This window comes from Nerophis ophidion, linkage group LG10 (assembly GCF_033978795.1).
Source record: "Nerophis ophidion isolate RoL-2023_Sa linkage group LG10, RoL_Noph_v1.0, whole genome shotgun sequence".
NCBI classification, from domain to species: Eukaryota; Metazoa; Chordata; class Actinopteri; order Syngnathiformes; family Syngnathidae; genus Nerophis; species Nerophis ophidion.
The window spans coordinates 62,862,732-62,934,341 of NC_084620.1; the positions used below are offsets into that span (position 1 = coordinate 62,862,732).

General features: G+C 43.5%; 3 protein-coding genes across 4 annotated transcripts; all 3 read right to left on the reverse strand.

Moving 5' to 3' along the window:
* Positions 1–8,402: 8,402 nt before the first annotated feature.
* mdm1 (Mdm1 nuclear protein) lies at positions 8,403–16,510 on the reverse strand. 2 transcript variants are annotated; one of them, XM_061914436.1, is made up of 15 exons: positions 16,318–16,510; positions 15,984–16,056; positions 15,739–15,912; positions 15,600–15,676; positions 13,616–13,723; positions 13,408–13,554; positions 11,443–11,540; positions 11,192–11,276; positions 10,562–10,779; positions 10,357–10,491; positions 10,214–10,287; positions 9,026–9,081; positions 8,758–8,950; positions 8,635–8,691; positions 8,403–8,562 (listed from the first exon to the last, which is right to left on the reverse strand). In XM_061914436.1, the coding sequence occupies exons 1-15, from the start codon at positions 16,321–16,323 to the stop codon at positions 8,453–8,455; spliced, it is 1,611 nt and encodes a 536-aa protein (XP_061770420.1). In that variant the 5' UTR covers positions 16,324–16,510; the 3' UTR covers positions 8,403–8,452. The 2 variants fall into 2 exon arrangements, with proteins under 2 accessions (XP_061770420.1, XP_061770419.1); XM_061914435.1 differs by having other exon boundaries at positions 15,984–16,059; positions 16,318–16,509.
* Positions 16,511–16,597: 87 nt separating this feature from the next.
* LOC133561166 (ras-related protein Rap-1b) lies at positions 16,598–25,785 on the reverse strand. Its single transcript, XM_061914437.1, has 8 exons — positions 25,337–25,785; positions 18,698–18,767; positions 18,556–18,624; positions 18,418–18,474; positions 18,203–18,343; positions 17,994–18,137; positions 17,785–17,877; positions 16,598–17,714 (listed from the first exon to the last, which is right to left on the reverse strand). The coding sequence occupies exons 2-7, from the start codon at positions 18,752–18,754 to the stop codon at positions 17,791–17,793; spliced, it is 555 nt and encodes a 184-aa protein (XP_061770421.1). The 5' UTR covers positions 18,755–18,767; positions 25,337–25,785; the 3' UTR covers positions 16,598–17,714; positions 17,785–17,790.
* A 1,604-nt stretch (positions 25,786–27,389) lies between these two features.
* Positions 27,390–51,853, reverse strand: cand1 (cullin-associated and neddylation-dissociated 1). Its single transcript, XM_061914434.1, has 26 exons — positions 51,506–51,853; positions 44,607–44,682; positions 42,970–43,037; positions 42,750–42,904; positions 42,555–42,678; positions 37,217–37,304; positions 36,979–37,147; positions 36,795–36,900; positions 36,592–36,737; positions 36,380–36,531; positions 36,177–36,317; positions 34,553–34,694; positions 34,276–34,484; positions 34,038–34,206; positions 33,869–33,958; positions 33,637–33,790; positions 33,335–33,572; positions 33,082–33,270; positions 32,869–33,012; positions 32,667–32,802; positions 32,410–32,586; positions 32,240–32,335; positions 31,993–32,162; positions 31,768–31,932; positions 31,585–31,692; positions 27,390–28,392 (listed from the first exon to the last, which is right to left on the reverse strand). Exons 1-26 carry the CDS (start codon positions 51,571–51,573, stop codon positions 28,168–28,170), a joined length of 3,705 nt encoding a protein of 1,234 aa, XP_061770418.1. The 5' UTR covers positions 51,574–51,853; the 3' UTR covers positions 27,390–28,167.
* Between the last annotated feature and the right edge of the window lie 19,757 nt (positions 51,854–71,610).

Sequence of the window (71,610 nt, forward strand, 5' to 3'; positions counted from 1 at the left end):
GATGGTTTAATAACTTATAAACGCATGCTTACCTTAGCTAAAGCTAAATATTATTCAAATCTCATCCACCGTAATAAAAATGATCCTAAATTTTTGTTTAGTACGGTAGCATCGCTAACCCAACAAGGGACTCCTTCCAGTAGCTCCACCCACTCAGCTGATGACTTTATGCAATTCTTTAGTAAGAAAATTGAAGTCATTAGAAAGGAGATTAAAGACAATGCGTCCCAGCTACAACGGGGTTCTATTAACACTGACACGATTGTATATACGGCGGATACTGCCCTCCAAAATACTTTCTCTCGTTTTGAGGAAATAACATTAGAGGAATTGTTACAACGTGTAAATGGAATAAAACAGACAACATGTTTACTTGACCCTCTTCCTGGGAAACTGATCAAGGAGCTCTTTGTATTATTCGGTCCATCAGTGCTAAATATTATAAACTTATCACTCTCCTCGGGCACTGTTCCCCTAGCATTCAAAAAAGCGGTTATTCATCCTCTTCTTAAAAGACCTAACCTCGATCCTGACCTCATGGTAAATTACCGACCGGTGTCTCACCTTCCCTTTATTTCAAAAATCCTTGAAAAAATTGTTGCGGAGCAGTTAAATGAACACTTAGCGTCTAACAATCTATGTGAAACCTTTCAATCCGGTTTCAGGGCAAATCACTCCACGGAGACAGCCCTCGCAAAAATGACTAATGATCTATTGCTAACGATGGATTCTGATGCGTCATCTATGTTGCTGCTCCTCGATCTTAGCGCTGCTTTCGATACCGTCGATCATAATATTTTATTAGAACGTATCAAAACACGAATTGGTATGTCAGACTCAGCCCTGTCTTGGTTTAACTCTTATCTTACTGATAGGATGCAGTGTGTCTCCCATAACAATGTGACCTCGGACTACGTTAAGGTAACGTGTGGAGTTCCCCAGGGTTCGGTCCTTGGCCCTGCACTCTTCAGCATCTACATGCTGCCGCTAGGTGACATCATACGCAAATACGGTATTAGCTTTCACTGTTATGCTGATGACACCCAACTCTACATGCCCCTAAAGCTGACCAACACGCCGGATTGTAGTCAGCTGGAGGCGTGTCTTAATGAAATTAAACAATGGATGTCCGCTAACTTTTTGCAACTCAACGCCAAAAAAACGGAAATGCTGATTATCGGTCCTGCTAGACACCGAACTCTATTTAATAATACAACTCTAACATTTGACAACCAAACAATTAAACAAGGCGACACGGTAAAGAATCTGGGTGTTATCTTCGACCAAACTCTCTCCTTTGAGGCACACATTAAAAGCGTTACTAAAACGGCCTTCTTTCATCTCCGTAATATCGCTAAAATTCGCTCCATTCTGTCCACTAAAGACGCTGAGATCATTATCCATGCGTTTGTTACGTCTCGCCTCGACTACTGTAACGTATTATTTTCGGGTCTCCCCATGTCTAGCATTAAAAGATTACAGTTGGTACAAAATGCGGCTGCTAGACTTTTGACAAGAACAAGAAAGTTTGATCACATTACGCCTGTACTGGCTCACCTGCACTGGCTTCCTGTGCACTTAAGATGTGACTTTAAGGTTTTACTACTTACGTATAAAATACTACACGGTCTAGCTCCATCTTATCTTGCCGATTGTATTGTACCATATGTCCCGGCAAGAAATCTGCGTTCAAAGGACTCCGGCTTATTAGTGATTCCCAAAGCCCAAAAAAAGTCTGCTGGCTATAGAGCATTTTCCGTTCGGGCTCCAGTACTCTGGAATGCCCTCCCGGTAACAGTTCGCGATGCCACCTCAGTAGAAGCATTTAAGTCTCACCTTAAAACTCATTTGTATACTCTAGCCTTTAAATAGACTCCCTTTTTAGACCAGTTGATCTGCCGTTTCTTTTCTTTTTCTTCTATGTCCCACTCTCCCGTGTGGAGGGGGTCCGGTCCGATCCGGTGGCCATGTACTGCTCGCCTGTGTATCGGCTGGGGACATCTCTGCGCTGCTGGTCCGCCTACGCTTGGGATGGTTTCCTGCTGGCTCCGCTGTGAACGGGACTCTCGCTGCTGTGTTGGATCCTCTTTGGACTGGACTCTCGCGACTGTGTTGTATTCATTGTGGATTGAACTTTCACAGTATCATGTTAGATCCGCTCGACATCCATTGCTTTCCTCCTCTCTAAGGTTCTCATAGTCATCATTGTCACCGACGTCCCACTGGGTCATTATTGTCACCAATGTCCCACTGGGTGTGAGTTTTCCTACCGAGGATGTCGTGGTGGTTTGTGCAGCCCTTTGAGACACTAGTGATTTAGGGCTATATAAGTAAACATTGATTGATTGATTGAAATCTGATATATCACTAAGCTTTATAACTTTGTTGTGAAAATCTCCTTCTGCTGTTGTGACGTAGATTACCATAGAAACTAATTAGATGATGTGGAGGATATATATTTATAAATGCAAGACTTACTTCTTTATTTTCATATAGTCATATTTGAAAACAGCTAGTGTTTTTCCATTTGTTCTCTTTCTGTTTGTCCACATGTAAACTGTGTGTGGTAACCTTGAAGCTTAGGAATGTAGGGAGTTGGAGTACTCCCTAAATATCTTATCTTTAGTTGAACAATTAACCTGTAGGTCCCATCTGGGGAGGGTGGGGGCTGTTTGCGGATTCAAGAAGTAGTCTCTTCCCATTTGAATGTTAGAACAAGTGAAGACTCCGGCTTATTAGTGATTCCTAGAGCCCAAAAAAAGTCTGCGGGCTATAGAGCGTTTTCCGTTCGGGCTCCAGTACTCTGGAATGCCCTCCCGGGAACAGTTCGAGATGCTACCTCAGTAGAAGCATTTAAGTCTCACCTTAAAACTCATCTGTATACTCTAGCCTTTAAATAGACCTCCTTTTTAGACCAGTTGATCTGCCGCTTCTTTTCTTTCTCCTATGTCCCCCCCTCCCTTGTGGAGGGGGTCCGGTCCGATCACCATGGATGAAGTACTGGCTGTCCAGAGTCGAGACCCAGGATGGACCGCTCGCCTGTATCGGTTGGGGACATCTCTACGCTAAAGATCCACCTCCGCTTGAGATGGTTTCCTGTGGACGGGACTCTCGCTGCTGTCTTGGATCCGCTTGAACTGAACTTTCGCGGCTGTGTTGGAGCCACTATGGGGGGGGGGGGGGTGCCCACATCTGAGGTCCTCTCCAAGGTTTCTCATAGTCAGCATTGTCACTGGCGTCCCACTGGATGTGAATTCTCCCTGCCCACTGGGTGTGAGTTTTCCTTGCCCTTTTGTGGGTTCTTCCGAGGATGTTGTAGTCGTAATGATTTGTGCAGTCCTTTGAGACATTTGTGATTTGGGGCTATATAAATAAACATTGATGGATTGATTGATATTTATATAGCGCTTTTTCTCTAGTGACTCAAAGCGCTTTACATAGTGAAACCCAATATCTAATTTTTGCATTTAAACCCGAGTGGGTGGCAATGGGAGCAGGTGGGTAAAGTGTCTTGCCCAAGGACACAACTGCAGTGACTAGAATGGCGGAAGCGGGGATCGAACCTGCAACCCTCAAGTTGCTGGCACGGCCGCTCTACCAAGCGAGTTATACCAACTTAGGAAGCCGGTATGAATGTATTGGTTTAAGTGTTTCTCCCAAAGCTTTAGTAAAACTTGATAATATTCCAATTCTGTCTCGATGCTCCTTCTTACTCAACAAATATGTCATCAAAACAACTTGGGATTGATCAGTAACTTAAATTCCCTCGGAGGAAGAACTGGTCCGACGCAACATTTACCAAAGTAACTAATTAGATTACCATAGTAACTGGTATATCATCCCAAAGCGCAGATTCCAACCATTGAAATACTTTGTATGGTTCAAGACTTACGGTCGTTAGAGAACATGACTGCACATCATAACGGCGGCTACACTTTCCATCTTAAAGATCTCAAAAAATTATTTGGGAATGTCCGGCGGGCCAGATTGAAAAGTTCAACGGGCCACATGTGGCCCTTGGGCCTTAATTTGCCCAGGACTGGTATATAGTGTATATATGATATGTAAATATTGCTACTCTGGTACATTTTTATGTACTTAATACCTGCAATATTCGTTCCATCCTTTGTAACTGAGCTAATGTGTGGAACAATTTCCCTTGTGGATCAATAACGTTTGTCAAAGTCCAAGTCTAAGTAACCTTTTTCCATTTACAGTAATGCACTGTTAAAACCACAAATGTATATTGTGGAGAGGCGGAGCCGACGGGCCGACGGCGGGGCGGGACACGCTTTGGCCCTGCCCAAGATGGCGGCTAGGAGGCGGAGAATGAAGCGGAATGGAGCGACGCCGCAGCAATCAAAATCAGGTGCGTGACAAACACACCGGCTCACAATCTGCCTATTTTCTCTCAGTGTATAAAAGGGGAGAAGGAGGAAAAATCAGGAGGAAGAGGTGGAGTGTCCGCAGCATTGCAGCAGAAGACAAACACGAACGATCAGAGGATGAGCCCCAGGGGAAGACGACGTCACCGGCAGCTGCAAAGCCGACCGAGACGAGCAGCGGAGGAGGAGAAGCTGAAAAACGACCCGATCGACGCAGACGCGGTGTCCTTCCTGAGTGGTCCATGCAACCCACACGGTGATGGCTGGAGTCGTCACATATATATTTCACGTTTTTTTTTTTTGTGATGTGAATTGAATTATGTTTATATAGCGTTTTTCTCTACTGACTCAAAGCGCTTTTACATAATGAAACCCAACATCTAAGTAACATTCAAACCAGTGTGGGTGGCACTGGGAGCCGGTGGGTTAAGTGTCTTGCCCAAGGGCACAACGGCAGTGACTAGGATGGCGGAAGCGGCGATTGAACCTGGAACCCTCAAGTTGCTAGCACGGCCACTCTACCAACCCCTTTTTTTACAGTAATTCGGTGTAAAAACCACTGTACATTCCATTTTTTTCTCTTACTGTAAAACCTATACAGATCTTTTGCCGAAGCACATTCACGTAGTTTTTCCTGATGTTTGATTTGCGTACGTGCCGTTAAATCGTTAATTTACGCTCACACCTGCACTGCTGCTGCTTAATGAAAGGCAGCCTTTTTGAATGGTTGTCGCCCCAATTGAACACAGGAAGTACTTACAATATTGCATCATGTGACTTAAACGGCAGGAAGTGGACGACTACTAACCTGAGAACAGCCGGTGCAGAAATTTGGAAGCAGCCGCCAACTTTTGGACCGCCGTCTTTCTTCCTGCACAATAAATCAATCAATCAATCAATCAATCAATCAATAAATGAGAATGATGGTAAGGGGGATGAGGAGTATGTCTCACAGGAAGTCTTTGGATGAGGAGTCGACTTTGCGTCCACAAGTTTCGGAAGAGAGCGTTCGGGACCTCCTGTGGCTTGTCGTCAAGGCAACGCACCAGGCCAGGGGGAGGAAAAGGAGGTGGAGGAGAGGAAGAAGAGAGGTCATGATGAAGAGGAGAAACATGCAGGACTGTCTGTCTTCCTCCTGGTCCTCCTCCTCTTTTTTATACCTCTGGAAAACATTTCCTCCTCTGAGTCACGGCGTCTCCGTGGCGATGAGGATGAAGATATCACTTCCTCCTTCTTTTTCCTCCTCTCCTGCCTCGTTCCACCTTCCCCCCTGTTGTGATGACGTCGCTCCGCTGTTTGATTGACAGCTGATGTTTCCAGGGTTGCTGAGTCAGCGTGAGATTATCAACCTGTCCCGGTCATGTGACCTCATCCACACAAACACACACTCTTCCTGGTGTGAGAAACCCCCAAGTGATGTCATCACAAAGGTAGGGGGAGGGGCTCAGGTGAGAAAAGATGTGACGGCACCGTTACCAGGGCAACACCAAACCAATATTTTGGAGTGCGTCATGTTAAATGTTTGTTTTGGGCGTAAAGTCCAGCTGTGTGTTCGAGCATTGTCCAATTGAATGTGTACCGGCCCTTTAAGAAACCGCCTGAGGGCACTTAATACACTTAATCTTTTAAGCACTTACAGTGGGGCAAAAAAGTATTTAGTCAGCCACCGATTGTGCAAGTTCTCCCACTTAAAATGATGACAGAGGTCTGTAATTTTCATCATAGGTACACTTCAACTGTGAGAGACAGAATGTGAAAAAAAATCCAGGAATTCAAATCGTAGGAATTTTAAAGAATTTATTTGTAAATTATGGTGGAAAACAAGTATTTGGTCAACCATTCAAAGCTCTCACTGATGGAAGGAGGTTTTGGCTCAAAATCTCACGATACATGGCCCCATTCATTCTTTCCTTAACACGGATCAATCGTCCTGTCCCCTTAGCAGAAAAACAGCCCCAAAGCATGATGTTTCCACCCCCATGCTTCACAGTAGGTGTGGTGTTCTTGGAATGCAACTCAGTATTCTTCTTCCTCCAAGTTGAGTTTATACCAAAAAGTTCTATTTTGGTTTCATCTGACCACATGACATTCTCCCAATCCTCTGCTGTATCATCCATGTATCCATTTTGGTATAAACTCAACTCGTCGTGTTTGGAGGAAGAAGAATACTGAGTTGCATCCCAAGAACACCACACCTACTGTGAAGCATGGGGGTGGGAACATCATTGATGGCTGACTAAATACTGCATGGGATGAACACTTTGAGCCCTCAAATAATCGCCATCTTTGCTAAGTAGCAGGAGGGGAAGGACTAACTTCACCATTAAGGAGAGAAGAAGATAAGTGATTAACTTCCACACAGTAAGTACACACTTATTGAAGTGTACTCACGTGGCAAGTTTTCCATTGCATGACACAGACACTTTACTTCTTTTCAGTTGTGAGGGGGCAAACTTTATTAGACAGTAACATCTTGGTCTCCATGGTAACAGCTGGCAGCAATAAATAAATAATGATCCAATTAAATAAAGCATGAATAAATAAAATAAAATAAAAAGTATAAAAGTTGTTCACGACCGTCATTAAGTGCTCACACAGCTGTCCTGAAGATTGGAGAAGAGCATCTCCACCTCTCCCAGCGCTTTGTTGATGCCACGCTCGTTGTCCATCTGACACACACACACACACACACACACTGGTTGAGTTCTCCCTTCATCATCATCACCATCACCTCTTATTTTGAAGGGCGACGCTTACCATGGCCAGCTTGTTGCGGAACTCCACGGCGGTCTGATGGTCCTCGTAGTGCTTGGCGATCTGGAAGGAGAAAGGCGCCAGCGGTCAGTCAGTGATGTGTTAGTGCACGTGCACGTGCACTCACGCAGCCGTGGTGGGCCTTCAGGTCCTGGCTCACGTGGGCCAGGTCGGCGTGCAGCTGGTGCAGTTTGGGATGCTGGTTGTCACGGTGCGGGAAGATGTTGCGCAGGTAGAAGTCCAGGATGTTGGCGTGGAGGCAACAAAGGGACACGCCGTCCTAAGGGAGGCGGGTCAAAGGTCAAAGCCTGGCGGAAGGCGGAAATGTGACGAGTGGAGCGTTTCTCACCCATTTGCTGCTAAAATCGGGGTTGAGTCGGATGCTGGTCTCGTCCGGCGTCTCTAAACTCTGAGCCTGCTCGGACATTGAGGACACGTTCAGGACACGTAAGCGACATCTCCGCGATGGCGGGAACTCACGTGTAGGGAGACTTCCTGCGCAGCTTGGTATGTGTGCGGGCTTCTCAGTGGCTTGCTGAGTGGTCGGGGGACAGGCCCCGCCTCCGTCCGCTGGGCCCAGCCAATGAGCAGCATGAGGACGAAGGCGAGCTGGCGGAAGGAGACGAGCGCAGCGGCGACCTTCATGGCGCAAAAAACACTTAAGAGCGTAGGAGGTGGAAAGGTGAAGAGTTCACAAAGTTGTGCCGTGAGTTGATGTGAAGACGCAGCGGCGCACCTCGTCTTTATACGTGCCAAGCCTCCGCCCCCCCGCACAAATATAGGACAACCAAAAAACCCCAAACACACACGCACACACGCGCACACACACACAAACACAGGTCAGTGGTGGTGTTTACTGTCACTGTGAGGAAATTAAGCATCAAAGTGTGACGACAAATGTTTGTCATTAATTTAATTGGAGCGATTACATCACTTCCTGTTTCCCGAAGCAGGCGCACATGTAATACTGATGTTTGCGCAAACAATAAACATTTCCATCATGTGAGACATAAGTAGCACGCCGCTGGACCACGTCCGTCTTCACATTACGTGACTTATTGTGTGCTCACGCCACATAAAACACGCATGAAGAGGACTTTTATTTGTGAGGTGTGTGCACAGGAAGTGACATCGGCAGGCCGAGACAATATTTGATCAGGCTGATTGATGAGGAAGAGGAAGTTATGTCATGTTGTGGACTTTTCTACTCACCTGCCGGCGTCGCAAAGACAACCACGGACAAACGGATCACAAGCAAACGGGTCTACTTCAATGTTTTTTTATTCAGTGAGGCCGGTTTCCATGACGACCTCTCAACTCTTTTCCCAAAAGTCCTCCTGTCTCCTCTGAGCGCGCTCCAGCACCGCCGACGCCTCTGAGCAGGACGCCGCCGAGCGGCAGGACATCACGGACATGCGGTCGTCTAGGTGACAGGGTGGCGTTAGTGAGTGGCGGGAAAACCTGGGGGAGTAGTGTGTGTGTAGGGAGGGGTCACCTTCGTTCGAGTAGAGGCTGACTCTGGAGAGATCTCGGAACCTCACACCCAAGTCACCTGAGGAGACGGACCGGGGTTAGCGAGACCGGCTTGACAGGACGTGTGAAGCGTGGCGGCGCTCACCGTTGTGCTGGAAGTCAGCGTGTCTCAGGCGGCCTTTCAGGCAGTGCTGCAGGGGCGCAGGGCTGCTCAGTCTGGACCTGATTACTTTGGACTTCTGCAGGGGGGAGGGTGCACGGCGGTATGCGTTGCAGTCAGGCCATGCCTCAGTAGGTATTGCTTTGCCGGCTGCCGCGGAAACGTCTGCGCCACACCCCTGGGGAGAAAGCGAGACCTCGGCGTGACTAACCCGGTGTCACATGCGCGCTCACCTGTTTGCACGTGCACTCACCTGATTACAGGTGCAGCATTCTTCCCCTTTCAGCCTTCCCACTAGGATGGCGCCCCCTGGTGGACATATGCAGCTCAGAAGTTTGACTTTTTAAAGGCCTACTGGATTGAGATTTTCTTATTTAAACGGGGATAGCAGGTCCATTCTGTGTCATACTTGATTATTTTGCGATATTGCCATATTTTGCTGAAAGGATTTAGTAGAGAACATCGACGATAAAGTTCGCAACTTTTGGTCGCTAATAAAAAAAAAGCCTTGCCTTTACCAAAAGTAGCAGACGATGTGCGCGTGACGTCACTGGTTGTAGAGCTCCTCACATCCTCACATTGTTTACAATCATAGCCAGCAGCAGCTAGCGCTATTCGGACTGAGAAAGCGACAATTTCCCCATTAATTTGAGCGAGAATAAAAGATTTGTGGATGAGGAAATTTAGAGTGAAGGACTAGAAAAAAATTTAAAATAAATAAAAAGCTTTTGAATTTGTAGCGATTCAGATGTTATTAGACACATTTACTAGAATAATTCTGGAAAATCCCTTATCTGCCTATTGTGTTGCTAGTGTTTTAGGGAGATTAAATAGTACCTGAAAGTCGGAGGGGTGTGGCCACGGGTGTGTTGACCCAGTGTCTCTGAGGGAAGTCACGCAGCTGCAGCACGACGGAAGATCCACTGATGTCTCCGGTAAGAGCCGACTTAATACCACAATTTTCTCACCCCAAACTGCCGGTTGACATGTGGCCGGGATCCATGTTCGCTTGAACGATCTGATCCGTAGTGAAGCTTCACTTTCGGGAATTTTAAACAAGGAAAAACCGGCTGTGTTTGTGTGGCTAAAGGCTAAAAGCTTCCCAACTCCATCTTTCTACTTTGAGTTCTCCATTACTAATTGAAAAAATTGCAAAAGATTCAGCAACACAGATGTCCAGAATAGTGTGTAATTATGCGATTAAAGCAGACTACATATAGCTTTGATCGGGCTGGAAAATAATGTCCGCTACAACCCGAGACGTCAACACGAAACTTTGCGGGAAATTTAAAATTGCAATTTAGTAAACTAAAAATGCTGTATTGGCATGTGTTGCAATGTTAATATTTCATCATTGATATATAAACTATCAGACTGCGTGGTCGGTGGTAGTGGGTTTCAGTAGGCCTTTAACTGTGTGTGTGTGTGTGTGTGAGTATACCTATGGCAGGTGTGGTGATGTCATGATGAGTCCTCTGCATCCTCATGTTTGGAGTAGGCAAACGACCTTCCTCTCTTCACACATACACATACATACAGTGATGTCATCACACGGGGGCGGAGCATAACTGAATGTCAACGTACTCATCCGTTTCGTCGTCTTTTTCCGCTACCCACGCCATCTTGCTTTCAGTCTGGGTGCCGGCGTGGTCTTTGAGGGCGGGCCCAGGTGGAGTGTGTGGCGGTCCAGGCGAGGCAGGGCTGCACACGCTAGAGCGACTGAGGACACAAAGTGAGTCCAGATCGGCTGAGAAAATTCTGAAGTGGTGCACGAGGCTCCACCCCCTACCTGGGGAGGTCAAGCGCCTCCACGCAGGGACTGCTGCTGCGATGTACCACAGCGGGGCGAGGGTCGGAGACGGCGTCGCACGGGCTGTCCTCAGTGGTCACGGTGGGCTCCCACAGGACGTTGTGCTCGGACACCAGCTGGCTCAGGTGGTCTCTGGAGAAGTGGGTCCCCCATGCCCGGCGACGGTACCACAAGGCCTTCTGCCTCAGTGCCATCACCTGGACACATCGCACGGCGAGAGGGCTTGACACACATCGGCAGGAAGTGACCCAAATGGAGGTTCCGAGAAGTGACTGAGCCGTTTCGATGGCTCACCAGACTTCTCGTAAATGTCCCACTCTGACCCCACGTCACCTACACCGCACTTCAGACAGGAAGTGGAGTTTCGATGACGAGCAGCATCGAGACTGAGACCTTTTTTTTTTTTAGACACACCTGATGCCGTGTGTGTGTGTGTGTGTGTGTGTGTGTGTGTGTGTGTGTGTGTGTGTGTGTCTGTGTGTGTGAGAGAGTGAGACAGACATTTCTGTGAAAGGAAGCGCTGTGGTTTGAATAACTTTGGTTTGTGCCGCGACGTGTGCTGACTCATCAAGTCATACAAGCTCCTCGAGGTCATGTGACAGGACCCACCTGAGGGGTGTGGTCTGAGTGTCCGTCTCCTTTGGCCATCTTGTGGAGAGGGGAGCGAAAGTTGATTTCGTATTCTGTCAGCTTCCTGTCAAACACACATACACTCTTATAATCACCAGCTCGTCTTGCACTCCTTCTCACACACACAAACACACACACACACACACACACACACACACACACACACACACACACACACACACACACACACACACACACACACACACACACACACACACACACACACACACCTTTGTCTTCTGTGAGGAGGGGAATTGGTATCCTTCTGCTGGACGCCATGTTGGGGGCAGGGCTTCCTGTCACAGTCCTCCCTCTTTTTCTTAATCCTCTAATGAAAAACAACATGAGCAACAACAGACGCTAGTGATGGGTCCGGCAACACTGATGCATCGGCGCATGCGTCGAGCTCGTAGAGCAGGTGTGTCAAACTCAAATACAGAGTGGGCCAAAATTTAAAACTGAACAAAGCTGCGGGCCAAGGTTGAACAAATTAACCAATAGGGACCCAAACAAGTTTTGCATTGAACATTGAACAAGCAAGGCTTATATACAGTAACTTTATAGTGACATGCAAAATTGAGTTTCAAATAATAATAATAAAAATTAAAAAAATATCAACGGCATATCAAATAAAATTTAAATACAAATTTAATGCCTCTTTTCTATTTGCAGCCTTCTGAGGTAAATATCAAGATGTATTGTAGCGTCCCGAAGGAGTTAGTGCTGCAAGGGGTTCTGGGTATTTGTTCTGTTGTGTTTATGTTATGTTACAGTGCAGATGTTCTCCCGAAATGTGTTGGTCATTCTTGTTTGGTGTGAGTTCACAGTGTGGCGCATATTTGTAACAGTGTTAAAGTTGTTTATACAGCCACCCTCAGTGTGACCTGTATGGTTGTTGACCAAGTATGCCTTGCATTCACTTATGTGTGTGTAATAGCCGCATATATTATGCGAGTGGGCCTGCATGCTGTTTGTATGGACGACAGGTTGTAGAGAATACTAAAGGCAGTGCCTTTAAGGCACGCCCTCAATATTGTTGTCCGGGTGGAAATCGGGAGAATGCTTGCCCCGGGAGATTTTCGGGAGGGGCACTGAACTTCGGGCGGATTGGCAAGTGTGAGAAACTGCGGTGTTACAGCGGCACCGCTGCTGTGTAATAACGGCGGGCCAGCTATAATGTTAATTTGATATTGCCTCAAGGGCCAAATTAAATTACACGGCGGGCCAAATTTGGTCCGCGGGCCAGAGTTTGACACCCATGTCGTAGAGCGAAACCCTGTGTCGGTGCGCGTACCACTCTTAGAAAGTCTCGTGACCGATGATGAGCTGTTTTGGTCACATGACCGATACGCGAACTGTGTCGCACTGGCACCTGCGCGCCAACCTGTGTTTATTAGGAAGCGCATCTGTCAACGAGATGCTGCTGCCAACAGAATTGACGCACTTCTGTCGTTGGTCATTTGTAATTTATCATAGGAGATCATTTCCACCGTGTGGGAATATTTTGATCATATATCGGAAAAAAATGTATTTGTGTTCATTTCTTTGTCGTTTCATCCTGTTCTCTCAAAGTTTCTAGCTTTGTCCCACCCTCACAAATTTCATGTTGATTGCATAAAAAAGCAGTGACAACCAATCTCTTCGATAGCTCAGTTGGTAAAGTGGAGGACTGTAAATTTGTTCTTGCTTAGTTCCTTAAGGCACTAGTTCAAATCCGGTTCAAACCCATTACCTTTTTACCATGAATTAAGTAACGTGGACCCCGATTCAAATACGTTGAAAAACTTATTCAGGTGTTACTATTTAGTGGTCAATTGTACGGAATATGTACTGAACTGTGCAATCTACTAAGAAAGTTTCAATCAATCAATAAATCATGTTCACATTATTTATTGACTGTATATAAAAAAGATAAAATATATATTTTTATTTAAATGAAGATATGAAATAATCCTAAATGAAATACAATGACTTGGTTTATATTATTGTATATACTAGGTCATAAAATCAGTGTCAATTGAGTCGGTCCATAGGGATTTTTAATGTCCAGCAGATGTCAGTATTTAGTGACATAGTATTGACACAGTATCAATATAGTTTTGCAATGTGTCGAAACGATACATGAAGCCTCATCAACCCATCACTAACAGACGCCATCTTTCTGTGTGTGTGTGTGTTTGTGGGACAGAGCGTACCGTGTGTACGTAGAAAGGCGGAAGCCTCTGCTGATGTTCCACGTGTTTCCGTAGACGGGGCCCACGAGGCAGAGGTTCGCCCTGGAAGCTGCGGCGGTACTCCGTATCCATGGCAACAGGGTGCGTTCTGACTCCCGTGCGGAGCGTCTAACAGACACATGTTCTCTTTAGCACCGCCTAGTGGCGATTTGGCTGTACTGCAGCTCACCTGCTGCGCCCTCAGTAGCGGCGAACGACCGGCGTCTTCCTTCCTGCTCCAATCTAACCTTTCACTCGCCGGCCTCGGCTCGGCCTTGTGGCGTGGACCGTGAAGACCCTGCAGCGAGTGGGTGTAGCGTTGCAAGATTGAAGCAAAAAAAAAAAACATAAAAATGACAGCACCAGAGGGAGCTCCACAAACCACGTTAAACCCAGATTCCGATCTAACAAAGGTCTTAAGTCATTCTCTTTCTATGCCACATCAATGTGGAATGCACTCCCAACAGGTGTAAAAGTAAGTGCATCTCTATATTCCTTCAAAACCGCTCTAAAACAACACCTCCAGGCAAATTCAACCCTTTGCTAATACCCTCCTCCATTCACATCCCATCTCCCCGGATTATAAATAACCTAATGTAAATAATCAGATGTACTTCTAATGTATTTACTTGTTCTTATGCTATCAGTACTCACTATGTTCTCTGCTGGCTGTACATACAGTGGGGGAAAAAGTATTAAGTCAGCCACCGATTGTGCAAGTTCTCCCACTTAAAATGATGACAGTGGTATGTAATTTTCATCATAGGTCCTGTCCCCTTAGCAGAAAAACAGCCCCAAAGCATGATGTTTCCACACCCATGCTTCACAGTAGGTGTGGTGTCCTTGGGATGCAACTCAACCAAACACGACGAGTTGAGTTTATACCAAAATGGATACATGGATGATACAGCAGAGGATTGGGAGAATGTCATGTGAAACCAGATGAAACCAAAATAGAACCTTTTGGTATAAATTCAACTAGTCGTGTTTGGAGGAAGAAGAATACTGAGTTGTATCCCAAGAGCACCATTCCTCCTGTAAAGCATGGGGGTGGAAACATCATGCTTTGGGGCTGTTTTTCTGCTGAGAGGACAGGACGATTGATCCGTGTTAAGGAAAGAATGAATGGGGCCATGTATCGTGAGATTTTGAGCCAAAACCTCCTTCCATCAGTGAGAGCTTTGAATGATTGACCAAATACTTATTTCCCACCATAATTTACAAATAAATTCTTTAAAATTCCTACATTGTGAATTCATGGATTTTTTTTTCACATTCTGTCTCTCACAGTTGAAGTGTAACTATGATGAAAATTACAGACCTCTGTCATCATTTTAAGTGGGAGAACTTGCACAATCGGTGGCTGACTAAATACAATACTTTTATGCCCCACTGTATCCTACTAAGTAAGACCTACACTGTTTCAATGTCCATTTCTCTGTTGATGCAGTTGTTGATGACTGAAGTACTGATATCAACCAAAGCTCCTCATCCCACCCCCCGGATTGTAAATAATGTAAATAATTCAATGTATATACTATGATGATTAACCTGTGTGATGACTGTATTATGCTGATAGTATATATTTGTACCATGAATTGATTAACGTGGACTCCGACTTAAACAAGTTGAAAAACTTATTTGGGTGTTACCATTTAGTGGTCAATTGTACGGAATACAAAGACATGCACCTGGGGATAGGTTGATTGGCAACACAAAATTAGCCCTAGTGTGTGAATGTGAAGTGAAGGGAAGTGAATTATATTTATATAGCGCTTTTCTCAAGTGACTCAAAGCGTTTTATATAGTGACACCCAATATCTATGTTACATTCAAACCAGTGTGGGTGGCACAGGGAGCAGGTGGGTCAAGTGTCTTGCCCAAGGACACAACGGCAGTGACTAGGATGGCACAAGCGGGAATCGAACCTGCAACCCTCATGTGAGTGTGAATGTTGTCTGTCTATCCGTGTTAGCCATGCGATGGGGTGGCGACTTGTACATGGTGTACACCGCCTTCCGCTCGATTGTAGCTAAGATAGGCACCAGCGCCCCCTGCGACCCCAAAGGGGAATAAGCGGTAGAAAAAGGGATGGATGGATGTACGGAATATGTACTGAACTGTGCAATCTACTAATAAAAGTATCAATCAATCAAAAAAAACAAACAGCTGACCTCATTGGCTGAAGGGTCATACCCATGACGGCCGCTGGTCTGCAACTGGCGATCAATCATTGCGGGGCGGGGCTTCTCTAGAGAGACATTTCAAAAATGTACATTTGATTGACAACCGTGTCATGTGACGCTCACTCACCACGTGGCGCAGCTGGGGGTCCAGGTTCCACAGGAGGTTCTGAGTGGTGGTCCGGGTCTTTGTGTAGGTGGGGGTCTGGACCAGCAGGGGGCGCTTTGCTGTGAGCAGCCTGGACACTGGACTTGGCTGGGCCACCAGAACTGTGTCTCTTCCTGACTTCTCTTCTGCTGTAAGCTGATTGGTGGAAGCAATGAGACCTAATCAAAAAGGTTGTCCTGGCCCCGCCCCCATTTAGGTATACCCACCCTTCAGGTCCGGGCGCGGGTAGGACAAAGGGATGCTCTTCTCCGGGGAATCGCTTCTACAACGCCGAGACCTCTTCTGGTGCACAACAAACAACACTTACTCATTAACATGACTATTGTTATGTAAAGATATGTGTTTACATCGCACTTATATGAACACGGACACGCCAAATACTTTTTGTCTGATTTGTCAAAATTGAGTGCGTCACCACGTGTTACACAATCACGCAAGTGTGTTCAGGTGCGTTAATCGTCACAATCAAAACTTGCGCGCTAACAAGAGCTAGCGCGCTAGCTAATTAGCCGCCATGCTAATGCTAACAGCTCCGCTTACCGACATGTTTCCCGCTGCTGCTGCTGCTGCTGCTGCTGCTGCTCACCGGAAATGGCGCGACAAGTGAAGCGCTCGGCGGGCGGTAACTTTGGCAACCAGGTGTTATTGCGTGCTCGATGAAAGCATTCACAGGACGCTTCATCGTGGCGACTTGACAGTCAAAGACGAGCCGCGGCCGTTACCATGGCAGCAGACAGGATTTACGCATGCGCAGGACGACTCTGATCCTTTCAACCCCTGCCGTGCGCCTGAGTGTGCTACATCCACACGCCACATGATGTCGCTGTTACAAAATTGCACCACTTTTTATTCATTTAAGGCTTTTTAGTTTGGACTTTACATTTGGCTTCAAACCCCCCCCAGCTGCTGTCGGGAACCCGTGTAGAACGTTCTTGAGTCCAGCAGACAATACAAACATGCAGCAAAGTAACGTAAATTGAACTCTCTGCTTAACAGGACGAGGAGGCGGAGTTTGAACCGAGGTCAAAGTTGAAAGACAATCTGCCGACACCGAGTGGGCGGGGCTGTGTTGGCGCTGGTTTAACAGGACCAGTCAGTGTGGACTTGCTGCCCCCTGGCGGCCACGAAGGCTCCCTACAGCTCCTGGTATGGAGCGAGCTAAGCATGCTAACTGACGGCGCTAGTTAGCTCCCACTGCAAAACAGACATGCTGACTGCTACAGCGCCTCCTGGAGGTGACACATGAACATGCTACATCAGACGGACATTGAAAGGCTTTTTGTGGCTTCAACAATCTTCAGCCAGGCTTAATAATGACACCACCGAGTCAAGCGAGCAGATCTGGGGTCAGCTCACCCACCGTCACGTTATACTAACAGGTTAGTTCACTGTAGCCCCCTAGTGGTCATATGCAGGAATGCCACCCTAAAAAACACTATTTTTTACACTTTTAAAGTGCTTCTTCTGTACTGACTAATGGCTAACAAGCTAGCCAGTTATAAGATACATCAAGAATACTTTTTTTTTGTTTTTTTTAACCATTTTTGCCAGCTTAGCTCGCAAAACTTGTGCTTGCTCGTAATACTGCCAACACACTGCCAGGCTACATAGTGTTAGCTCTGAATGGTGAGCTGACGCCAGATTCTGCTACAAAATAAAACTTGAAATGACTCTTATTGTTTCACATAACAATCATCATTATCATCATCACCACACACAGTTGGAGGCCGTGTGTCATATAGAAAAAGACAAAAGAGACATCGAGAAGACACCAGACATCATCATCATTATCGTCGTCACAGTCTTTTGAAGTTTCCAAGGCAACAGGGAAGGGGTCAGAGGTCTGAGGTGGTCCATGTTGATGGTGTGTGTTTTCACGGGGGCGGGGCAGGTTGGAAGATGTCCTCTGATTGGTTGTTGGTCCGGCGAGCGCAGAGCTGCAAACGCATTGTGTTTTATTAGTGTACGTGTGTGTGTGTGTGTGTGTGTGTGTGTGTATATACACACCTGTGATTAGAGGAGTTGACAAGTGGACTTTTTGCGAGTTCTTCCAGGAAGTGGGCTTTTCCTGTTGATCTGTCTCACCAGGTCATAGAAGATCTACACACACACATAAAACACAGTGAGATACAAAGTCGGTGGCATGCAACGTGTGTGTGTGTGTGTGTGTGTGTGTGTGTGTGTGTGTGTGTGTGTGTGTGTGTGAGTCTGCTAGCCTCGTTGACGTTGATCTTGCTCTTGGCTGACGTCTCCAGGAAGACGCAGGAGTTCCACTGGCGAGCGAGGCCCACCCCTGACTCTTTGGCCACCACACGCTCCACCTCCAGGTCACACTTGTTGCCCACCAGGATCATCGGAACCTACAAACGCACACATTGTTTCACTGGCCAGCCGGTGTCAACATCGCCTGCGTGCTTGTGCGTACATCATCAGTGTCCTTGACCCTGAGGATCTGCTCTCTGAGGTCTTGAAGATCGTTGAAGGTGGACTGAGCCGTGATGGAGTAGACCAGAGCGAAGCCTTGGCCGTTCTTCATGTAGAGATCACGCATGGCCGTGAACTGCTCCTAAAACACCGCAACGACATATCCCGCTGTCGTTATTGACATACACAATATCGACATTGTGTGTGCTTACTTACTGTTCCCGCCGTGTCCAAGATCTCCAACATGCATTGTTGACCATCCACCTCCACTTGCTGTACATGCAAACATGCAGACAATGAAAAAATAACAATAGCTGGGATTTAAACGTGTTGGTGATGCCTTCACTGTCTCACCTTCCTGTAGGAATCTTCTATCGTGGGGTCGTACTTCTCCACAAAGATACCCTGGACAAACTGCACCGTCTACAGACACACACACACACTTGAGACAATTTCTTATGCTGTAAGTATAGCCGTGTGTGTGTGTGTTCCATACCAAAGCAGACTTGCCAACACCACCAGACCCTAAGACCACCAGCTTGTATTCCCGCATCTTCACCTTCTGTCTGCATGCACACACAAACACACACTCAGTGAGGTTACTCGGTATAAGCTTGAGTGCCACAAGTCCGGCCGCGCAAGCCCCGCCGGTAAAAAGACGAGAGAATGTAAAGTCTGAGTTTTTTTTTCTAAGTGCAGAAACGAGAAAGGCGTAACTTCCACCTCCTTTAGCCTCTTTCGATCTCACACTTAGAAAAAAATCCCAGCGCAAAGCCCAATGCATTTGAATGGGATTCTTTTTTTGAACAGGATTTTTTCTATGTGCAGAAACGAGAGAGGCCTAACTTCATACTTGCTAACCCTCACAGATTTTACGTGAGACTCACGAAATTCAGCGCCTCTCCCGAAAACCTCCCGGGACAAATTTTCTCCCGAAAATCTCCCGAAATTCAAGGGGAACCGGAGGCCACGCCCCCTCCAGCTCCATGAAGACCTGAGTGATGTGTCTGAGAGTGTGTCTGCCCAATGACGTTATAACAGTAGAATGATCAAGGGCGAGTTCTTGGTTTCTTATGTGGGTTTATTGTTAGGCAGTTTCATTAACATCCTCTCAAAGCAGTAACAACACACAACAACAGCAGTCACGTTTACGTCTACCACTCTACCGTAAGGCAGTTTGTCTGCCGTAAACAGCATGTGACACTCTTAAACAGGACAATACTGCCATCTACTGTACATGCACCAGCACAAAACCTCCAGGCAACTTCCACCCTTTATCCTCCAACATTCACATCCCATCCACCCGGATTGTAAATAACCTAATGTAGATAATCGAATGTATTTCTAATGTATATACTTGTTCTTATGCTATCTGAACTCGCTGTACATATCCTACTAAGTCACACCTACACTGTTTCAATGTCCATTTCTCTGTTGATGCAATTGTTGATGACTGAAGTACTGATATCAACCAAACCCTCCTCATCCCACCCCCCAGATTGTAAATAATTCAATGTATATACTAAGATGATTAACTTGTGTGATGACTGTATTATGCTGATAGTATATATTTGTACCACGACTTAAACAAGTTGAAAAACTTATTGCGGTGTTACCATTTAGTGGTCAATTGTACGGAATATGTACTGTACTGTGCAATCTACTAACAAAAGTTTCAATCAATCAATCAATCATGCAAGTGTGACAATAACATCTCCTTTAGAAAGTGCAGTGCACAATTGCGCACACAACAGCTGTAAATAACCACGCCCCCGACCACGCCCCCCACCTCCCGAAATCGGAGGTCTAAAGGTTGGCAAGTATGCCTAACTTCCACCTCCTTTATGTTGTGGCACTCAGTTACTCGGTATAAGCCCCGCCCACTGCTCCAGCACACCTGTAAAAAAAAAAAAAAACACACACACACCTCCTGCTCCTTGATTCAGGTCACATGCACAGCTGGTAATGAGGTCAATAGCGTGGAATGTGACTGTTGCGTGGCTGCTGTGTGTCTGGGCTTGGTTACCATGGTGATGAAATAAGAGTGCACAGTGTCAGCTAATAAATGAGGGAAAGCAAGAACGCCGGACGAAATGTCTGCATTGTCCTACAGTCCCTGAACGGCCTCGTCGTCTTCCACTTATGTGCAGTAACAAGATGCAACATAACGCACGGTGTCAATGTGGTTACCATGGTGATGAGATGGTGTCGGTTAATAAATGTTCACTTTTGGTAAAAAGGAAAACAAAAACAGAGTGGTTGACGAAATCACTTCTTTTTTCCCCACAGGCACTGAACGCATCATCGTCATCTTCAACTTGCCGGACCCTGAACGGCGCACGCCATACTTGCCAACCCTGCCGAAATTAAGGCGGATCTGGAGGCCACGCCCCCTCTAGCTCCATGCGGACCCGAGTGACGTGTCGACAGCCTGTTTTCACGTCCGCTTTCCCACAATATAAACAAGAGTGCCTGCCCAATGACGTTATAATTGTAGAATGATCGAGGGCGAGTTCTTGGTTTCTTATGTGGGTTTATTGTTAGGCAGTCTCAATAACGTCCTCCCAGCGTGGCACCAACACACAACAACAGCAGTCACGTTTTCGTCTACCGTAAAGCAGTTCGTCTGCCGTAAACAGCAATGTTGTGACACTCTTAAACAGGACAATACTGCCATCTACTGTGCATGCATATGTGACAATAACATCTACGGCTTTTAGAGCAGTGGTTCTCAACCTTTTTTCAGAGATGTACCCCCTGTGAGCATTGTTTTAATTCAAGTACCCCCTAATCAGAGCAAAGCATTTTTGGTTGAAAAAAAAAGATAAAGAAGTAAAATACAGCACTATGTCATCAGTTTCTGATTTATTAACTTGCATAACAGTACACCCTGGACAAGTTGCCACCTCATCGCAGGGCCAACACAGATAGACAACATTCACACTCACATTCACACACTAGAGCCAATTTAGTGTTGCCAATCAACCTATCCCCAGGTGTATGTCTTTAGAGGTGGGAGGAAGCCGGAGTACCCGGAGGGAACCCACGCACCCACGGGGAGAACATGCAAACTCCACACAGAGAGATTCGAGGCCGGGATTGAACCCTGGACTACTCAGGACCTTCGTATTGTGAGGCAGACGCACTAACCCAGGGGTGTCAAACTCCTTTTAGATCGGGGGCCACATGGAGAAAAATCTACTCGTAAGTGGGCCGGAGTGGCAAAATCACGGCACGATAACCTAAAAATATAGACGACTACAGATTGTTTTCTTTGTTAAAAATAGAACAAGCACAATCTGAAAATGTACAAATTACGTTTTTTTACACTTACATGTTGCAGTTAATAGTATTCTGTCTTTACTTGTCGTTATTTATACTTTCTGAATAAATTACGTGATAACGTTCATCAGTCAACTCATTGGTGTTCATTTTCAATCTATCAAGATAAAAAAAAAATATAATATCAAAATCAAATAAAAGTTAAAGGCCTACCAAAACCCAATATTACCGACCACAAAGTCTGATAGTTTATATATCAATGATGAAATATTAACATTGCAACACATGCCAATACGGCCTTTTTAGTTTACTAAATTGCAATTTTAAATTTTCCGCGGAGTTTCTTGTTGAAAACGTCGCGGAATGATGACGCGTGACGTCACGGACTGTCAGAAAATATTAGCCCAGCAGCATTTACGGCTAAAAGTCGTCTCTTTTCATCGCATAATTACACAGTAATTTGAACATCTGTGTTGCTGAATCTTTTGCAATATGTTCAATTAATAATGGAGACGTCAAAGAACAACGCTGTTGGTGGAAAGCGGTGGATTGCAGCTGTCTTTAGCACCGAGACACAGCCGGTTAGAATTAGGGTTTTTCTTTGTTTTTAACACAGAGCGGTCAAGCGAACAGGTTTCTCTACGTCAACCAGCATGTTTTTGGATGGGAAAATTGTGATATATATCTTACCGGAGACATCATTGGATTATTCGTCCTCCTGCAGTAACTGTTTAAAAGGCAGCTGTGAGCTTGGCTCTGTCACGCCAAATTTCTTCCCCCCTACAAGCCCCCCCCCCCCCCCCCCCCCAATTTACTTCCGGGGTCATGATTAATACAGACGTTTTGTTAACGCTATATTATAAAAATATAACACTGTATTATAAAAATACAGACATTTTGTTAACGCTATATTATAAAAAATAAAATAAAAAAAACAACTTACAAACACGAGCTATGGGATGACACATTTACTTCCGGGGTCACGTTTCCTCTTACGTCATCCCATAGCTTGTGTTCGTAAATTGTTTTTAAAATGTTTTTTCATTTTTTATAATATAGCGTTAACAAAACGTCTGTATTTTTATAATATAGCGTTATATTTTTATAATATAGCGTTATATTTATATAATATAGCGTTATATTTTTATAATATAGCGTTAACTAAACGTCTGAATTAATCATGACCCCCGAAGTAAATGGGGGGGGGGGAGGAATTTGGCGTGACGTCTCCTCGGCTTCTCTCTGAGACACTGCGTGCTTCACCGCAGTCATCCGACCTTGAGGTATGTCTTTACAATCTCACTAAAATACTATTAAAACAATAAGCAGATAAGGGATCTTCCAGAATTATCGTAGTAAATGTGTGTAATTACATCTGAAACACTCATACTGCCGCCGCTTTTTATTTTATTTTTCGATTTTTTTTTTTTCTAGTCCTTCGCTATCAATATCATCATCTACGAATCTTTCATCCTCGCTCAAATTAATGGGGAAATTGTAGTTTTCTCGGTCCGAATAGCTCTTGCTGCTGGAGGCTCCCATTAAAAACAATGTGAGGACGTGAGGAGCCCTCACTCTTGTGACGTCATCGTCTGCGACTTCCGGTAAAGGCAAGGCTTTTTTAACTATGTTGTAGGCACAATACCATTGTGAGCAATTTGCAAAATGCGCAACCGCATTTTGCAAATTTTTATAATGCGCAATCTTTTTGCTAATTGCTTCCAGCTATATATTTGAATAATGTGTGGTGCACATTTTGCAAATCAATGGGCGCAAATACATGTTTTTGGAATCAAAATAATTTATTAAATACTTATGTAAATTTATTCATTTGTAGTCGGGACAATATAACTGTCCAACCCTAACCCTAACCACTATACAGTATACATCCATGACTAAACTACTGACTAAACTACTACCACAACTTGGTTTACTATTATATAAAATATAATAATGTAGGTTTACTGACTAAACCATCCACAAAATCTTGTCTTAAATCTCCTCTTGCGTTATGCAAATTGCTTGCGCACAATGGAAATGACGTATCATTTGCAAAGTGCGCAAGATTGGTGAAATGCTTACAACATCAGCACCAAAAGTTGCGAACTTTATCGTCGATGTTCTCTACTAAATCCTTTCAGCAGAAATATGGCAATATCGGGAAATGATCAAGTATGACACATAGAACGGACCTGCTATCCCCGTTTAAATAAAAAAAATCTCATTTCAGTATGCCTTTCGCGATATTGCCATATTTTTGCTGAAAGGATTTAGTAGAGAACATCCACGATAAAGTTTGCAACTTTCGGTGTTAAGAGAAACGCCCTGCCTTTACCGGAAGTCGCAGACGATGACGTCACACGTGTGGGGGCTCCTCACATATTCACATTGTTTTTAATGGGAGCCTCCAACAAAAAGTGCTATTCGGACCGAGAAAACGACAATTTCCCCATTATTTGAGCGAGGATGAAAGACTAGTGTTAGAGGATATTGATAGCGATTGGACTAGGAAAAAAAATTGTATAAAAAAAAAAACGCGATTGCATTGGGACGGATTCCGATGTTTTTACAGACATTTACTAGGATAAATCTGGGAAATCCCTTATCTTTCTATTGTGTTGCTAGCGTTTTAGTGAGTTAAATAGTACCTGATAGTCGGAAGTGTGTCTCCACGGTTGTCTTGATGCCAATGTCTCAGGGGAGTCGACGGCAGCTATGGACGGCACAAGCTCAGCTTTTCTCCGTTAAGAGGCGACGTTTTATCACAATTTTCTCACTGAAACATGCTGGTTGACATTCCGTCATGATTCATGTTTGCTTGACAGCGCTCTGATCCATACTAAAGTTTCACCTCCAGGACTTTTAAACAAGGAATCACCGTGTGTTTGTGTGGCTAAAGGCTAAAGCTTCCCAACTCCATCTTTCTACTGTGACTTCTCCAATATTAATTGAACAAATTGCAAAGGATTCAGCAACACAGATCTCCAAAATACTGTGTAATTACGCCGTTAAAGCAGATGACTTTTAGCTGTGTGTGTGTGCGCAGCGCTCATATTTCCTTAAAACCCGTGACGTCTTGCGTACACGTCATCATTACACGACGTTTTCAAGACGAAACTCCCGGGAAATTTAAAATTGTAATTTAGTAAACTAAACCGACCGCAATGTTAATATTTCATCATTGATATATAAACTATCAGACTGCGTGGTGGGTAGTACTGGGTTTCAGTAGGCCTTTAATAAATGTTCATTTTGGTAGAAAAGAAGAAAAAAAAAAAAACAGTGGTTGACGAAATTACTGCTTTGTCCCACAGGCCCTGAACGCCTCATCGTCATCTTCAATTTGCCGGACCCTGAACGCCCCACGCTCACTCACAGTCAGCTTAGGTGTGGCCAGGTAGAGGAATACGACATGTGCGCGTGCGCGTGAACGTGACAGGACGAAACACAGCCTGGTGTCGCGCGCGCGCGCACACGCCCACACACGCACACGCACTACGAAGACAACAAGTTACTTCCTGTCTTTCTAGCCGCCATAGAAGCTCCCCTGGTCGGCCAGCTCGCACTGCGGGGCCCCGCTGTGAGGATCTTCGAGCCCGGCCGCCATCATGTCGATAAAATGACTGTCAGGGCGAAGACATGTCTGTCAAAGTGTGTGTTCGCGTGGAAAGTGCGTGTTCGCGTCTCGCTTCCGCAAACCGGCCCCAGTTCGACTCGGCTTTACCCCCCCAGCCTCCCATGGCCGTCCGGCCCAGACTGAGCGTGGCTGTCATGTTTGTCTACAACAACATGGCCACGAAAGGGAATACGACCAAAAGACGAGAAGGGGGAAAAAAGGACAAGAAGCACTCACCGTCATCCACTGCCCTCTCTCTCTCTCCTCTGCTGTGCTAACGTCGCTCGACCAGAGCCGCTCCCTCCACAGCTCACGTCAAGCTAGGTGATAAATACAACTTCCGCGTTTTTTTTTTCAAAATAAAAGGCAGCAACGGAAATAGACTTCACCAAAATTACCACCGACCAATCATCGAAACAGGGTATTTTGTGTTGGTTTGAAATAAATTGCATTGGAAAAAAATGAATGTAAATAAAGCGCGACACAGGCAATAATATGTCACGTCAAGCTAGGTGATAAATACAACTACAAAAAAAAAGGCAACAACGGAAATAGACTTCGCCAAAATTACCACCGACCAAAAATCGAGACAAGATATTTTGTGTTAGTTTAAAATAAATTACATTGCAAAAAGGGAATGTAAATAGAGCGCGACACAGGCAATATGTACGCAGGAGAACAGACTCAGGCCCATTTAAGTGTTGTGAAATGTGAAGCCACACCCAAACAGGAAGAAGTCACCAAGAATAGAGACGACACCCTCCCCAGCTTCCTTTAACACACACACTTCCTGTTTTGTAGGTGTCAAGGTTCACATACAAAAATAGAGACTTCCATCCGTCTTTTTTGTCCTTTATCAACACCTTAACTTCTGGGTTGTTGTTTTTTTTTTTTTTTTACAATTTAAAGGCCTACTGAAATGAGATTGTCTTATTTAAACGGGGATAGCAGGTCCACTCTATGTGTCATACTTGATCATTTCGCGATATTGCCATATTTTTGCTGAAAGGGTTTAGTAGAGAACATCGACAATAAAGTTCGCAACTTTTGGTCGCTAATAAAAAAGCCTGGCCTGTACCGGAAGTAGCAGGCGACGTGGGCGTGACGTCACCGGTTGTAGAGGTCCTCACATCCTCACATTGTTTACAATCATAGCCACCAGCAGCTAGAGCGATTCGGACCGAGAAAGCGACAATTTCCCCATTAATTTGAGCGAGGATGAAAGATTCGTGGATGAGGATATTGAGAGTGAAGGACTAGAAACAAACAAAAAAAAAGGCGAGGGCAGTGAGAGCGATTCAGATATTAGACACATTTACTAGGATAATTCTGGAAAATCCCTTATCTGCTTATCATGTTACTAGTGTTTTAGTGAGATTATATAGTCATACCGGGCTTCACTGTGGAAGAGGGGTTAGTGCGTCTGCCTCACAATACGAAGGTCCTGCAGTCCTGGGTTCAAATCCAGGCTCGGGATCTTTCTGTGTGGAGTTTGCATGTTCTCCCCGTGAATGGGTGGGTTCCCTCCGGGTACTCCGGCTTCCTCCCACCTCAAAAGACATGCACCTGGGGATAGGTTGATTGGCAACACTAAATTGGCCCTAGTGTGTGAATGTGAGTGTGAATGTTGTCTGTCTATCTGTGTTGGCGCTGCGATGAGGTGGCGACTTGTCCAGGGTGTACCCCGCCTTCCGCCCGATTGTAGCTGAGACCCCAAAAATAGTCATACCTGAAAGTCGGAGGGGTGTGGCCACGGGTGTGGTGACCGCCAGTGTCTCCGGTGGAGGAGGTAATAGTCCGCAGCTACAGGAGGCAAGCTCTGCTCATAACTACGGTAAGAGCCGACTTATTACCACAATTTTCTCACCAAAACCTGCCGGTGCATCATACCGCGACGTTTTCAACAGGACACTTAGCGGGAAATTTAAAATTGCAATCTAGTAAACTAAAAAGGCCGTATTGGCATGTGTTGCAATGTTAATATTTCATTGTTGATGTATAAACTATCAGAATGCGCTGTTGGTAGTAGTGGGTTTCAGTAGGCCTTTAACTTTTTACCCTCCCTTATCTTTGTTTCACAGCTCGGAAGAGGAAATGATCAGCATGCACACATGCACGCAATTTAGTGGTTGCTAGGAGACTAGATGACTTCTTAGAATCGCAGTCGATCAGATTAAAGCAGACATGAACATTGATGACATAAAGATAGGAGGAAGGCAGCGGTTTGATGAGAGGTACAATAAATGTTTATTCATGGAAAACTATAAAAATATAAAAGGAGGAGTCAGGATGAAGGCAGGCAGAAAGGGACCTTTATTTCTTTTGGGCGATCAGTAAGAGCAGACTGTGGAGGTCAAACTGGACCAGATGACAAGCGATGTCACCAGTTCAAACCAGTCAAGCACACCAGTCCCAGTTTGATCAGCAAACGAGATCAAATATTTGATTCATGTTTGCCTATGACAACAAAATTATTGTGGTGATCAGAAGGATCCAGTCAGGTCCAAACATCCTTCCATTCCTACTTCCCAGGAGCGGCGGGGGTTGAGGGCGAGTTTGTTGAATCAGGGGAAAACGTAGCCGATTGGTCCAAAAAGAGAACCGCCCACCTCACAAGTTTCCCACTGGCTGCCGTCGCCGCCGCCATCCAAGAGAGAAAAAACTAAAAGTCCTCAGGCATTGATCAGTTTGTAACGCGCTAACTGTCAATCAGCCAGCAGGGGCCAATCAGGTCACAGCAGCTGTTCTCCAGTTGCCAAAAGAACCAAAAAGAAAAGCCACAATGAAAACAACTCACCAGAACAAAACAAACAGGAAGTGGGAGGAGCTTCCAATCTTCTCAATTAACATTTTTTTTTTTACTTGTTCTTTGTCTTCATCCGTTTTGTCCGTGTGGGGGCCGCTCTTGTCAGTGCAATGCATCATGGGAACGACCAATCGCTAGGGGAAAAAAGGGTGTGTCACTACGAGTGTGTGCGCGTGTCCTGTTGTCATGGAAACATGCTGCGGGGTTAGCGCTCCAGCAGCTGGGGAGTTGGTGCCGTGTTGCATTGCGGGAACTTGCGTCTTTAGCTGGTGTCCATGGACTCCATGTTGGCCGAGCTGGAGTCCCTCTGGATGGAGTCAAAGATGGCGGCCAGCTCCTGATTGGACGAGATCTGCGACTGAAACTCGGACATGAGCGGCGACTTCTCGGCCTCGGGGATTGTCAATAGCGCCACGACAGCTCGCATTGCTGAGCGCTTTAGCTCGTCCTGCTTCTCAAACTCTTGCTTCACAGAGTTGGCCTTCACCTGAACACATGGCACAGCAGCCTGGTTAACAAACTCACAAAAGGCAAAAGTTATGTTAGTAAAATAAATGTTATTCAATATGATAACAAGGACTTAGGAGTGTAACGGTACGTGTATTTGTATTGAACCATTTCGGTAGGGGGGTTTTGGTTGGGTACAGGGGAGTACCGAACGAGTTTGTAAGCTAAAGTCTAAACAAGCTGCTTTGCCTCTTCTGCCTCTGTTTCAGCACCCAGCATTGTCCCACCTACTCAAACATCTGATTGGTTACATACAAAGCCAATCAGCAGTGCGTATTCAGAGCAACGTAACAGCCAATCAGCAGTGCGTATTCAGAGCGCATGTAGTCAATGCTTCAGCGTCGAGCAGATAGGTGTTTAGCAGGTGAGCAGCGGACAGCAAACTCTCCCCAAATTATAAAAAACACCTCGCAGTCACAACTACTACTAACATCACTATAAGCCTGTTGACCTTCTAGAAACTTAAACTGCAGCTCAGCTCGCTCGCAGTCCTGGCTTGAGGTGAAGGCTAATTAGCTTTTAGTGTAACGTTAGCTCATTTTGCTGTGTGTGTGTTAGGGGCAGCAAAGCTCTGTTATTTCACTTGAACTCCATGGTGTTCAGGGATGAATAGTCTCTCCTATAGCTATTGTACTATTTTTTCAGCTATAGTTACATTAATCATTAGTAATGTAACAGCCTAGTTTTGAATGGCAGGGTCCCTGCTATCACATGTTGACAAAAATATAACATTTACATAATAAAAGTCAACTACAGGCTTCCCAAATGCTGTAATAAATTAAACATGATGAGTTGATTTGAAACTGATTAATGTTGCACTTTTTATATGTAGAAGAAAGGTTTTGTCATTTTATTTAATCAAATCAAACAACTTCAGGCAGTTTAATGTGGATTAACGTGGGCAGAATTATTATGCTGTTCCCAATGTTAAAAGGATAAAGCCATTGTTTACAAATTTGGTAAATAACCAAAAATGTATATTTTGTTGTTTTCTTACTGTACCGAAAATGAACCGAACCGTGACCTCTAAACCGAGGTACGTACCGAACCGAAATTTTTGTGTACCGCTACACCCCTACCAGGACGTGTTCTGTCACTCCCGTAAAGTCATCGAATGCCGCCAAAATGTGTTGAAAACAAACGACGCTATCCGAGCTGTGGTGTTCAATTAGCCTTTCATTAGTCACCACGCGAAAGTAGTCGTGCAAAGTTATTCGGGTTATTCAAGTCATGCAACCACATACTACTTGGATGGTTTGCACTTGCACCCACTATAGTCTCTATAGCAGGGGTAGGGAACCTATGGCTCCAGAGCCAGATGTGGCTCTTTTGATGACTGCACCTGGCTCTCAGATAAATCTTAGCTGACATTGCTTAACACGACAAGTAATGAATAATTCCGCTGGTAATAAAAGTGTCAAAAATAACGTTCAAAATACAAAACATTCTCATGCATTTTAATCCATCCATCCCGGTTTCTACCGCACCTGTTCAAGAAGTCGCATTAATGGTAAGAAGTATTTTATTTATTGTTGGTTAGCTTCAGAATAACAACGTTATTAAAAGGAATAAGAGACTTATTTATACTCTAAAAATATTGGTCTTACTTAAAAATGCATGCATTTAGTTGTATTCAGTCTTAAAATAAATATTATATGGCTCTCAAGGAAATACTTTTTAAAATATTTGGCTTGTATGGCTCTCTCAACCAAAAAGGTTCCCGACCTCTGCTCATAGCATAGGCGCCAATCTACATTTCTGCTAGTGGGTGCTTGGTCGGGCGGTAAATCTTGATGCTGTTTTTTTTTTATACCGTGATTGGACCACATACTTGTTTGTCACAAAAACGTTCATGAAGTTTGGTTCTTTTATGAATTTATAATGGGTCTACTGAAAATGTGACCAAATCTGCTGGATCAAAAGTATACATACAGCAATGTCAATATTTGGTTACATGTCTCTTGGCAAGTTTCACTGCAATAAGGCACTTTTGGTAGCCATCCACAAGCTTCTGGTTGAATTTTTGACCACTCCTCTTGAAAAATTGGTGCACCTCAGCTAAAGTTGTCGGTTTTCTGACATGGACTTTTTCTTCAGCATTGTCCACATATTCTCAATGGGGTTTAAGTCAGGACTTTGGGAAGGCCATTCTAAAACTTTAATTCTAGCCTGATTTAGCCATTCCTTTACCACTTTTGATGTGTGTTTGGGGTCATTGTCATGGGTGCACCCAAATGGGCTCAAGACCCAACCTGCAGGCTGATGTTTTTTGGTTGTCCTGAAGAATTTGGAGGTAATCCTCCTTTGTCATTGTCCCATTTACTCTCTGTAAAGCACCAGTTGCATTGGCAGCAAAACAGACCCAGAGCATAATAATACAAGTTTTGTCACCATGACGACCGATTAGTTCACCTGTACTCATTTGGACTCACGCACTTGATTTGTTTAGGACTCACACACCTGTGTTAATCATGTCACTATAATTTGAGTTTATAGTTGCCAGGCAGTTGGGGTGGCGTCATTGTTGTTGTGCCATGCTCTGTTCACTCTGGTTATGTATCGCTCTGCTCATTTCCTTCTAAGTAAGTTTTGTTTATTCATGTCACGTTTAGCGAGTCTTGTTTCATATCCACAGTTTTGCCTTTGTGTTAGTTTTTATTTTTTTGGCCAAGTTTGTTCTCCGCCTTATGCACGCCTTTAGTTTGCACTTTTTTTTATAGTTAATTCAAATATGTCTTTACCTTCACGCCATGTCCCGTCACCTTCCTTTGCATTCCGGGAAAACAAACCACACCATAGCCCACGTTCTGACCAAATTAGTGGGACTTCTGCGGTTGCCGTATACATAATATGCAGATAGGGAGAAGTTTCTATTTACACGATAAGTCGGATGTGTCCTCACCTCCGCGGCGGAGGTTCCACCGAACCCCTAGGGTTCGATTGAACCCAGGTTAAGAACCACTGGTCTAGTACAAGCAATAATTAATTGACAGTTGATTTTCCATAATGAAAATCAATAAAACTACCAAAAAACCCACAATATGTCAACTATGTATGGAAGTTCATGTTTACGCGGCCTCAAACTTCAATTCAAAGAGATGCCAATGATGTAGGTTCTCTGCTTGTATTTCAATTGCAATCTCCACAAGCATATCTTGAAGCAAGTGTGTACCTTGGTGGTGCATGTGGCTCTGAGGGGCTCCACCAGTCTGTCCAGCCTCTGCAGGACAGCGCTGGGACAGAGAGACGACAGCCTGGCCAGCATGAGAAAAGTGAGCATCTAGGAGACACAGGTGACATCAGTACAAGGTGGTCTGATGAGCTCCGGGTCTTTCTAAAGAAGTAAAGGCTGCACCTTGATGTCGTAGTGGTCTTTGAGACCATCCTCCACGTGGTTGAGGAAGGTGAAGATGTCGATGCGGTCCAGGCAGCTGTCCAGTAGCGTGTACATGCACTCGAATGCGGCCTTACGTAGGTCCAAGCCGTCATCCACCGTATGCTTGAACGGGCCCATCTCCACCTGAGCATACTCATGTTAATCTAACGACCCTCATATAATTATAATCATTATCATCATCACCTCGCGAATCAGCTCCTTGCGGACTTTGGTCTCGTTGTAGAGTTGTGGCAAAACAGAGTCCAGCAGCTCTCTGATCAGACTGGGCTTGTTGTGGGCTGCAGAGTTAAACGTTACCAAGGCCACCCGGCGTACATTCAGGTCTGGATCCTCCAGCGTCTTCAGGAAATCACCTGTCAGGAAGCGGCCAATCAGTCAATTCAGCTGCCAGGATGCAAAAGCACAACCTTGTCTCCATGACAACACGCACCTATGCAGTTCTTCAGCAGAGGGTCTATAGGCTGCGGCTGGTCTGAGATGGTGAACTTGACTGCTGTGACCACAGAACTTCTGGCGTACGACGAGCCTGCGCACACACACAAACGCGCACGTACAAGTCAGTGAGCAGTCAAGATTGGAGTTCGGGGGTTTTGTGTTTACCTGACAACAGGTATCCTTTGAGGCGTGGCAGCAGCGTCTCAGGGTTGATGAGCGTCAGTTTGCCCAAACACTCGGCCACTACATTCCTGGTTCCTTCCTCCTGACACTCGCAGTGTTTAAGCAGCAACGTCCACACCGACTCCACGTACGGCTTCAGCCCAGACACCGACGCAGAACCTCAACACACACACCACAGCGTCAAAGTGCGCATACGCACAGATGTAAACTCACACACACGCACAGGTGGGCGCTCTCACTGATGATCTCTTTGAGCGAGTGCAGCAGAAGGTACTGTCTTTTAGACGATGAGATCTCCTGGAGGACAAACGGAAGATATTCTGGAAGGTTCCCCACAGCGATACTGCCCAGGGCGTACGACGCCGCCGACTTGACCTGAAACAGGTGGGGAGGGGCAAAGTCAGCGGTGAACTACACAGGAAAGACAAGAGTAGGCGTTACCTCTTCACTGGAGGACGAGAAGGCGTCCAGGATGACCGTCTTGAGCTCTGGTTGGCTACTGAGGTCCACGTGATGTCCCACCTCCCCCAATGAGAGCAGAGCCAACAGCCTGATGGAGTCCGTGGAGCGACTGTTCTTCACATCCTAAAGCACAGCAAACAACTGACGTGTGACCACACTGATGTGGGCGGGGCTTCAGAAAGAGTCGCTTACCTGGATGAACTGTCCGACTACAGCGGGCCCCTCGGCGGGGCACGCCCGCGTGAGAGCGGCCACACATTTGGCAATGGAGCAGTATGCCTGCTTGTGCGGGAGCGCGGCACTCTGGGAGTAAACTGGACCGGTCAGCATCCTCAGCAGGTCCATGTAGCCCAGACCCGGCGTGTCTGTGGACACCAGCGCCTGCCAGCACACACGTGCAATGTTAGGCATGCGTCGGCATGCACCGTGCTGACGACGCTCGTACCTGGTAGAAGTCCAACATGGCGGAGAGCGCGCCGCCCTGCAGCAAAGGTGATCGGACCAGCGTGATGAGCTGCTGCAGGATGTTGCCGCCACTCAGCTGGCCCAGCAGCGAGGGGTGCGTCACGGCCAGCGTGGACAGGAAGCTGAGCGCCATCTGGGAAACATGCATGTCGCTCTCTGAGATAAGAGGCGGCAGCTCGGCCAGGACGGCGTCCACCATGACGGGCGTCACGGCGGAGCTGACAACACAAAGTCAAACGGTTTAGCAGTGGGCGGTGGGCGTGGCTAAGCTGTGGGCAGTACCTGTAGTTCCTGAGTAAAATATCGAGAGCCGCCAGTGTGCACAATTTCAGCGCCCGCTGGTTTTTACGCAGAAAGGAGGCCAGGATGGGGATGGCGTCAGGGAGAACGGGTCTCAAGTCAATTTTGAGTGGGGAACCGGCGATTAGCGTCAGGGCTTAAAAAACAAAAAAAAAATATATATATATAAGTTTGTTCATTTACATGTTAATGAATAATCATTGAGCTTCTTCACCTTTGACTGTGGTTAGCCGTGTGATTTCGTTCTTAAGACGCTCCAAAAATATCAAGAGTGTTCCGTGAAGTTCAGCAGGGAGACGGTCACCTAGGCAACCAGACAAGAACAAAGAGTCAACTAGGAAATGGTTTTCAAAAGATCAAAACAGCCGAGAGGCACTGCTTACCTAGGTTACAGATAATCTGACCCATGCAGGAGATCGCACGCTCTTTGACCTCCTGGTCGATGTCTGCAGCTTTAAGGCGTCTGATTGTACAGCTGAACAGGTCATTGATGTAGGGGGCGGGGTCGAAGCTGTCAGAACCCTCTGATTGGCTGTCTAGTGGTCTGATGACCTATCAAACAGCAGAAAAAGTCCAGCGGTGAGAAGACAGGTGACAGGAGGAGATGATTATGAGCGTCACCTTGACCAGCTGCTGAGTGACCAGGAGAGCCTCTGAAGTGATCTTATAGAAGGGGTCTCCCACGCACGCCACCACGGGCGGAACCAGGGCAGGGACGTGAGCATGGAAGGCGTGGGCGGGGTGCGTGACCATAATAACATGGAGGCACGCCAAGGCGTCGATCTTCAGGTTGGAGCTGCTGGACTTGTCATTGAGGGAGAAGATGATTCCTGGAAGACACCAGGTGTCACGTCACCGCTCCATGACGTGACCATGCACGAGGTCATGTGACACGTACCTGGCACCAGCACAGGGATGTGCTGAGTGAGCGCTCCTGGGAGGACGTTGACCAGCTCAGTCAACATGTTGAAGCAACACTGGCGAGTTTTCACACTTTTCTCCTTCAGCTGCTTGTGCAGAGCTTTGACGATCATGGCCACCTGCAAGGGGCGATACGTCAACTCCTAATGACACTTTGAAGTGCATGTTGCAGTGAGGATTGCATTCGGAATAATAAAGGATATGGGACCGCTTTGATGCAATAACAACGCTTAAATCCAATAAACATATACTCTTAGCTTTGTGCTAGGTTTGCACAATATATACAAAATAAATTATATACATCTGGCTGACGATAAGAGTTTTTTAAATTATTGTTATATTGTGATAATTATTACTGATGACACATTTTAGCTGTGTCCCAAAAATTTGACAGTGAGAAGCAAAATGTAGCATGTACTGTAACACCCCTCCATAGCGCAGCTTCTAAATCACTGATCTTTGCCTCCATGGCAGCTCCTAAACTGTTTCTTACAAATATCATCACTGGATGACTACAGGACAAGGAATAATTAAAATTACTACATTACACATCATAGGAATATACACAAAAAGCAAAGCTAACGGCAAAGCTGGAGCTCTTTAACATAAACAGGATCGCTACAAGTGAACAACCAATACCAAAAACAAAACATAGTATCAGCAACTCAGCAAGTAAGAGCAAATAGTATTTTTTGCTTTTTTTTAGTTATTCTGCACCACTGACTTTATTGTACTTTTTGTATGTAATAAAAGGGAGTAAGAAAGTAATGTAAATATTAATTAGTAACACTCCACCATGCTGTGTTTTTAATACCTCACCATGCTGTGTTTTTGTCAGATTACAGTTGTGATCAGAATTGAATCATTTCCTAATCGAGAAAATTGAAAAGTATGAACATTGATAAGACCAATACACTCTTGTAACACTTTATATTGGAACGATACTCACATTAGTAGTATCGCCCAAACATTGTAAAGTATTCAAACAACAGAGAATGAGTGGTTATTAAATTTAACAGAAGTGTAGGATAGAACCATGATACAACATAAAGTAAGCTAAAATTGCCAGTTGATTAGCAAGTAGATAAAAATAGTTTCAACAAAATAATACAACCAGAAATTATGCAATATGTTTTTGCATATGTCTGCATCCATATTAGGAGCCTTTATCACCGGTTGTAAAAGGCTTTCATTATTTATTTGCCAAATATATATATATGCCATATAGTCCATTCGTACTTTGTCTTATAGCTGACATTATATGTGTATATATATATATATATATATATATATCGATATATATATATATATCAATATATATATATATATATATATATATATATATATATATATATATATATATATATAGGCCTTATAGTCCATTCCTACTTTGTCTTATAGCTGACATTATATATATATATATAGGCCTTATAGTCCATTCCTACTTTGTCTTATAGCTGACATTGTGAATGAGTGTAATATCTAATAATATAACTAATTAATAATCAATGATATCTATTTTTACAATATGCAGCGAAAGAGAGCTCCACATCCCTGTTTTTTAAGTTCTATCTTTTGACGCGAGCAAGGATATAGGTCACCTGACTCTGCAGCATGGTGAGGGGCGTGTCCCCCTGCTCCATGGCGTCTGGATCAGTCAACCAGCTTTGGGCTGGTCTGGTCTGCTTGAGCAGTGACAGGTAGGCGTGGAAGACGTCCGCCTTGACGTTCTCTTCCCTCTCCTAGAAAACACACAAGTAAGAGGATGGGGGAGGTGGGGGAGGGAACATTAGGGAGGCTCTACCTTGAAGCGGCAGACGAGGGCGGGGGACACAGAGCGGTAAAACTCAGGCAGCATTTCATGACGTGTGGAGACGACAGCGTCCAGACACTTGGCCGCCGCCCGCCGGACCTTCCAGCTCATGTCGTCGTCGTCACTATATTCATCGTCGCTGCCTGGACGGAGGACAGACACTATCAGAAATCCTCCATAGGACAAGTAGACAAGACACCTACCTTGGTAATCTTCATCATTCTGCTCGGCGTCCATTGCATTGTCGTCCTCGTCCTCATCGTCAAAGTTGTAGTTAGGGTCGTAGGTCAAGTAGCGCAGGCAGATGGAGATAACGGTGGGAACGTGGGAGTAAACTTCTTTGGGACACCTGGAGAAGGACAGGACATGTCAAACCAGTTCTTACTGCTTTTAAAGGTGTTCCTACCTCCTGACAAAGGACTCGAAGGCCTGGATGCAGTATTCTCGCAGCTCATCGTCGTCCACGTTGCAGAACTTTACCACCAGCGGGATGATCTTCTCCAGGTATTCACCTGAGGGGACAAACAAGCCTACCTGTGAGTCCATGTCAGGACAGGGAGAGGTTGGAACGTGAGGATGTGCGCTCGCACCGATTCTGTGTCCCGCCTGTCTGCTGATGGCGGCGGTGCACTGGATGTACGTCCTGGTGGTGGACATGTTGTCGTTGCGGCCTAACTCGCTCAGCAGGTGCTCAATCAGGTCGATGAAGACAAGGTTCCCGCAGGACATGACCAGGTGTCCCAGTGCCATGATGGTCCTCTGCAAGAGCCCAGCAGCGTTATCGCGGCGAAACAAACAGAATGTTGACGGGAAGGGTTGGGACTTTACCTTCCTAACGGCTAGCCTGGGGGAGGTGAGCTGAGGGAGGAGGCAGCTGAGGATGGAAGGGTGGAAGTTGACCAGCAGGCCCCCTTGTCTGAAAAGACCACCGCACATCACATTAAAGCATTGACAAAGCCGTCCATGTAAGTGCAGTAGGGCTGCACGATATACAATATGAACGATATGAATGTGGCCAAAGATTGAACTTTTAATACTATTGTTATTGTGATAATGCATGTTGACACATTTTAGCTGTCCTGAGAATTTGACAGCGACAGGCGAGAAAACACGTCTCTAAACTCAATGTAGCGTCCTCGCTAACAAGCTGTGTCCACAGTGCAAAGCCACTAAGTCAGCAATCCTCACTTCCATTGCGGAAAATAAACTATTTTTCTTGCAAGTACCATCCCTGGAGGAATAGCTAAACATGCTGCACTACACACGGTCCGGGAATATGCTAATCGCAAGCTGCAGCTCTTGAATGTAAACAAAGATGGTCAGATTGATACAAATATCAAAAGTTACAATACCAAGTATAGATAGTATCAGTATATGGTCAATGCTAGTGAATAGATCGATTTTCTTATTACCACAAAAACTTTTGTCGTTTTTGTTATTGTTTACAAACTAATGTAATCAGTCCCCTGACAAAGGTGGAGTTTACAGGCAAATACCAAATGATTTAAATCAAAGCCATTAGTAAATCATTTTAATATAAAATTGATATCGTTACCCCAGATTTCCACTGGATGTGTAACGGCTGCTGCACAGTGAGCATCAAACGGTGGCGGGAATTTGTGGATGGCGGGACTGCTTTTCGAGATACGTAGCGGCTGGTAACGATTAGGAAAAAAATAATAATTTTTGGATTGCTATTGAAATCCCAATTAATAAAGCGATTATTCATTAATTTAAAAACATGAGTATTTTTTGTATCACAAAACCCAACTTTAGATATAATTTAAAAGCCCAACAGACAAAAATGAGAAACTAATAAAAAAGTAAAACAATAACAGTAGTAACAGCAATGAATTAAAATACCAATAGCAGTGTAAAAAAAAAAAAAAATTCTGATTTTGTTGTAATTTTGTTGAATTACGTTTTTACTTTTACCACGTATTTTACCACCATAGAGTGTGTGGTTATTGAATCGATCAAATTTAATAAAATGTTCATTGATCAAATGCAAAAATCCTCACATTTGTTGGTGCAATAGATCTTTGGACAATTTTGACCAATATTTTAAGTCAAAGCATAATAATTTTTAAATGTATCAATAAGTGTTTGCGGTGGTCGGCAACCCGCGGTTCTAGAGCCACATGTGGATCATTAGCGCCGCCCTAGTGTCTCTATGGAGCTCTTTCAAAAATGTTTGAAAAATGGAAAACGATGAGGGGAAAAACCATGTTTTTTTGTTTCAATATGGTTTCTGTAGGAGGACAAACATGACAATTGTTATAAAGCACACTGTTTGTATTATACATGTTTCACCGGAATGAGTATTTGGCGAGCGCTGTTTTGTCCGACTGATGTGGCTGGTCCTTGAACTCACCGTAGTTTGTTTAAATGTATAACTTTCTCTGACTTTCGAGGACGTGTTTTATGCCACTTCTTTTTCTGTCTCATTTTGTCCACCAAACTTTTAACACTGTGCATGAATGCACAAAGGTGAGTTTTGTTGACGCTATTGACTTGTGTGGAGTGCTAATCAGACATATTTGGTCACTGCATCACTGCAAGCTAATCGATGCTAACATGCTATCTAGGCTAGCTGTATGTAAACATTGCCTCAGTGTGCCTCATTTGTAGCTATATTGGAGCTCATTTGGTTTCCTTTAAGTCCTCCTAATTCATATCTCATGACACTATCTGTATGTAACATGGCTTTTATTTTTTTGTGGCTCCAGACATATTTGTTTTTGTATTTTTGGTCCAATATGGCTCTTTCAACATTTTAAGTTGCCAACCCCTGTGCTTGTGTAAATAAGTGTTTTTTGAAGCTTTCATTTTGTTAGAATAGAGTTTTATTGTCATTATTGCAGTGAACAGGTTCAAAGAACAACAAAATTGGAGCAGTCAGATGGGATGTTGGGCACAATTCTTTTATTGTGAAGAAGAAATGTGCGGCTGTTCTGAGCTGTTCTCAAGGGCGACTGCTGTCCTGCTTGTACATTCATCTTACTTAACTATGTTGTTCACAACAACACAAGCAGAGGAGATGTGTTGTAGGTGTAAGGATTGTTCTCAATAGCCTTTGCATCATAGTTTAGTCAGTGTTTAAAGTGGTCGTCTCGACATGGTTGACTTCAGCACGGGATGGTTGAGTGTTTCGGGGTTGAATACATTAGGATTATAAAGTAATGTCGGACACATTACTTTCCCAAAAAAGATTTGTCACCCTCACAACGACATAATTTCAGTCACATTTATGTCCATAATCTGCGTTTAACATCGTATTTAATTTTATTGGCAAATTCAGCGATGTTGTCCGCGGTTACGTGAATGCGGAAATTATGTGCTTTATTTTGTTGAGTTTGGTGATAATGGACTAGGCATAAGAGCATTGTTTCAAAAGAAAAAAAGCAACGATGGTGAGAATCAAACATTTTAGTAGACATGCTTTTTTCCCCCAACTCATTCGCTCCTAATCGGTTTCAACATCACAAGCTTATGAATTTGCATGCACGTTGCGCGTCCCCATTAATCGTTTTTGTCAATTATAATATTGTTATCATCATGAAAATCCATAATCCAAAGTAAAATCAAAATTTGTATAATTATCCAGCCCTGACGGCTGCTGAACACCAACACAGCAGGACGTCTCAAGCTTTGCCATCCATCAAAATCCACTTGCGGGGATCAGTGATGGCACTGACAATGATGACGGTTTTGCCTTGCAGAACGACAACATGTTTTCCCATTTGTAGCAAGCAACAACAACATTAACAACATCATTGGTGATCAGCTTTGCGCACGCACGCACGCACGCACGCACGCACGCACGCACGCACGCACGCACGCACGCACGCACGCACGCACGCACGCACGCACGCACGCACGCACACACGCACGCACGCACACACGCACACACACACACACACACACACACACACACACACACACACACACCCCATTCAACTCCTCCCACTAAACACACCCCATTTACCAGCTGGTGATTGACAGAGGCCCCCAAATAGCTGTCCAGAATATGCCTGTAATATGATTATTTTATTCCGGACCTCGGAAATCAGCAATTCCTCACTCATTTGTGTTAAAGAGGTAAAATATGTCTGAAAATCTTTCAAATGTGACTTCAGGTCCATCCCCAGCCCATTAGGACGTTTCAAAGTGTAAAATACAATCTGGCTTAAACACAGAGTTTTTTTTTTTTATATATATACAGTAAGTAAACTTTGTGTTTGTGCAAGGCAAGACGTCCTGTTCCACACAAGCAAATTTTAGCTTAATGGATCCACTATGATGCGGCGACCGGCAAAAAAGAAGCTCTTCGTATATTTTGCACAAGAATGCAGTACGGAACTGGAATGGCAGCACTGTGCGCCAGGATCTGCCGGCGGTGGAAACTGATTTATTTTGTCTATATTGTGCAACCCTATGCAATAGAAACAGAAAGAGTCCGCCATGGCGGCACCAATATTTTAACAGAAGAGTATATATAACCATGTTACAACAGAAGGTAAGCAGATATAAACAGCAGGGTTTCCCCTCATGTAATTGAAATTAAAGTAATATAATATATTGTAGCCCCCAAAAGAAATAACACAAAGTCTGACGCTATTTTTAACTTTTATTAACAAGTCTATGACAACAAACAACAGTACAATTGTGAAAGATCTTACCTCCCATGAAAACACTTACGTCTCTGTGAGTTTTTGCTTTCCCCGGACACACAACAAGACTTTGTCCCTCTCCGCCAATCACATTTCAAGCACGGACGGTGTGTTTGTAAACATGGGTAAAACTAACAACAAATCCAAACTAAACAAACAGTACACATCATTACAGTATGAATTGATATATAGTCTATTATATGCACACTATTGATAAGGTTAAGGATGCATATAAAAGGGTTTCCCCTTTATGTAATTGAATGTGGCGCGCCACCACACCGTTTTTATTACAAACACCTTGAAAATATGTTTTTTTAAACTTAAAAACGAAGTAAAGTAACATTGTTGCCTTCATAAAGTCACACAAAGTCTGATGCTATTTTTAACTTAACTTATTACTAATCTTAGGATAAACAAAAGCACAATTCCAAAAGGTTTCATTTCCAATGAAAACACTTTTGTCTCTTTGAATCTTCGTTTCCCTGCCGGACACAACAGCACTTCCTCATTTTGCGGCAATTACCTTTCAGGCTCGGGCGGTGTGTTTGTAAAGATGGGAAAAACTAACATCAAATCCAAACCACATGAACATAAAACCTTAACATTAGCTGGTCGTTACAGTATAATTTTATATATATATAGCCTAATATTTGCGCACTATTGACAAGTGATGTACCGAAAACTTGACCACCGGAAAAAAACTGATCACCGAAAACCGCGCCGCCAAAACCGGATTCAAACAAGATGCACGCCATTGTCTGGAGTGTTGTCAGCATGTCTGCGACGTGGACGTTATTTATATATATATATATATATATATATATATATAATAGCAGATATACCCACGCAGACAGCTTTCTACAAAATGTGCAAATATTAAGACAGCGGCATGTTTTATAAATAGAAAGTCCAACAGAGCAACAGCGTAAAGCAAGTTTGACGTCATGCTCGCTTCAGCCGCTTTAGTCAGGGACATCCAGGGACAGAAGCAGACTCTCTAAACATTTTATAGATTTTTTGCTAGTTTTTATTTTTAAATAATCATTAAAGGTCTGTAAACACTTGAAAAAAATCTCAACACAGCACCTTGTACGAAAAGCAACAAAAATACATATGTTAATACTAATGAATAAAAACAGCTTTGTTTTAAATGCATGTATACATTTTGGGGGTATTTTTAAAGAAAATCATATTATAGCAAATTGATGTCATAGTAACCACGCCCCCACCACCACAGGTATCTCGGCAGTTTAGGGGAAACCCTAAACAGTAAATTAGCAAATAGATTATTGTTTGACAAAATAATACAACTGGAAATTACGCGATGTTACTGCATACGCCAGCAGCCAAATTAGGAACCTTTTTACCCGGTTTTGAAAAGGTTCTATCATCATTTACATACCAAATCATATTTTGAGATGAATAATATTGTCATTTCAGGAGGCAATTTATTTCACGTTGAAAGAATGTTACGCAATATTGCACATTCCTACCTGCACAGCATGTCGGCCATAATGTCCAGCGCCTCCAGCTGCACCGAGACGTCTTCCTGTTTGGCGATGGCGCTGGTCAGACGACCCGTTATCTTCTTGCAAACGCTGGCGGCCAAGGCGGAGCCTGAAACAATTGGAGGAGTCATGAGACAGCCATCTTGAACATGATGTGAGGACTAGAGGGTGATATCTGACCGCTGGAGGCGGGCGGCAGCTCTCCAATGACAGTTTTGAGGCCGATGGACGAGATGTCCCTCAGCTGCTCTTTGTCTGACAGCATGTTGGTGCAGAGTGTGTCCACGATAGTCTCCACCTGGTACTCCTTCACCTTGCTCACCAGCGGGCCCAAACTAACAACACACATTTAAAAACCGTCATTAATCAATCATAATCACACAATGTTGTCTGGGTTTACCATTTGACAGCCAGGTTCTGAACTTCTCCATTCTTGTCCTCCAACAGTTTAAGAATCATCCTCACCACCTGTCAATCACACTCATCATTAACATCATAATTATTTTTTATACAGCAGTATACTGATGTGCAGAGGTGGGTAGAGTACCCAAAAATTGTTCCGTAACTTGAGAATAATAAGGCTCAAGTAAAAGTAGTCATCAAAATAATTACTTGAGTCTTTGAAAAAACGACTCATGTATTGAGTAACTTTAGATTTTTTAGTAGCTATTTTTTAATGGTTCTTGTAGTCATTTTGTGTGCGAGTGTGTGTGTAAAACATAAAAATCATATAGAATTTACTGCAACATGTTTTCTGTAGTTGGAGGAGTAATTCTTGTAGGCTGAAATGTGAACATTTTTACTGACACAGATGACAGCACATGATATAAATGTTGTTTTTAAGTAATCATTAAATATTGTTTTGCTGCCTGGTCTGTCACTTTTTACAGTCAGTACGTGTCTATGCACTAAATTTGTCAAATAATTCAGTTTCTTTTATTTTCACACATACATGTGAAGGTTTAGTTTGCATGCTCTTATCTCTAATGTGACTGTTGCCCATACAGGGTGCCTCTCGTACACTAGGGGGAGATTGTGGTCATTTCAGTTTGTTAGTTGTATGGTAACGTAAATACAGTAGAAGAAAAGAATGCTACATGGTAATAAGCTAGCGCCAGTAACTTTCACGCTCCGGATCTAACAGATAAGTACACATTTCCTCTGACATTTGGAATTGTTGGTAATGTTTTAATGTGTTTAAATGACACTTATGGTTGTTCAGATCATCAGCGACATACACAAAGTTCACTGTCAGTTCACTGTTTTAGGAGATATCTGCTTACCAGTTGTCTCAAACAGACGGGATGTGCTGGTGTCATGTCGCGTAATTAAAGTGTCTTCTTAGGGAACATTCTGATACATATTAAACAAGTATCTTTCTACTTTTACAATAATTTTAAAATACTGACCTATTTTAGCTTCTATAGCTGTAATTTGTGCTTGTTTGGCGTAGACACAGTTCCTCACCACCGTCTTGTTATTCGCCCGGTAGAATGTCAGGCTGCATTTGATTAGCGGGATGGAGTGAAGCGTCACTTGTGTTTAAGTTAAATTGGTCAAACAGAGTCATGTGACTGCCAGACTCCGTTTGATTGGAGAAATTGAATCAAACGTGACTAATGCTTACATTGGATTGGTGAAAGAATCATGTGACAGTGCCTGCCGGAAGAAGGCTTGCTGACAAATACGTCTTAGCAAGACTTAATACATTTAAAATAATTGTGATATAAATCTACCGAGGATGTCATTGTGGTTTGTGCAGCCCTTTGAGACACTGGTGATTTAGTGCTATATAAATAAACATTGATTGATTGATTGAAATAAATGATCGATCGGAATGAAACTCAATGTAACGGAGTAAAAGTAGCGTTTCTTTGTCACAAAAATATCAAAGTCAAATAAAGAAAAGGTATGTTACAATAAAACTACTCAGACAAGTACAATTTATCCAAAAAGTTACTTAAGTTAAATGCAACAGAGTAAATGTAGCGCTTTACTTACAACAAATGTAGCGCTTTACTTACAACCTCTGCTTACCTTTCGTTCGCTGTCGTCGTCCAGTTTGATGGAGTCTTTTTGGAGTTCTGTCATCAGGTCGTTAGTGGCCATGAATCTGCGCACACACGTTTAAAAACATGTCAGCACAATGTTTTTGTATATTAATACTTTAAATCACAACTACTTCACATACATAAATACATCTTAATCTAACAGTTCTCAAACTTTGGTACGCAAGCTCCATTTAGTAGTACACCAAATAATCACTTAACTAAATATTCAAACAATCAATCAAAGTTCATTTATAAAGCCCTCAATCACAAGTGTCTCAAAGGGCTGCGCAAGTCACAACGACATCCCCAGCCTAGATCCCACACCAGATCAAGAAAAAAACTCAACCCAAATGACAACAAGAAACCGCAGATGTTATTACAACACAGTGTCACTGACCAGACTGTGTACCCCGCCTTCTGCCCGATTGCAGCTGAGATAGGCGCCAGCACCCCCCGCGACCCCGAAAGGGAATAAGCGGTAGGAAATGGATGGATGGATGGATGTTCAATAAAACCTCTGCCTTGTTTTTAATGAATACTAAAGCCTACTACTAGGGCTGGTCGATATATCGAAATACTCGATATATCGCGGGTTTGTCTCTGCGCGATATAGAAAATGACTATATCGTGATATTCGAGTATACGTTCTCGCGTAGTTGCTTTTAGCTGCGGGCATTACACTACAGACTCTCCTCGCTCTTTCTTGTCTCTCCTTCTCACAGATAGCAAGCGCACCATCTTACACATACTATCACGCCATACGTGACATACGTATACGCTCTCGCGGAACAGAGAGGTAGCAGCATGGGTAACGTTAGCTGTGGTGCGAGTGGCAATACGAGAGAGAGAAGGTGCGAAATCTGGTAATAAATGAAGGAAGAATTGATTCCCAAGAAAAACAGCAGGGGGTCCATCGTCTGGCAGTGGTTTGGCTTCAAGTAGGAATATGTCAAACAGACAACCGTAATTTGTCAAGTGTGGGGCAAAATGGAAAAGTACCATTACTGCTAATATGTAGCATAATTTAAAAAAATCACCTGCTACAGCAGTGGTTCTTAACCTTGTTGGAGGTACCGAACCCTACCAGTTTCATATGCGCATTCAACGAACCCTCCTTTTTTTCAAATTATAGACAAAGTTATATGTTTTTGTTAACACTTTAGTATGGGGAACATATTCTAAGTAACAAAGACTTAATTTAGAGTTTTTTGGACACTCGGGGAACATATTCAAAGTCATAAAGACTTAATTTAGAGTTATTTGGTTAGGGTTCTGGTTATGGTTATAATAAGCCCATGCCGAGTAAGGCATTAATAAGTACTTAATAATGACTAGTTAAGAGCCAATGTGTTACTAATTTGCAAGTTAATAAGCAACAAGTTAATGGTGAATATGTTCTCCATGCTGAAGTGTTACCATGTTTTTTGACTAATGCACAAAATGAACCGTGCATGAACGTCACCTTGTTCAAACAACAAAACCAACACAGTCTATAAAAATGACACACTTGGAAATTAGTCCGACTTCTGCTGTTGCCGTATCCGTAATACGCCAATAGGGAGGAGTTTTTATTTACACTGTGAACCTGGTATGTTTTGACCTCCGCCGAACCCCTGAGCCTGACTCACCGAACCCCTAGGGTTCGATCGAACCCTGGTTAAGAACCACTGTGCTAGAGAATGAAGAGTGCTTACATCTCCAATTGGTGCCACACCCCCATACCATCAAAATGCCAAGGCAAACATTTCCAGATCAACACCGTATGAAAAAAAAATAGTGATTTTTTTTAGTTGTGATTTCCTTCTCTGCATGAAAGTTCAAAATGAGCATATATAAATGCAGTATGCACAATAATGTTTTAGTGTAGACACAGAATCATCACACTGGTTTGATTATATGTATCAAGAGTTAATTGAAGGTTAGGGCAAAATATCAAGATATATATCATGTATCACAATATGGCCTAAAAAATATTGAGATATTAAAAAAAAGGCCATATCGCCCAGCCCTACCTACTAAGCTACTTTTTTTCAGTATTGGTCATCACAGTGGTAACTGGAGAGCTAAGTATTTTCTAAGGTGGAACTTCAATCAATCAATCACCAGTGTCTCAAAGGGCTGCACAAACCACAACACAAACCAGAACGACATCCTCGGTAGAGCCCACATAAGGGCAAGGAAAACTCATCCCAGTGGGATCACGGCCCTCATTGTCCGTGAACAACTTGGGTATGTATGTCAATGACATCAACATCTCAAAGAAGCAGATTGTGTCATTATTTAGAGTTTTAAAATTACAGCGCAAATAGTCCGAGTGACAGAGCTCGGGGCTTTTTGGACCATTTTAATGCACTTAGTTACATCAGTGTGGTTTTCGTACTATACTACACTCACGGCAGGGTTCTTGAGGGTGCATGGGAGTTTGCCCAACCAGTCTACATGTGCTTTGTGGACTTGGAGAAGGCATTCGACCGTATCCCTCGGGAAGTCCTGTGGGGAGTGCTCAGAGTATGGGGTATCGGACTGTCTTATTGTGGCGGTCCGCTCCCTGTACGATCAGTGTCAGAGCTTGGTCCGCATTCCCGGCAGTAAGTTGGACACGTTTCCAGTGAGGGTTGGACTCCGCCAAGGCCTTCCTTTGTCAACAATTCTGTTCATCACTATTATGGACAGAATTTCTAGGCGCAGTCAAGGCATTGAGGGGTTCCGGTTTGGTGACCGCAGGATTAAGTCTCTGCTTTTTGCAGATGATGTGGTCCTGATGGCTTCATCTGGCCGGGATCTTCAGCTCTCGCTGGATCAGTTTGCAGCAGAGTATGAAGCGACCGGAATGAGAATCAGCACCTCCAAGTCTGAGTCCATGGTTCTCTCCCGGAAAAGGGTGGAGTGCCATCTCCGGGTTGGGGAGGAGACCCTACCCCAAGTGGAGGAGTTCAAGTACCTAGGAGTCTTGTTCACGAGTGGGGGAAGAGTGGATCGTGAGATCGACAGGCGGATCGGTGCAGCGTCTTCAGTAATGCGGACGTTGTATTGCTCCGTTGTGGTGAAGAATGAGCTGTGCCGGAAAGCAAAGCTCTCAATTTACTGGTCGGTCTACATTGCCATCCTCACCTATGGTCATTAGCTTTGGGTATTAACTGTAAGGACGAGATCATGGGTACAAGCGGCCGAAATTAGTTTCCTCCGCCGTGTGGCGGGGCTCTCCCTTAGAGATAGGGTGAGAAGCTCTGCCATCCGGGAGGAACTCAAAGTAAAGCCGCTGCTCCTCCACATCGAGAGGAGCCAGATGAGGTGGTTCAGGCATCTGGTCAGGATGCAACCCGAATGCCTTCCTAGGGAGGTGTTTAGGGCACGTCCAACCGGTAGGAGGCCACGGGGAAGACCCAGGACACGTTGGGAAGACTATGTCTCCCGGCTGGCCTGGGAACGCCTCGGGATCCCCCGGGAAGAGCTTGACGAAGCGGCTGGGGAGAGAGAAGTCTGGGCTTCCGTTCCCTGTAGGGCTGGGCGACATAGCCTTTTTTTAATATCGCGATATACGATATATATTACGATATTTTGTCTTGAATGGACCAGGCATGTGATTTGACCACAATGAAAAAGACTGAAAACTTTTCTGGGGGTCGAATGCCCCCAGCCAGGTCAACTGTCCATTGGACACTTGATGCATATAATCACAGCAGTATGATGATTATATGTGTACACATTAAAACATTCTTCTTCATACTGCATTAATATATGTTACTTTTAAACTTTCATGCAGAGAGGGAAATCACAACTACGTCAATTGACCAAAACTGTATTTATTAAAGTTATTAAGCAATGGCACAAACATTCAAGTCATTTCCAAAACAAAAAGTGCAAGATTGTCAGAGACATTTTAAGTGTCAAATAAAAAAGAGCTGCATAATAGGAAATCAAATAGTATTCGTCCATCACTTTGTGGTATGTTACCAAGGTTATTTCGGTTCTCCTGGGGAGGGTGGGGGGGGCTCTCGCTACTGTGTTGGATCCACTTTGGACTGGACTCTCATGGTTGTGTTGGATCCACTATGGATTGAACTTTCACAGTATCATGTTAGACTCTCTCGACATCCATTGCTTTTGGTCCCCTGGGGGGGGGGGGTGAGTTGCCCACATATGCGGTCCTCTCCAAGGTTTCTCATAGTCATCATTGTCACCGACGTCCCACTGGGTGAGTTTTCCTTGCCCTTATGTGGGCTCTACCGAGGATGTCGTTGTGGTTTGTGTTGTGATTCTTACAGCCCTTTGAGACACTAGTGATTTAGGGCTATATGAATAATCATTGATTGATTGATTGATGATTGTTAAAGTTATGATATTCTCTTCATTCTCTTTCGAGTGACTTTTCAATTGATGCTACATATTACCAGTAATGCTACTTTTTATAGCAACGCTTTTTTCCCCCCACACTTGACAAATTACGGTTGTCTGTTCGACATATTCCCACTTGAAACCGAACCAGCGCCGGACGATGGAAACCCTGCGGTTTTTATTGGGAATTAAGTCTTCCTTCCGTTGTTAACAGATCCGCACCATCATTCTCTCATACGGTTACGTCAGCAGCTAACATAGCCCAGTACGCTACCTCTCTGCTCTGCGAGGGCGGACACGTATGTGACGTATGACGTGACAGTTTGTGACGTATGAAAGAATGTGCGCCTGCTTGTCTGTGAGGAGAGACAGGAAAGAGTGAGACTGTAGCAATGCCCGCAGCTAAAAGCAACTGCGTGAGAACGTATACTCGATTACGATATAGTCATTTTCTATATCTCATCATCAGCCGTTGTCAGTCCACTGCTGGACGAAAGCCTCAGCATGTTTCTGCCATTTGGCATACTTTTCATGCTGGTTATTAGCCTACACCTCCCACGCTGGCTTGGTGCGGGTTGGAAGGGGTATTTTATATCAGGGATCCTTCTCCTAGACCAGGGGTAGGGAACCTATGGCTCGAGAGCCAGATGTGGCTCTTTTGATGACTGCATCTGGCTCTCAAATACATCTGAGCTGATATTGCTTAACACGATTAGTAATGAATAATTCCGCCAGTAATCGGTGTAAAAAATTATGTTTAACATATAAAACATTCTTATGCATTTTAATCCATCCATCCGTTTTTCAACCGCACCTGTTCAATAAGTCACATCAATGGTAAGAAGTCCATCCATCTATTCTCTACCGCTTGTTCCTTTTGGGGTTGCGGGGGTTGCTGGAGCCTATCTCAGCTGCATTTGGGCAGAAGGCGGTGTACACCCTGGACAATTCGCCACCTCATCACAGGGCTAACACAGATAGACAGACGACATTCACACTCACATTCACACACTAGGGCCAATTTAGTGTTGCCAAAGAAGTATTTTATTTATTATTAGTTAGCTTCAGAATAAAAATGATATAAAATATAAGACTTATACTCTAAAAATGTAGGTCTTACTTAAAAAATGCATGCATTTAGTTGTATTCAGTGTTAAAACATATGATACAGCTCTCACGGTAATACACTTAAAAAAAAATTGGCTTTCATGGCTCTCTCAGCCAAAAAGGTTCCCGACCCCTGTCCTAGACTAATTGCCTTACTGGGCTGTTGAACTTAGTCTGTCCTGTTTGTTGTCCGCGCCCCATTTACCCAGGGACCCGCCTGCCAGTCACAAGAGAAGGTGCATTTTATAAGCGTTAGTTGGGACTCACAAACCCCACACACAACCTCCCATCTCATGCCTGGATGTAGTTTAACGTCATACCCAGGACGGGTATGACGTTAAATGATAAATGGTAAATGGGTTGTACTTGTATAGCGCTTTTCTACCTTCAAGGTACTCAAAGCTCTTTGACTCTACTTCCACATTTACCCATTCACACACACATTCACACACTGATGGAGGGAGCTGCCATGCAAGGCGCCAACCAGCACCCATCAGGAGCATGGGTGAAGTGTCTTGCTCAGGACACAACGGACGCGACGAAGTTGGTACTCGGTGGGATTTTAACCAGGGACCCTCGGGTTGCGCACGGCCACTCTCCCACTGCGCCACGCCACGTTAACCTATAACTTCTATATCGCACTAAACTATAACTTCTATATCGCACGGAGAAAAACCCGCAATATATCGTATATATCGCCCAGCCCTACTCCCCTGCTTAGGCTGCTGCCCCCGCGACCCGACTCCGGATAAGCGGAAGAAGATGGATGGATTGATAGTTACATCATCATACACTGCATAGAAGTGTTGTAAAAACATCGGTATTCACTACACAAAGTATTGAACACCGAGGCTTTTTGACACAATTATTGTTGTTTACCTGAGACGGTTCAGATCGCTTTTATGTCGTCATCGCGAGCTATAAAGCATGACAGCGACACTTTGAACGCACCTTTTCCTCCATGTCAACAAACATGCCAGAGCCGAGTTAGCTCGTCCCCGCTAATCGTCTTTTTTTCTTGCTGCGGCCGAGTGCAAAGTGACAATAAAATGTCAGCCAGCTACTTTAGGAGCAGACTTGGCTGCCCGGGACGGACGTGCAGCACTAATGTCACACGCACGCAGCCAGCTAGCCTGCAGCGTGACCATCTCGGAAATGCAACCGCTAGTGGAGCAGCTAGCACGGCGGCTAACTGCTTAATGAGCAGCGGGATACTCACTCACATGACGCCGCTAAAATATAAATATGTACACGCAGGTAAAAAAAAGGGGAGTTTATGCAGCTGCTGGGCTGGCTGACGACCCGACGACGATCAGACAGGTGGCAGGCTAACAGCTAGCATGCTAGTCCGGGCCTTCAACACAGCAGCGGCCGGAGCACACATTTGACGACAAAAACATGGCTCCACTGCAGCGGAAACGACAATTTTAATCGAAGATATACCTGAAATCTTTGTCACTGGAGGTCATTTTCTCCAGCAGGTTGGAGATGTGGTAGGAGGCGCTCGCCATGTCGGTGCCGTTAGCCGTTAGCCGTTAGCCGTTAGCCGTTAGCCGTTAGCCGTTAGCCTCCTGCTAGCTGACTGCGCTGACTTGTGTTCCGGCGGCTGACTGACTCTTCCGCGTCCGTCCTTCTGCTTGTAGCTGCCCAACTCGGCGAGGTTCTGCCTGTGCGCTTCCTGCTGCTGCCAGCGTTCCTCTACAGAGACTGTGTCATGCCGGGCCGCGGAGTTTAGTGTGTTTGAATGGAGCTCCCGTCTGGCCGCAAAGGGGCGGGGCTAGCGGAACTGGACGCGGCGGGGTCAGAGGTCACATCCCCACCCTCGCTATCCCCCCCCCGCTGGAATTTTTTTCAATCGAGTTGAATGTCAATTAGCAAAGTCATGATAAACAACATATTCAATGACTGTACAAGTGTCTTTTTTTCACACAACATGCAGGCATAAAAATCAATATCGATCAATCATCCATCCATTTTCTACCGCTTATTCCCTTTTGGGGTCGCGGGGGGCGCTGGCGCCTATCTCAGCTGCAGTCGGGCGGAAGGCGGGGTACACCCTGGACAAGTCGCGACCTCATCACAGGGCCAACACGGATAGACAGACAACATTCACACTCACATTCACACACTAGGGCCAATTTAGTGTTGCCAATCAACCTATCCCCAGGTGCATGTCTTTGGAAGTGGGAGGAACCCACGCATTCACGGGGAGAACATGCAAACTCCACACAGAAAGATCCCGAGCCTGGATTTGAACCCAGGACTGCAGGACCTTCGTATTGTGAGGCAGACGCACTAACCCCTCTGCCACCGTGAAGCCCTAATCGATCAATCAATCAATGTTTATTTATATAGCCTTAAAGGCCTACTGAAATGAGATTTTCTTATTTAAACGGGGATAGCAGGTCCATTCTATGTGTCATACTTGATCATTTCGCAATATTGCCATATTTTTGCTGAAAGGATTTAGTAGAGAACATCCACGATAAATTTCGTGACTTTTGGTCGCTAATAAAAAACCCTGCCTTTACCGGAAATAGCAGACGATGACGTCACCGGTGTGAGGGCTCCTCACATCCTCACATTGTTTATAATGGGAGCCTCCAGCAGCAAGAGCTATTCGGACCGAGAAAACGACAATTTCCCCATTAATTTGAGCGAGGATGAAAGATTCGTGGATGAGGAAAGTTAGAGTGACTTGAAAAAAAAAAAAGGCAATTGTATTGGTAGCGATGCAGTCAATCGAGTTGAATGTCAATTAGCAAAGTCATGATAAACAACATATTCAATGACTGTACAAGTGTCTTTTTTTCACACAACATGCAGGCATAAAAATCAATATGGATCAATCAATCAATGTTTATTTACATAGCCTTAAAGGCAACCTGAAATGAGATTGTCTTATTCAAACGGGGATAGCAGGTCCATTCTATGTGTCATACTTGATCATTTCGCGATATTGCCATATTTTTGCTGAAAGGATTTAGTAGAGAACATCCACGATAAAGTTCGCAACTTTTGGTCGCTAATAAAAAACCCTGCCTTTACTGGAAATAGCAGACGATGAGTTCACCGGTGTGAGGGCTCCTCACATCCTCACATTGTTTATAATGGGAGCCTCCAGCAGCAAGAGCTATTCGAGAAAGCGACAATTTCCCCATTAATTTGAGCGAGGATGAAAGATTTGTGGATGAGGATATTAGAATACAATAGAATAGAATAGAAATTACTTTATTGATCCCTTGGGGAAATTCAGCACCACAGTTCGCTCACAATAGACAATAATAATAATAAAGAATATATAACATATATTATATATAATATATGCTATATGAATAGTATAAATATATTCTACATATATTCTCAAAGACTACAAAAAAAAAAAAAAAAAAAAGTTTAAAAAAAGGCGATTGCATTGGTAGCGATGCAGATGTTTTTAGACACATTTACTAGGATTATTCTGGGAAAACCCTTATCTTTCTATTGTGTTGTTTGTGTTTTAGTGAGTTAAATAGTGTCCACGGATGTGTTGACTTCAGTCCCTGAGGGAAGTCACGGCAGCTGCATGGACGGCGCAAGCTCCGCCGATCTCCGGTAAGAGGCGACTTTTTACTACAATTTTCTCACCGAAACCTGCCGGTTGACAAGTGTTCGGGATCCATGTTCGCTTGACCACTCTAGTCCATAGTAAAGTTTCACCTCCGGGAATTTCAAACAAGGAAACACAGTGTGTTTGTGTGGCTAAAGGCTAAAGCTTCCCACCTCCATCTTTCTACTTTGACTTCTCCATCATTAATTGAACAAATTGCAAAAGATTCAGCAACAAAGATGTCCAAAAAACAGTGTAATTATGCGATGAAAAGAGACGACTTTTAGCCGCAAGTGGTGCTGGCTAATATGTCCCCTCCAACCAATAACGTCACAAACACGCGGCATCATTCCGTGACGTTTTCAACAGGAAACTCCGCGGGAAATTTAAAATTGTAATTTAGTAAACTAAAAAGGCCGTACTGGCATGTGTTGCTATGTTAATATTTCATCATTGATATATAAACTATCAGACTGCGTGGTCGGTAGTAGTGGGTTTCAGTAGGCCTTTAAATCACTAGTGTCTCGAAACAAACAACAACACAAACCACTACGACATCCTCGGTAGAGCCCACATAAGGGCAAGGAAAACTCACACCCGTGGGACGTCAGTGACAATGATGACTATGAGAAGCCTTGGAGAGGACCGCATCTGTGGGCAAACCCCCCCCACCCCCCACCCCCCACCCCCCCCACCCTTAGGGCAGTGGTTCTCAAATGGGGGTACGCGTACACCTGGGGGTACTTAAAGGTATGCAAAGGAGTACGTGAGATATTCTAAATATAGCAACAATTCAAAAATCCTTTATAAATATATTTATTGCATAATACTTTAACAAAATATGAATGTAAGTTCATAAAGTGTGAAAAGAAATGCAACAATGCAATATTCGGTGTTGACGGCTAGATTTTTTGTGGACATGTTTCATAAATATTGATGTTAAAGATTTCATTTTTTGTGAGGAAATGTTTAGAATGAAGTTGTTGAATCCAGATGGATCTCTATTACAATCCCCAAAGAGGGCACTTTAAGTTGATGATTACATCTATGCGTAGAACATTTTATTTAGAATTGAATTCCTTGTTTATTCCTCAACAAGTTTTTGGTTATTTTTATATCTTTTTTTCCAAATAAATAAATAAAATGATAAACGGGTTGTACTTGTATAGCGCTTTTCTACCTTCAAGGTACTCAAAGCGCTTTGACACTACTTCCACATTTACCCATTCACACACACATTCACACACTGATGGAGGGAGCTGCCATGCAAGGCGCCAACCAGCACCCATCAGGAGCAAGGGTGAAGTGTCTTGCTCAGGACACAACGGACGTGACGAGGTTGGTACTAGGTGGGATTTGAACCAGGTACCCTCGGGTTGCGCACGGCCACTCTCCCACTGCGCCATGCCAAAATGGTTAAAAAAAAGACCACTACAAATGAGCAATATTTTGCACTGTTATACAATTTCATGAATCAGAAACTGATGACATAGTGCTGTATTTTACTTCATCTCTTTTTTTCAACCAAAAATGCTTTGTTCTGATTAGGGGGTACTTGAATTTAAAAAATGTTCACGGGGGTTACATCACTGAAAAAAAGTTGAGAACCACTGTGATAGTTTATATATCAATGATGAAATATTAACATTGCAACACATGCCAATACATGCACAACCAGTCTACATGTGCTTTGTGGACTTGGAGAAGACATTTGACCGTGTCCCTTGGGAAATCCTGTGGGGAGTGCTCAGAGAGTATGGGGTATCGGACTGTCTTATTGTGGCGGTCCGCTCCCTGTATGATCAGTGCCAGAGCTTGGTCCGCATTGCCGGCAGTAAGTCGGACACGTTTCCAGTGAGGGTTGGACTCCGCCAAGGCTGTCCTTTGTCACCGATTCTGTTCATAACTTTTATGGACAGAATTTCTAGGCGCAGTCAAGGCGTTGAGGGGTTCCGGTTTGGTCGCCGCGGGATTAGGTCTCTGCTTTTTGCAGATGATGTGGTCCTGATGGCTTCATCTGACCGAGATCTTCAGCTCTCACTGGATCGGTTCGCAGCCGAGTGTGAAGCGACCGGAATGAGAATCAGCACCTCCAAGTCTGAGTCCATGGTTCTCGCCCGGAAAAGGGTGGAATGCCATCTCCGGGTTGGGGAGGAGACCCTGCCCCAAGTGGAGGAGTTCAAGTACCTAGGAGTCTTGTTCACGAGTGAGGGAAGAGTGGATCGTGAGATCGACAGGCGGATCTGTGCGGCGTCTTCAGTAATGCGGACGTTGTACCGATCCGTTGTGGTGAAGAAGGAGCTGAGCCGGAAGGCAAAGCTCTCAATTTACCGGTCGATCTACGTTCCCATCCTCACCTATGGTCATGAGCTTTGGGTCATGACCGAAAGGATAAGGTCACAGGTACAAGGGGCCGAAAGGAGTTTCCTCCGCCGTGTGGCGGGGCTCTCCCTTAGAGATAGGGTGAGAAGCTCTGCCATCCGGGAGGAACTCAAAGTAAAGCCTCCTCCACATCGAGGGGAGCCAGATGAGGTGGTTCGGGCATCTGGTCAGGATGCCACCCGAACGCCTCCCTAGGGAGGTGTTTAGGGCACGTCCAACCGGTAGGAGGCCACGGGGAAGACCCAGGACACGTTGGGAAGACTATGTCTCCCGGCTGGCCTGGGAACGCCTCGGGATCCCCCGGGAAGAGCTAGACGAAGTGGCTGGGGAAAGGGAAGTCTGGGCTTCCCTGCTTAGGCTGCTGCCCCCGTGACCCGACCTCGGAAAAGCGGAAGAAGATGGATGGATGGACGGATGAAACCCACTACTACGGACCACGCAGTCTGATAGTTTATATATCAATGATGAAATATTAACATTGCAACACATGCCAATATGGCCTTTTTAGTTTACTAAATTGCAATTTTAAATTTCCCGGGAGTTTCGTCTTGAAAACGTCATGAAATGATGACGTGTGCGCAAGACGTGACGGGTTTTTAGGAAGTAAGAGCGCTACGCACACACAGCTAAATGTCGTCTGCTTTAAAGGCATAATTACACAGTATTTTGGAGAACTGTGTTGCAGAATCTTTTGTAATTTGATCAATTATTTTTGGAGAAGTCAAAGCAGCAAGATGGAGTTGGGAAGCTTTAGCCTTTAGCCGCACAAACACACGGTGATTCCTTGTTTAAAATTCCTGCAGGTGAAACTTTACTATGGATCAGAGCGCGGTCAAGCGAACATGAAACACGACCACGTGTCAACCAGCAGGTTTCGGTGATAATATTGTGGTTAAAAAGTCAGTTCTTACCGGGGAAAAGCTGAGCTTGTGCCGTCCATAGCTGCAGTCGACTCCCCTGACACATTGGCGTTAAGACACCCGTGGACACACCCTTCCGACTATCGGGTACTATTTAACTCACTAAAACACTAGCAACACAATAGAAAGATAAGGGATTTCCCAGAATTATCCTGGTAAATGTGTCTAAAAACATCGGAACCCGTCCCAATGCAGACGCGGTTTTTTTTTAAACTTTATTTTTTTCTAGTCCGTCGCTATCAATATCCTCAAACACGAATCTTTCATCCTTGCTCAAATTAATGGGGAAATTGTCTTTTTTCTCGGTCTGAATAGCACTTTTTGTTGGAGGCTCCCATTATAAACAATGTGAATATGTGAGGAGCCATCAAACATGTGACGTCATCGTCCGCGACTTCTGGTAGAGTCAGGGCTTTTGTTTTAGCACCGAAAGTTGCGAACTTTATCGTGGATGTTCTCTACTAAATCCTTTCAGCAAAAATATGGCAATACCGCGAAATGTTCAAGTATGACACATAGAATGGACCTGCTATCCCCGTTTAAATAAGAAAATCTCGTTTCAGTAGGCCTTTAATATGAAAGTGTAATGTTAGTGCGGCCCGCAAGTTTTATATGAATGGCGCTTGACAGCGTTGTGTTATTTGGGTCCAAAATGGCTCTTTCAACGTTCTGGGTTGCCTACCACTGCGTTAGTGGAAAAGCGGCAAGTGAGTGAAAGCGACAGAGATGATGGCATGGAGACAAGGGTTTTCCCGGCTGCAGTCACACTGCGACACCTGTCCGCCAGTAATAACAGTCCCCGATAACCTGGACCAATTGAAATTGTTATTTTTTTTTGTTTAATTTGCATTGCCTCACACGATGAACGCTACATATATTTCTATATGACGCCGTCACCTTTTTTGCGCTCGCTATCCTGGTACTTTACTATTATCCACCGACCACCGTGTTGCTCTAGGGAGGAAAAGCGTAACGACACATTGCGGAAATAATCAATCAATCAATCAATCAATGTTTACTTATATAGCCCTAAATCATTAGTGTCTCAAAGGGCTGCACAAACCACAACTCAAACCACTACGACATCCTCGGTAGGCCCACATAAGGGCAAGAAAAACTCACACCCAGTGGGACGTCGGTGACAATGATGACTATGAGAACCTTGGAGAGGAGGAAAGCAATGGATGTCGAGCGGGTCTAACATGATACTGTGAAAGTTCAATCCATAATGGATCCACACAGTCGTGAGAGTCCAGTCCAAAGCGGATCCGACACAGCAGCGAGAGTCCCGTTCACAGCGGAGCCAGCAGGAAACCATCCCAAGCGGAGGCGAATCAGCAGCGCAGAGATGTCCCCAGCCGATACACAGGCAAGCAGTACATGGCCACCGGATCGGACCGGACTCCCTCCACAAGGGAGAGTGGGACATAGGAGAAAAAGAAAAGAAGCGGCAGATCAAGTGGTCTAAAAAGGGAGTCTATTTAAAGGCTACAGTATACAAATGAGATTTAATGTGAGAGTTAAATGCTTCTACTGAGGTGGCATCTCGAACTGTTACCGGGAGGGCATTCCAGAGTACTGGAGCCCGAACGGAAAACCCTCTATAGCCCGCAGACTTTTTTTGGGCTTTGGGAATCACTAATAAGCCAGAGTCCTTAGAACGCAGATTTCTTGCCGGGACATATGGTACAATACAATAACATTATTCTCTGTGCGTCGGCTGAATACAAATATATTTTACAACCCCAAACATGTCTTTTTCAAAGCCTGCAATGAAGAGAAAGGTTAGTGATGTGCAAAGACAATTCCAGGAAAAGTGGGAGATGCAATATTTCTTTGTTGAGCACAGGGGCGCCCCGACGTGTCTTATTTGCACAGAGAAGGTTGCGGTGCACGAGGGATACAATGTGAAACGTCGTTATACAACTAGACATGCTGAGGAGTATGCAAAAACTTTTTTAGGAAATCTTTTCTCGCGGCCCAGCCTCACCCACACTCTGCATCCAGTGGCCCCCAGGTAAAGTGAGTTTGAGACACCTGCTTAAAGGCCTACTGAAATGAGATGTTCTTATTCAAACGGGGATAGCAGGTCCATTCTACGTGTCATACTTGATCATTTTGCGATATTGCCATATATTTGCTGAAAGGATTTAGTAGAGAACATCGACGATCAAGTTCGCAACTATTGGTCGCTAATAAAAAAGCCTTGCCTTTACCGGAAGTAGCGGACGATGACGTCGGCCGTTGTGAGGGCTCCTCACATCCTCACATTGTTTATAATGTGAGCCTTCAGCATCAAGAACTATTCGGACCGAGAAAGCGACAATTTCCCCATTAATTTCAGCCAGGATGAAAGATTCGTGGATGAGGATATTAGAATAGAATAGAATAGAATAGAAATTACTTTATTGATCCCTGGGGGAAATTCAGCACCACAGTTCGCTCACAATAGACAATAATAATAATAAATAATATATAACATATATTATATATAATATATGCTATATGAATAGTATAAATATATTCTACATATATTCTCAAAGACTACAAAAAAAATAAATAAAAATAAAGTTTAAAAAAAGGCGATTGCATTGGTAGTGATGCAGATGTTTTTAGACACATTTACTAGGATTATTCTGGGAAAACCCTTATCTTTCTATTGTGTTGCTTGTGTTTTAGTGAGTTAAATAGTGTCCACGGATGTGTTGACTTCAGTCCCTGAGGGAAGTCATAGCAGCTGCATGGACGGCGCGAGCTCCGCCGATCTCCGGTAAGAGGCGACTTTTTACTACAATTTTCTCACCGAAACCTGCCGGTTGACAAGTGTTCGGGATCCATGTTCGCTTGACCACTCTAGTCCATAGTAAAGTTTCACCACCGGGAATTTTAAACAAGGAAACACAGTGTGTTTGTGTGGCTAAAGGCTAAAAGCTTCCCACCTCCATCTTTCTACTTTGACTTCTCCATTATTAATTGAACAAATTGCAAAAGATTCAGCAACAAAGATGTCCAAAAAACAGTGTAATTATGCGATGAAAAGAGACGACTTTTAGCCGCAAGTGGTGCTGGCTAATATGTCCCCAATAACGTCACAAACACGCGGCATCATTCCGTGACGTTTTCAACAGGAAACTCCGCGGGAAATTTAAAATTGCAATTTAGTCAACTAAACCGGCCGTATTGGCATGTGTTGCAATGTTAATATTTCATCATTGATATATAAACTATCAGACTGCGTGGTCGGTAGTAGTGGGTTTCAGTAGGCCTTTAAATCACTAGTGTCTCGAAACAAACAACAACACAAACCACTACGACATCCTCGGTAGAGCCCACATAAGGGCAAGGAAAACTCACACCCAGTGGGACGTCAGTGACAATGATGACTATGAGAAGCCTTGGAGAGGACCCCCCTCCCCCTCTTGGGCAGTGGTTCTCAAATGGGGGTACGCGTACCCCTGGGGGTACTTAAAGGTATGCAAAGAGGTTTTCTAGTCCTTCACTATCAATATCGTAATTCACAAATCTTTCATCCCTCGCTCAAATTAATGGGGAAATTGTCGCTTTCTCGGTCCGAATTGCTCCTACTGCTGGTGGCTCCCATTATAAACATTGTGAATATGTGTGGAGCCCTGCAACTCGTGACGTCACGTGCAGGGCTTTGTTATTAGAAGTTACGAAGTTTATCGTGGATGTTCTCTACTAAATCCTTTCAGCAAAAATATGGCAATATCGCAAAATGATCAAGTATGACACATAGAATGGACCTGCTATCCCCGTTTGAATAAGAAAATCTCATTTCAGTAGGCCTTTAAAGCTGCAAGCAGCGATGGACGGGACCGACTTTGGCTGCTGCTCCGCGACCCAAGCCCGGATAAGCGTTACCTAGCCGGCAGACATCTGAACAGATATTTCAAACAAAATTATATTTTTTAAGAACATTTTGTTTTGAAGGAGTTTTTGCCCACTTCCTGTTGATTTTTGCTGAAGGAAGTTGTTTTATGAAATCTAGGTCTAAGTCAGACCTACATAGAGGTTTTTGTTTCATGTCTCTACGACCTTCCTAAAGGAAGTTACAAGCAGTTTTATCCGTGTTTTTTCCTAGAAAGTGCTAGAGCGCAATTTTTATTTATTTATTTTTTTATTAGATGGCAATTTGTTTAAGAAAATATTGTTTTGAAGGGGTTTTTTCCAACTTCCTGTTGATTTTTGCTGAAGGAAGTCATTTTATGAAATCTAGGTCTAAATCAGACCTACATAGAGGGTTTTGTTTCATGTCTCTACGACCCTCCTAACGGAAGTTACAAGCAGTTTTATCCATGTTCTTTTCCTAGGGGGCGCTAGAGCGCAATTTTTTTTAGAACATTTTTGTTTTGAAGGGGTTTTTGCCAACTTCCTGTTGATTTTTGCTGAAGGAAGTTAAATTTATGAAAACTAGGTCTAAGTCAGACCTACATAGAGGTTTTTGTTTCATGTCTCTACGACCTTCCTAACGGAAGTTACAAGCAGTTTTATCTGTGTTTTTTCCTAGGGGGCGCTAGAGCGCAATTTTGATTTTTGGGGTTTTTTTTTTTTTATTTGATGGCAATTTTTTTAGAATTTTTTTATTTTGCAGGGGTTTTTGCCAACTTCCTGTTGATTTTTGCTGAAGGAAGTTATTCTATGAAATCTAGGTCTAAGTCAGACCTACATAGAGGTTTTTGTTTCATGTCTCTACGACCTTCCTAACGGAAGTTACAAGCAGTTTTATCTGTGTTTTTTCCTAGGAGGTGCTAGAGCGCAATTTTTATTTATTAATTTTTTTATTAGATGGCAATTTGTTTAAGAAAATATTGTTTTGAAGGGTTTTTTTCCAACTTCCTGTTGATTTTTGCTGAAGGAAGTCATTTTATGAAATCTAGGTCTAAATCAGACCTACATAGAGGTTTTTGTTTCATGTCTCTACGACCCTCCTAACGGAAGTTACAAGCAGTTTTATCCGTGTTCTTTTCCTAGGGGGCGCTAGAGCGCAATTTTTTTTTATGGCAATTTTTTTTAGAACATTTTTGTTTTGAAGGGGTTTTTGCCAACTTCCTGTTGATTTTTGCTGAAGGAAGTTAAATTTATGAAAACTAGGTCTAAGTCAGACCTACATCGAGGTTTTTGTTTCATGTCTCTACGACCTTCCTAATGGAAGTTACAAGCAGTTTTATCTGTGTTTTTTCCTAGGGGGCGCTAGAGCGCAATTTTGATTTTTGGGGTTTGTGTTTTTTATTTGATGGCAATTTTTTTAGAAAAAGTTTGTTTTGAAGGGGTTTTTGCCAACTTCCTGTTGATTTTTGCTGAAGGAAAACATTTTATGAAATCTAGGTCTAAGTCAGACCTACATAGAGGTTTTTGTTTCATGTCTCTACGACCTTCCTGACGGAAGTTACAAGCAGTTTTATCTGTGTTTTTTCCTAGGAGGTGCTAGAGCCCAATTTTTATTTATTTACTTTTTTAATTTTTTTATTAGATGGCAATTTGTTTAAGAAAACATTGTTTTGAAGGGGTTTTTTCCAACTTCCTGTTGATTTTTGCTGAAGGAAGTTATTTTATGAAATCTAGGTCTAAGTCAGACCTACATAGAGGTTTTTGTTTCATGTCTCTACGACCTTCCTAACGGAAGTTACAAGCAGTTTTATCCGTGTTTTTTTTCCTAGGGGGCGCTAGAGCGCAATTTTTTTTTATGGCAATTTTTTTCGAAAATTTTTGTTTTGAAGGGGTTTTTGCCAACTTCCTGTTGATTTTTGCTGTAGGAAGTTACATTTATGAAAACTAGGTCTAAGTCAGACCTACATAGAGGTTTTTGTTTCATGTCTCTTTGACCTTCCTAAAGGAAGTTACAGGCAGTTCTATCCGTGTTTTTTTCTAGGGGGCGCTAGAGCGCAATTTTGATTTTTGGGGTTTGTTTTTTTTATTTGATGGCAATTTTTTTAGAAAAAGTTTATTTTGCAGGGGTTTTTGCCAACTTCCTGTTGATTTTTGCTGAAGGAAGTTGTTTTATGAAATCTAGGTCTAAGTCAGACCTACATAGAGGTTTTTGTTTCATGTCTCTACGACCTTCCTAACGGAAGTTACAAGCAGTTTTATCTGTGTTTTTCCCCTAGGGGGCGCTAGAGCGCAATTTTGATTTTTGGAGTTCGTTTTTTTTATTTGATGGCAATTTGTTTTAGAACATTTTCGTTTTGAAGGGGTTTTTGCCAACTTCCTGTTGATTTTTGCTGAAGGCAGTTATTTTATGAAATCTAGGTCTAAATCAGACCTACATAGAGATTTTTGTTTCATGTCTCTTTGACCTTCCTAAAGGAAGTTACAAGCAGTAGATAGATAAACCGTGTTTTTTTCTAAGGGGCGCTAGAGCGCAATTTTGTTTTTTGGGGTTTGTTTTTTTTATTTGATGGCAATTTTTTTAGAAAAAGTTTGTTTAGAAGGGGTTTTTGCCAACTTCCTGTTGATTTTTGCTGAAGGGAGTTATTTTATGAAATCTAGGTCTAAGTCAGACCTACATAGAGGTTTTTGTTTCATGTATCTACGACCTTCCTAACGGAAGTTACAAGCAGTTTTATCCGTGTTTTTTTTCCTAGGGGGCGCTAGAGCGCAATTTTTTTTTATGGCAATTTTTTTAGAACATTTTTGTTTTGAAGGGGTTTTTGCCAACTTCCTGTTGATTTTTGCTGAAGGAAGTTAAATTTATGAAAACTAGGTCTAAGTCAGACCTACATAGAGGTTTTTCTTTCATGTCTCTTTGACCTTCCTAAAGGAAGTTACAAGCAGTTTTATCCGTGTTTTCCCCTAGGGGGCGCTAGAGCGCAATTTTGACTTTTGGGGTTTGGTTTTCTTATTTGATGGCAATTTTTTTAGAAAAAATTTGTTTTGAAGGTTTTTTTTGCCAACTTCCTGTTAATTTTTGCTGAAGGAAGTTATTTTATGAAATCTAGGTCTAAGTCAGACCTACATAGAGGTTTTTGTTTAATGTCTCTACGACGCTCCTTTTTATGGCAATTTTTTAGAACATTTTTGTTTTGAAGGGGTTTTTGCCAACTTCCTGTTGATTTTTGCTGAAGGAAGTTAAATTTATGAAAACTAGGTCTAAGTCAGACCTACATAGAGGTTTTTCTTTCATGTCTCTTTGACCTTCCTAAAGGAAGTTACAAGCAGTTTTATCCGTGTTTTCCCCTAGGGGGCGCTAGAGCGCAATTTTGACTTTTGGGGTTTGGTTTTCTTATTTGATGGCAATTTTTTTATTATTATTTGTTTTGAAGGGGTTTTTGCCAACTTCCTGTTGATTTTTGCTGAAAGAAGTTATTTTATGAAATCTAGGTCTAAATCAGACCTACATAGAGGTTTTTGTTTAATGTCTCTACGACGCTCCTAACGGAAGTTAAAAGCAGTTGTATCCGTGTTTTTTTCTTAGGTGGTGCTAGAGCGCAATTTTGATTATTATTATAATTTTTTTAATGGCAGTTTTTTTAGTACATTTTTGTTTTGAAGGGGTTTTTGCCAACTTCCTGTTGATTTTTGCTGAAGGAAGTTATTTTATGAAATCTAAGTCTAAGTCAGACCTACATAGAGGTTTTTGTTTCATCTCTCTACGACCTTCCTAACGGAAGTTTCAAGCAGTTTTATCTGTGTTTTTTTCCTAGGGGGCGCTAGAGCGCAACTTTGATTTTTGTTTTGTTTTTTTAATTTGATGGCAATTTTTTTAGAAAAATTTAGTTTTGAAGGGGTTTTTGCCAACTTCCTGTTGATTTTTGCTGAAGGAAGTTATTTTATGAAATCTAGGTCTAAGTCAGACCTACATAGAGGTTTTTGTTTCATGTCTCTACGACCTTCCTAACGGAAGTTACAAGCAGTTTTATCTGTGTTTTTTCCTAGGGGGCGCTAGAGCGCAATTTTTATTTATTTATTTTTTATTAGATGGCATTTGTTTAAGAAAATATTGTTTTGAAGGGTTTTTTTCCAACTTCCTGTTGATTTTTGCTGAAGGAAGTTATTTTATGAAATCTAGGTCTAAATCAGACCTACATAGAGGTTTTTGTTTCATGTCTCTACGACCCTCCTAACGGAAGTTACAAGCAGTTTTATCCGTGTTCTTTTCCTAGGGGGTGCTAGAGCGCAATTTTTTTTTATGGCAATTTTTTTAGAACAATTTTGTTTTGAAGGGGTTTTTGCCAACTTCCTGTTGATTTTTGCTGAAGGAAAATATTTTATGAAATCTAGGTCTAAGTCAGACCTACATAGAGGTTTTTGTTTCATGTCTCTACGACCTTCCTAACGGAAGTTACAAGCAGTTTTATCTGTGTTTTTTCCTAGGGGGCGCTAGAGCGCAATTTTTATTTATTTATTTTTTATTAGATGGCAATTTGTTTAAGAAAATATTGTTTTGAAGGGTTTTTTTTCCAACTTCCTGTTGATTTTTGCTGAAGGAAGTAATTTTATGAAATCTAGATCTAAATCAGACCTACATTGAGGTTTTTGTTTCATGTCTCTTTGACCCTCCTAACGGAAGTTACAAGCAGTTTTATCCGTGTTCTTTTCCTAGAGGGCGCTAGAGCGCAATTTTTTTTTTATGGCAATTTTTTTAGAACATTTTTGTATTGAAGGGGTTTTTGCCAACTTCCTGTTGATTTTTGCTGAAGGAAGTCACTTTATGAAATCTAGGTCTAAGTCAGACCTACATGGAGGTTTTTGTTTCATGTCTCTATGACATTCCTAACGGAAGTTACAAGCAGTTTCATCTGTTTTTTTCCTAGGGGCCGCTAGAGCGCAATTTTGATTTTTGGGGTTTGTTTTTTTTATTTGATGGCAATTTTTTTAGAAAAAGTTTGTTTTGAAGGGGTGTTTGCCAACTTCCTGTTGATTTTTGCTGAAGGAAGTTGTTTTATGAAATCTAGGTCTAAGTCAGACCTACATGTAGGTTTTTGTTTCATGTCTCTACGACCTTCCTAACGGAAGTTAAAAGCAGTTTTATCTGTTTTTTTCCTAGGGGGCGCTAGAGCGCAATTTAGATTTTTGGGGTTTGTTTTTTTTATTTGATGGCAATTTTTTTAGAACATTTTCGTTTTGAAGGGGTTTTTGCCAACTTCCTGTTGATTTTTGCTGAAGGAAGTCATTTTATGAAATCTAGGTCTAAGTCGGACCTACATAGAGGTTTTTGTTTCATGTCTCTACGACCTTCCTAACGGAAGTTACAACAGTTTTATCCGTGTGTTTTTTCCTAAGCGGCGCTACAGCGCAATTTAGATTTTTGGGGTTTGTTTTTTTTATTTGATGGCAATTTTTTTAGAAATTTTTTGTTTTGAAGGGGTTTTTGCCAACTTCCTGATGATTTTTGCTGAAGGAAGTTAAATTTATGAAAACTAGGTCTAAGTCAGACCTACATAGAGGTTTTTGTTTCATGTCTCTTTGACCTTCCTAAAGGAAGTTACAATCAGTTTTATCCTTGGTTTTTTCCTAGGCTGCGCTAGAGAGCAATTTAGATTTTTGGGGTTTGTTTTTTTTTTATTTGATGGCAATTTTTTTAGAAAAAGTTTTTTTTGAAGGGTTTTTTTGCCAACTTCCTGTTGATTTTTGCTGTAGGAAGTTCCTTTATGAAATCTAGGTCTAAGTCAGACCTACATAGAGGTTTTTGTTTCATGTCTCTACGACCTTCCTAACGGAAGTTACAAGCAGTTTTATCTGTTTTTTTCCTAGGGGGTGCTAGAGCGCAATTTAGATTTTGGGGTTTGTTTTTTTTTATTAGATGGCAATTTTTGCCAGTCCTGATGTGTGTGTAAAATTTGGTGAGTTTTAAAGCATGTTAAGAGGGTCAAATTACAGCTCGAAGAGGCGGCGGAATAATAATAATAAAGAAAGAAAGAAAGAAAGAATAAAACCTTAAAAATACAATAGGGTCCTCTGTCCCAAAGGGACATTCGGTACCTAATAATTGCAGCATTTTCAGCAACACTTGACATGAAGAAGTTTTTGTGTAATATATTTATGAAATGTCTTGCCCAAGGACACAATAGAGCATGGGTGTCAAACTCTGGCCCGCGGGCCAAATTTGGCCCGCCGTGTAATTTTATGTGGCCCTTGAGAAAATATCAAATTAACATTAGAGCTGGCCCGCCGCTGTAACACCGCATTCACCACTAATACTCATACTCGTCGACCCTCCCGATTTTCCCGGGAGACTCCCGAAGTTCAGTGCCCCTCCCAAATTTCTCCCGATTTCCACCTGGACAATAATATTGGGGGCGGGCCGTAAAAGCACTGCCTTTGGCGTTCTCTACATGTCGCCACGTCCGCTTTTCCTCCATACAAACAGCGTGCCGGCCCACTCACATAATATATGCGGCTCATACACACACACAAGTGTATGCAATGCATACTTGGTCAACAGCCATACAGGTCACACTGAGGGTGGCCGTATAAACAACTTTAACACTGTTACAAATATACGCCACACAGTGAACCCACAGCAAACAAGAATGACAAACACATTTCGGGAGAACATCCGCACCGTAACACAACATAAACACAACATAATAATAATAATAATAATAATAATGGATTATATTTATATCGCGCTTTTCTATTGTTATATACTCAAAGCGCTCACAGAGAAGTGGGAACCCATCATTCATTCACACCTGGTGGTGGTAAGCTACATCAGTAGCCACAGCTGCCCTGGGGTAGACTGACGGAAGCGTGGCTGCCAGTTTGCACCTACGGCCCCTCAGACCACCACCAATTATTCATTCATCATTCATTCACCGGTGTGAGCGGCACCGGGGGCAAAGGGTGAAGTGTCCTGCCCAAGGACACAACGGCAGCGACTTTGATGTCCATAGGTGGGAAGCGAACCTGCAACCCTCAGGTTTCTGGCACGGCCGCTCTACCCACTACGTCATACCGCCCTAAACACAACCGAACAAATACCCAGAACCCCTTGCATCACTAACTCTTCCGGGACGCTACAATATACACCCCCGCTACCACCAAACCCCGCCCCATCTCAAAACCGCCGCCGAAAAGAGGCATTCAATTTGTATTTTTATTTGATTTGATATGCCATTGATATTTTTTAATTATTATTATTTTAAACTCGATTTTGCATGTCACTATAAAGTTATATAAGCCTTGCTTGGTCAATATTCAGTGCAAAACTTGTTTGGGTCCCTATTAAAGGATTAATTTGTTCAACCTCGACCTACGGCTTCGTTCAGTTTTAAATGTTGGCCCACTCTGTATTTGAGTTTGACACCCCTGCAGTAGACCATGATGGTGAAAGCTGGATTCGGACAAAGAACCCTCAAGTTGGGGCGGTTTGGCATAGTGGGTAGAAACCTCCTTCCTGACATCAAAATCGCTGCTGTTGTGTCCTTGGGCAGGACGCTTCACTCTTGCCCCCGGTGTTGCTCACACTGGTGAATGAATGATGAATGAAAGATAGGTGGTGGTCAGAGGGGCCGTAGGTGCAAACTCTCAGCCTCGCGCCCAAGTCTACCCCAGGGCAGCTGTGGTTACAGATGTAGCTTACCACCACCAGGTGTGAATGAATGATGGGTTCCCACTTCTCTGTGAGTGCTTTGAGTATCTCATAATAGAAAAGTGTGATATAATATCTAATCCATTATTATTATTACTATTAAGTGTGTGGTGGACCGCTCCAGCATCTGAGCCACGCCACCCTAAAGAGGAATGTAACATACAATGGCTAATCATGAAGTGTGTGTGTGTGTGTGTGTGTAGTAAGTAAGTAAGTACATTTTATTTATAAAGCGCTTTTCAAAAATAAAATCACAAAGCGCTGTACAATGTTACCATGAATTGATTAACGTGGACCCCGACTTAAACAATTTGAAAAACTTATTCGGGTGTTACCATTTAGTGGTCAATTGTACGGAATATGTACTGTACTGTGCAATCTACTAATAAAAGTATCAATCAATCAATCAATCAAACAAAAAAAAAAAAAAGTCTGCGGGCTATAGAGCGTTTTCTATTCGGGCTCCAGTAATGCCCTCCAGGTAACAGTTAGAAATGCTACCTCAGTAAAAGCATTTGAGTCCTATCTTAAAACTCATTTGTATACCATCCATCCATCCATTTCCTACCGCTTGTCCCTATCAGGGTCGCGGGGGGTGCTGGAGCCTATCTCAGCTGTATACTATAGCCTTTAAATGGACCCCGCTTTTGGACCAGTTGATCTGCCGTTTCTTTTCTGCTCTGCCCCCCTCTCTTTTGTGGAGAGGGGAGGCACACATTTGATACCAAAGATGAGTCGCTAGCTGTCCAGGAGGGACCACTCATCTGTGCATCAGCTGGGGAAGTCTCTGCACTGCTGACCTCTCTCCACTCAAGATGAACACTTGCTGGCCCCACTATGGACTGGACTCTCACACTATTATGTTGGATCCACTATGGATTGGACTCTCACACTATTATGTTAAATCCACTATGGATTGGAATTTCACAAAATTATGCTAGATCCACTCGACGTCCATTACACCAGTCTCTTGTGCAGCCCTTTGAGACACTCATGATTTAGGCCTATATAAGTAAACTTGATTGATTGATTGAACCGCCTTGAGATCGGTTGGTCGTGAGATCAAACCCCGGCCGAGTCATACCAAAGATTATAAAAATGGGACCCATTACCTCCCTGCTTGACACTCATCATAAAGGGTTGGAATTGGGGGTTAAATCACCAAAAACGATTCCCGGGCTATTAAAATCATGGCATTAAAACTAAAAAATAAAGACCACTTTAGATTGATTGTTTGGTCTAACTTTGACCAAAAATAGAACAAACACATTCTGTAAATAGTAAAAATTTAGACAAAAATGTCAGCAGCGGTAAAGCTTAGATCCATGAAGGAAAGAAGAAAGTGCATAAAAATGTGTTTTATTTTTTTTTATTTTTTTATTTTTTCAATGAAATAAGTAACATTTATGACAACATTTTTCCAAAACACAATATAGAATCTGCGATGAGGTGGCGACTTGTCCAGGGTGTACTCCGCCCTTCCACCCGAATGCAGCTGAGATCGGCTCCAGCGACCCCCCGCGACTCCAAAATGGACAAGCGGTAGAACATGGATGGATGGACAATATAGAATGTGAGATATAACAGGATAATGCATACATTTATTATTTGTTTTAAAAAAAATGGGACCCCAAAAATGTACTGTGGGACCCCATTTTTATGACTTGATGGTGTCCCTGGGACCCCATTTTGAAAATTCCTAGGGCCAACACTGATGGAGTATTGGTGCGTGCAAAACAGCAGCAGGCGGCAGCGGCCTGCGGGCCGGTTCTAATACTAATGAAATATCATCCCGGGGGACATGGAAAATTCATTCATTGACTTTGACACCCCTGTTCTAGACCCAGGGTGCTTAAACTTTTTGACATCGAGGCCCAACTATTCCACTATATAGGGTCTGGGGGCCCACTCAAATATCAACATCGATTGTATTCATGTTCAATAATCATAGATATTTTACTTAGAAAGTTTACAACCTTGTCAGATGATATGGGTTAATCACAACGATCGTTATCAAGGCTTAGGTTGGACTGATTAAAAATATTAAAAATACTAATCAAGTATACTGCAAAAGCAGGGACTCGTACAAACTGATACAAAATAAAATTGACACACTGTACCGCTAAGCAGTGCTAAAATAAATGTATTCTAACTAAATCAATTGTAATAACAATAATCTTAATGAAATTAAACAATGGATGTCCGCTAACTTTTTGCAACTCAACGCCAAAAAACCGGAAATGCTGATTATCGGTCCTGCTAGACACCGACCTCTATTTAATAATACAACTCTAACATTTGACAACCAAACAATTAAACAAGGCGACACGGTAAAGAATCTGGGTATTATCTTTGACCCAACTCTCTCCTTTGAGTCACACATTAAAAGCGTTACTAAAACGGCCTTCTTTCATCTCCGTAATATCGCTAAAATTCGCTCCATTCTGTCCACTAAAGACACTGAGATCATTATCCATGCGTTTGTTACGTCTCGCCTCGACTACTGTAACGTATTATTTTTGGGTCTCCCCATGTCTAGCATTAAAAGATTACAGTTGGTACAAAATGCGGCTGCTAGACTTTTGACAAGAACAAGAAAGTTTGATCATATTACGCCTGTACTGGCTCACCTGCACTGGCTTCCTGTGCACTTAAGATGTGACTTTAAGGTTTTACTACTTACGTATAAAATACTACACGGTCTAGCTCCATCCTATCTTGCCGATTGTATTGTACCATATGTCCCGGCAAGAAATCTGCGTTCAAAGGACTCCGGCTTATTAGTGATTCCCAAAGCCCAAAAAAAATCTGCGGGCTATAGAGCTTTTTCATTTCGGGTATCAGTTTGAGATGCCACCACAGTAGAAGCATTTAAGTCTCACCTTAAAACTCATTTGTATTCTCTAGCCTTTAAATAGACCTACTTTTTAGACCAGTTGATCTGCCGTTTCTTTTCTTTTTCTCCTATGTCCCACTCTCCCTTGTGGAGGGGGTCCGGTCCGATCCGGTGGCCATGTACTGCTTGCCTGTGTATCGGCTGGGGACATCTCTGCGCTGCTGATCCGCCTCCGCTTGGGATGGTTTCCTGCTGGCTCCGCTGTGAACG

Excerpts from the sequence above, each read along its gene's own strand:
- mdm1 (XM_061914435.1), bottom strand. Across the intron at positions 15,913-15,983 it reads CCCGCGCCCGGACCTGAAGG|CTTACAGCAGAAGAGAAGTC; the intron begins GTGGGTATACCT and ends TCCACCAATCAG. Across the intron at positions 10,492-10,561 it reads GAGGCGCTTGACCTCCCCAG|TCGCTCTAGCGTGTGCAGCC; the intron begins GTAGGGGGTGGA and ends TTGTGTCCTCAG.
- LOC133561166 (XM_061914437.1), bottom strand. The coding sequence starts at position 18,754 with ATGCGGGAATACAAGCTGGTGGTCTTAGGGTCTGGTGGTGTTGGCAAG. Across the intron at positions 18,625-18,697 it reads GTGTTGGCAAGTCTGCTTTG|ACGGTGCAGTTTGTCCAGGG; the intron begins GTATGGAACACA and ends GTGTGTCTGTAG. Across the intron at positions 18,344-18,417 it reads TCTTGGACACGGCGGGAACA|GAGCAGTTCACGGCCATGCG; the intron begins GTAAGTAAGCAC and ends GCGGTGTTTTAG.
- cand1 (XM_061914434.1), bottom strand. The coding sequence starts at position 51,573 with ATGGCGAGCGCCTCCTACCACATCTCCAACCTGCTGGAGAAAATGACC. Across the intron at positions 43,038-44,606 it reads ACGACGACAGCGAACGAAAG|GTGGTGAGGATGATTCTTAA; the intron begins GTAAGCAGAGGT and ends TGTGATTGACAG. Across the intron at positions 32,163-32,239 it reads TCTGCTGAAGAACTGCATAG|GTGATTTCCTGAAGACGCTG; the intron begins GTGCGTGTTGTC and ends GCTTCCTGACAG.